The following is a 56566-nucleotide window of genomic DNA, read 5'->3' on the forward strand; positions in this document are numbered from 1 at the left end:
TTCTGTAGGTGACCTGAGTTGAGCCTGGAAAGTGAAGAAGAGAGGGAGGACAACAGGGAAAGAACAAAATCAAAGGCCTGCAGGAGAAAAAGGGGATGTGGCTTGTCTGGAAGGAAGCAGGCAGTCTAGCCAAACTGGACAAACTTTGACTTGAAAAGGACTGGAAGAGAAAGTTTGGATTATCCTGTAGGTAATGTGGAGCCATTGGATATTTATGAGCAGAGGAATCTAATCATATAGGACAAGTGTTCCTGAGAGTTTCCACAAAAAGGAAGCTTTAAAGAAACTTCTAAGCATACACTCTGGGCCCAACTTCCTAATACCTTAAGCACTGCTTTCCCCCTGTTAACCCTCTCTCCACACGATCCTCACTGCCTCTAATGGCTCATTTCACCAGTGTCTGTATCCATTCAGAACTCCTCTTGCTGCAAGCAACTGAAAACACAGCCAAAGAAGCTTAGGCAGGAAAGGAGTTGATTAGTCAGCCCGGGTGACTGATGATGAGTTAGAGGCAGAGGATCTGACTTTCAGCATTCAAACTTGTCATCAGGTCTGTTTCTCTTAACTGCTCATTTTTGCCCCTGCTGTTCAGCTTCATTTTTACTCTCCATTTGGTGGCCCCAGCAGCAGTGGGCTGTCTGGACAAATGGCAAGATGATGCATCCTCCCACGTCAGTGTTGTAGGAAAAAACTGGACACTTTTCCACTAGCTCTAGCGAAAACCTTAATATTACCAAGACTGGACTTGTTTATGTGACCTGTCCATCCTGAAGACAATCAGTGTGGCCAAAGTGATGTGTTGCCCCGAATGACCAGGCCTGAGTAAGGAGCAGAATACCTATGTTCTGGAAAGTGAGGACAGGAATTTACGTCTGTCCAAGGTAGGAGTGCATAGCTCTAAATAACCCCTGACTTCCCCACAGTCCTGAACCCAGAGGATCTACCTACATGCCACATATTAGACAGGGTCCCTGAAGGCTGTGGAGACCACTCAGAGCATAGTGCTGCATTAGGAGGCCTACAGCGGGTCCCTGCACACCCTTTACACACCAGTGGCTTCCCTGCACTCCATGGTCTGGGACCTGGGCAGGACCCCCACACTGTGGTAGTGCTGGGGTCTACTTTACCACCTTCCCTGGGGCCATCTTTATCTGATGACTGACAGACTCTGGGCCTCTGTGGTTACACTCTTGTGGTCATCAAGCTGGTCAACACCCTTCAAGTCCATGTATGGCTGTGACTGGTTCACTCTCCAGGTGAACTGGCTTTTCTGAGCTGTCTTTGCTGACCTCTGTGTGGCCTTTGTAGACACCTGGGAAATGACCTCCAGCTTGGTCCTGCCTGACAGCATCCACCCAGGGAGGCTCATCATCCACAAGGTGAACTTCCCCCTCTCCTTCATCTGCCACACCTACGCATTCTGCCATTCCTAGAGCTGTGTGGTTAGAGGGCAAGGGGACTGGGACAGTTGAGAAGAGGACCACAGCCCTAACAGAACTTCTGGGACATGGGCCAGGTGCCATCAACTCCTCTCACCTGGAAGACTGCAATAGCTCCCAGCCACAGCCAATTCAATTCTTGCTCCACTCTAACCCCTTTTCCATTCAGAACAAGAGTGATTGTTTTAAAACATAAATGAGACCATATCATTGGCCTGCTCAAAAGCCAAGGCTTCAATCTCAGTAACTCTGCAGTTTCATTTATTGCAGTGGTTCTCAGCCTTTCTAATGCCACGACCCTTTAATACAGTTCCTCATGTTGTGGTGACCCCCAACCATAAAATTATTTTCGTTGCTACTTCATAACTGTTAGTTTTGCTACTGTTATGAATTGTAATGTAAATATCTGTGTTTTCCAATGGTCTTACCGCTGCTGTAGAGCATAAGACCATCGGAAAACACAGATATTTACATTATGATTCATTAACAGTAGCAAAATTACAGTTATGAAGTAGCAACGAAAATAATTTTATGGTTGGGGGTCACCACAACATGAGGAACTGTATTAAAGGGTCGCGGCATTAGAAAGGTTGAGAACCACTGATTTATTGCCACTCTTCCAACTCCATGGATTCTTGCTGTTCAAGCAGATCAAGCTGTCCAGCTTTCTCATTCTATTCTGATCAAACATCTCCTCAGAGGCTTTCCCTGACTACCCACCCCTCAGAATTGTATCCCCTTCTGAGCCTGTTTTTTTTTTTCCTCTTATCACTAACCACAGCCTGTATTTGATTTAGTCCTATTATTGTTGTTTACTTGTCCACTTCAATAGAATGTAATATCCATGAGGGACAGGGAGTTTGTCTAACTTGTTCACTGTTGTATCATGGTGCTTCAGACATACAGGAGGTAAATAACTATTCCTTGAATAAATTAATGAATGTCAGATGACTGTGGTGTTACTTCTATGTCCTGTACCTTCTCTCAGCAACCTGCAGCCTCATGAGAAATAAGCAATTAGCCCAAAGCTGTCCCGTTTGCTGTTGATTACATTTGATAACTGTCACTGTTAATATTTCACATTTACATTAAGGCAGAATGATTTTCAATGTAGTTTCCAAATTTTATTTGGGAGAACTCTCCCAAGGATATCCTCCCCTTTTGTTAACGAAGCCCCCAGAGGTGGCACAGCTGGTCCGTGCTTGGTCCTAGTTTGGTTGCAAAAATAGTGATATTGGTGACGGCAGCGGCAGAAGCACTCTGTCCTCGCTGGACGTGACCACCCTGCTCCTCTGACTCTGGCTGCCTGGGGCCTCTCCTGATCTAGACGGCAGTTCCTTGGCCGGGGGGTTGGGTGGGAGGGCTTCCCTGACACGAGTCCAGTGTCTTCCGGGGCTCCTCGTTTCTGGCCACAGGACCCTTTGTCTCCGGATTCCAGGCTTCCCTGACCACCCTGAAGGGCGCTCCGTGACCAGGCACGACCACGTCGGCCGTGCCCAGGACCCTCTTCCGGCTCCGCTCCTGAGCCACCGGGTCTTCACTCAGGGCCTGCCACAAGTCCTCGTCCCCATCGCGTTCAAACACGTCGCCCACCACTGCTACGGTGCCCAGGGCCGTGCCCGCCACCATCACGCTCACGTCCCGCTGGCCCCCGTGGCCGGGCGTGGCCCACACCTCGAGTCCCGGCCCCAGCCGCAGGGGCCGCTCCTCGCCGAGCCCGTGGGGAAGGTAGCGGCCCCCGGGGAGGCAGAAGTCGTGCGAGACCAACAGAGCGGCCCCTGGAAACAGCCCCAAGTTCCCGATGTGATCCGAGTGTCCGTGGGTTCCCACCACCAGAGTCACGTCTGCGGGGGCCACGCCCTGCCCCGCCAGGGCCCCCAGGAGCATCTCCCGAGCCCAGGGGCCTCCGGTGTCCACGAGGATGGGACCCCGGGCTGCCTCCTCCAGGGCGGTCTTCGCCTCGCCGCTCTCGGGCCGGGGCAGTCGGCGGCTGAAGGCGCCGGGGGGCAGGATGAGGGTCACAGAGCCGTCGGCGCGCACGGCGCCGCCCACTCCCTCGGGCTCCGCGTAGCCCCGCAGTAGAACGACCACGGAGAAGGGGTCGCCGGGCAGCCGCAGAGGGGGCTCCCCGCGCAGCGGCTCGGTCCGCACCACACTGCTCATGGCCGGAGAAAGTGGGGCTGCGGGCCAATGTCCAGTCCCTTAGGATTCCCACACTCGCCGGAACCTCCAAGTCTCAGTTCTTGCCGCCCCCTCACTCTTAAAGTGGTATCGCCCTCAGCCCCCTTCCAGGATGGTATCGCCCAACCTTTTCTTCCACGGGAAGCCGCGCGTCTTTCCGTGTCTTCGGGGCCCCCGCCTTGCCACCCTCTCGTGGTAGGTCCACACTCATCACCCTCCCAAGGAAGTCCTTTTTAGTTCCTTCCCTATAACCTAAGCCGCTCTCTACCTTGGACCCAGTTTTACGCCTCTTAGGTTCTGAGGCAAGGATGGAAACCGGGAAAACGCGAAGGATTTTGTCCTCTGCGAGCTCCCATAAGCCCAAGTACGGCGGCCGAGACGGCACCGCCCACGGAATTCTAACCCGGCCGCGTTCTCCGGCGTGCGCGGACCCGGACCCTGGCCTAAATACCGTCCTCGGCCTGGTATCCCTGCCAACTTCCTTGGGCTGCAACATGACAAAGCACCATTAGCTTCTATCAGGACGGCAGCCAACAGCCCTATTCTCTGAGCGGGGCGCTGCCACATCAGCCAGCTATGATGTGTGCACGGTAGTTGCTTGAAATTTTGGTTGCAACCGATACTTTAAAAAAAGAAAGCTTACTAGGCGATATAAAAAATTTGGCACTTGTGAAATTATGTGGCGGGCCATAGGTGAAATTAATATGAAGTAGACTAAGCGTCTACTCCACCTAAGCTGTCAACATCACCCCATCCCCATCCAGTGTCCCCTCTTCGGTCACAGTTTGTGGGCATGTAGCCTTCTGGACGCAGGCGGTGTATATAAGTCGCAGAGAATGCCCTTCTGGCTTCATCCTGGTAAGGGTCTAAAAAAGGGAAAGTGATGTTCCCAAGGCCCACAACTCCTATGCCATGGCCGACCTCTGGGTGGGGTTTAGAAGTAGTAGAGATATTTAAGGGGAAAGCCTTCAATATTGTCTCCACACCTACAGTTAAGGGAGCTAGATGACAGGCAGAGGGGGCTCATCTTTCGGGGTAGGGCTTCTACCTACTGCTCACACCTTTCTCCCCATAGCTATGCTATGCTGTACCATCAGGATTCTGCCTGAGACCAGATGGGAGAGAACAACTATAAGCTTAGAGGTGAGACACACTCACACACACACTCACACACCATTAAAGCTGTGGGGTAGAGAGAGCTCAGAATTCAGAGTGCTCTCCATGACCCCTGCCCTTCCTGGAGGCTCAAAAACGAGGGTCAAAGATCCTCTGGGTCATGCTTGGCGTGGCCCGGTGTGCTAGTCATCTCTCCTTCCTTTTCCTTCTCCTCCTCTTGATCTTGCTCCTCCTCCCCTTCTGTCTTCTCTTGCCCTTCTGTGGTCTCCTCTCCAGTCCAAGTTTCCTGTAGACATGCTAAGTTGGGTGATAGAAAACAAGTTAGATATTGGTCCTGTGGGTAGGGGATGTTGTGGCCTGGCAGGAAAGGGACCAGCCCACACACTTACCAGTTTCAGAAGCTGAGAGCACATGACCTTCACAGAGAAAATGCTGCAGGGGCTGCTCCTGATGGTGGAAGTACCAGTCTTCCACGACTTCTTCAAACTCCTCCAGCATTTTCTCACACTGGTCAGGTGGAAGGGTCAGAAGAGTATCTGCTCTGCTGGGCTTTGGGAACCTTCCTCTTTGCTCTTTACTACCTGTCTCCCCACCCCACCTTGGAGAGGCAGATAGCCAGGAGTTTAAACGTGGCTTACTAGATGTGTGATCCCCATTCATTCAACAAACACTAACACCTACTCTACTGAGTACTAGGTTATTAAACTCTAAGTTTCAGCTCCTTGTCTGTAAGATGGGAAATGGTAATCAGGTTGTTGTGAGGGCAAAATGAGGCAGCAGCTGAAACGTATGTGGCTCCAAATTTGCACCTATTGGTATCAGTAAGTGGTAATGCATATTATTAGTCTCCATTATTACTTCTTGATATACTCCAGGTGCATGTCAATCAATGACAGTCCTCACTCTGCCCCCTTCTCCTGCTTAGAGGTAGAACTCCCTAGGTTCTAGCTCTCCTTTCAGGTTCCCTTCTCACCTCCTGGGCAGTATCCTATCCTACCTGCTTCTTGAGGAATGTGACCTCCACACTGGGCTCGTCCCACAGCTCCAGAGGGATCCCCAGATCCACCTTTACTCCCTTCTGCACCAGGCCTTTCAGCGTCGCCATGGTCTGACTCTGCCCCTGTGAGATGGGAATTTGGGATCAGCCCAGCCCACTACCTCAACTTCTTCCTTTCCCTTTTCACCATACCAGTTTTGCCAACCACCGCAGTCTGAAGGGTAAGTTCCATGAGGGTGAGATGAGGGAGTCTAAAGATGAGGAGGGGACACTGAAGAGCTAGAGAAGGGAGGCTCCAGAGGATATAGGCCTAAGCAGTGGGATCCTGCCCTGGGGAGGAGTCTGACCTTGGCATATCTCAGTGAGCCCTTGCGCTCAGCATGAACACTGTAATCCAGAGTTTGCTCACATAAATTCTCCAAGGCCTCTTCTAGCCTTGTCTCTCTGTGGGAAGAGGGGAAACAAAGACTCCTTGAATACTGTATGAGCTCCCAGAGCTCTTTTGGGGGTTGAAAGGTGGAGGAGCATCAAGGACTCACGAAACGCTGTAAGGGACGTGTCTTTTCCTCTTGCCCGTGTCCAGCACCTGCCCCAGCTCCAGCACCTCTCGAGATCGTCCAGTGCGACTCAGCTCTTCCTGTAGCTCCAGACTCAGCAGCTTACACACTAGATGTCCAAAGGGACATGAGAGATAAACAAACATGCCAGCAACTCATTCTGCAGATGAGCAAAAGCAGCAGAGCCTGATGGTTACAAATGCTGACTCTGGAGCCAGCCTGGTTTACAGTCCTGACTCAGCCACTTAGTAAGCTGTGTAGCAATCTGCTGTGCCTTGGTTTCTTCACCTCTAAAATGGAGATAATAATAGTACCTCCTTATAGGGATGTGGTGAGGATTAAATCCATCCAGGTAAAGCCTTTACAATAGTGCCAGCACAAAGTGAGCAGTGTATAAGTCTTTGCTGTTGTTAGGCAGTCATTTATTGGGCTCCTTCTGGATGCACAATAGCAATAGAGAGCAAGTAAGACCTACCATGAAACACTATCCATGAAACACTGCCAATGCAGTTGGGGATAGAAAGATGGCAATATGGTGTGATGGTTCCTACACTAGGGATTAAGACCCTAGCTGGTTTGGCTCAGTGGATAGAGTGTCAGCCTTCGGACTGAAGGGTCCCAGGTTCTATTCCAGTCAAGGGAACATGCCTAGGTTGTGGGCTCGATACCCAGGAGGGAGTGTGCAGGAAGCAGCTGAGTGTGCAGGAGGCAGGGAGTGTGCAGGAGGCAGTGATTCTCTCTCATCGATGTTTCTATCTCGCCCTTTCCCTCTCTGAAATCAATAAAAATGTATTTTTTTTTTTAAAAAAAGACCAAGAAACTTAATCTCATTGGGAAATGCAAAATTCATTCAATGGTTACATATTGACTTCCTGCTCGCCTGGGATTTCCTTAAAGGTGAGCATTGCATCTGTTCCACCACTGTCTTTCCAGCACCATTGTGTGACCTGACACATTATGGGTCCCAAGAAAGGGAGTGGTCTATACAGAAGTGCCAAGTGAACTAAACACGGGAGCAAATAACTGAAGTGCCTAAAATATGCCAGGTATTACTCTAAGATCCGGGAGACACAGGTACTCTCTTTCCCTCCAAGGGCTTACAATACAGTGAGAAGTGACATATACGAAAAGACTTCCAAAGGAGGTGACATTTAAATTGTATCTTGGAGAACCACATGCAGAAATGAGAGGGTTATTCCAGGCAAAGGGAAAAACAGGTGAGAAAGGATAAGGCAGGCTCACTAGCTGCTGAGTACAGTGTGGCTTCCTCATGAGCACTTTGGAGATGGGATTTTGATTATGGAAAAGAAAGAAGGGGAGGGTCATAAAACAAACATATGTTCTGCCCTAACAACAATCTTGGCTGTACTCTAATCACTGCAGGAAGCCTGTACAGGCGTTAAAGCAAGGACTGACAAGATTGGGTCTGTGTTTAGAAATTCTGACAAAGGAGTAGGGGCACAAGTGAAAGGAGCGTAGAGATTAGGTCCAAGTCTTGAGGAACAACGATATTGAAATGTAGGTTAAAAGAAAAAGAATCCAGGGAAGAAATTAGAGTCAGGAAGCCTGCAAACTAGGGAACCAGAGCACTCAATGAATGGCCCAGCTCTGAAATGCCCTTTCCCTATTATTGTTCTCTATTGCTATTGTGCATCCAGATGGAGCCCAATAAATAACTGCCTAACACCAGCTGGGACCCACAAATAGTGCAACCACAGAAGATACTGCTTGCTGTAAAATCCACACAGTACACACACACCCTTTGGAAAGCCTCACACCTATGGGGAACCTCTCCCAGTTGTGTGGCCTCCTCTTTCATTTATGAGCTTCAAGGGCTGATTTACTCATCCCCAAGCCCCGTCAGGGGAACGCGGGACCTGTAATTTGGGAGTGTCTCTGCCGAGGTGGAGCAGAGGATATCCACAAGGTGAGCCTAACATCCCACATCCCACTCCTGCAGGATCTCCAGATTGAGGTCTAGCATCTAGTGGCATTGTGGGGGGGGGGGGGTTAGTGGGAAGGGCGCGCGCGCGCGCACATACGCACACACAAGATGCTCAGTAGCTTGGTGATCCTGGGCGGATAGTCTCTGAACTACAATTCCCACAAACCATTGGGGCCCAGACCAGCCAGAAAAAGCGGACTCTCTCTGGATGTCTCATGGGAATTGTAGTGCCATAGATTTGGGATAGCCCTATAGGTTCCCTCCCTTGATCCCATTCGACTTCCGCCAAACTCCACCAAAACCTCCATAAGGTCTTCAAGGAGGTTGAGTGACCCACCCATCACGGTCCATTTGGTCCAGCCCAAACAATGGAGGTGGGGCAGAGGGATGCCAAAAGAGCTATTCCTTTCAGATACCTTCGCATTTGCTGGGCAAGCGTTCTGTGTCATCGTCCTCCTCCTTCGGCGTCCCAGCCCAACCTGGGACGTATGCAGTCAAAATGAAAAGCAATATTCCCAACGGCACAGGTCCCATGACAAAGTGCTGCCCACAACCAAACACCGCTTGCCTTCTAACCAACTTCGGGAAGGCAGCGGGCCCTTTTAATTCCGAGGGGGTTGGCGGCAACTTTAATAGTCTCTAGCCTATCACCGGAGGCGCACGCGCAGTGCCGACCCAAAAGGGGGTGGGGCCATCTGCGCTCCGGCCTTCCCCGCCTGGGTTTTGTGGCGCCTCTTGAAGGTCCTGGCCGCCGGGTAGTGAGGAAATACACAGAAGTAGTTACCACAGAAGTGTTTGCTCCTTACACGTATATATAAAAACAGAGTTTTTATATAACTTCAGGCCGTGAGTCTAAAGAACTTATTCCTGCTCAGAGAAAGGGTAGGGACTTGCTCCTTTTCTCTGCCAGGACCGGCTCCTGGGAGGGGGCGGGCCAACATGGCGCCGAGCGCCGGGTGAGCGGCGCTTTGGCGGCGGTGAGAGTTTTTCGTGCCTGGGGCGCTCGGCTGGCGGGAGGGGGTCGAGTGGTACCATGGCCTAGACCCCTTGACGGGCCTGTGTGGGGACCAGGAAGAGGACGGTTGGTTGTGTGTCCGTACGCGTGGGGACTCTGTGTGTTTGCATTGGAGGGATGATGGGGGATGAGGTGGGCTCTCTGCTCCTTTCGAGCTGGACCCATGGCCTGGGGACCTTCGACCCGTTTTCCTGTTGGCTCTAGCTCCAGTTAATGCTCTGTGAAGCCTTTCTGCCGACTCCACTGACCTGGGGGGCTGTCGGGTGTTGAGCTTTTCCTGGCAGGGTGTTGATGGGTTGGTAGTTCTCCAGGACACTGGGACACGACCGCTTCTTGTACACCCGGCTCCAGGCACAGTACGGGGATGTGTTGAATAAATGTGTTCCCGGCAAATAAGACTTCCCAAAGTGGAGGAGAGCTGGGATGTTTTGAGGAGAACCAAATTCTCTCTGGTCTCCATCTTCTCACGCCTTCAGCACGTCCTCACCAGCCCCCACCGACATCCCGCAGCCAGTCCTAAACACTTTTGACATCAGTTTTCCTCATACCAGCTTTAAGCGAGCCCCTTTCCTGTTGGCCAAACAGTAGATTCCAAGGTTGGGTCTGTACTTGTTCACCTTGGTAATACTGGTACCGAGTATGTGTTGAGCACTTAGATCTCTAACCCTCACAGTTCGTTCATTTATTCAAATATATATTGAATATCTACAGTGTCTCAGGCAACAGTCTGCTGACTTGGAACACATCAGTGAACATAATAAACAAAGATCTCTGTCCATACGGTGCAGGAGGCGGAGGTGTGGTGGTAATCGATAAGATGATTAACAATATATATTAGATGTTAAATGCCAAGGGGGGGGGGAGAGGATGGGGGTGGAGTGTGGTATTAAATAGGGTGGTGGAAATAGGCATCAAACTGTCATCTGGGAAAGAGCATTCCAGGCAGAAGGAATAGCAAAGGCCATAAAGCAAGAGCAGGTCTATCAGGTTTGAACAGCAAGGAGGACAGTGGAGCTGGATCAAGCTGGAAGAGGAAGGAAAGGAGGTCAGAGATGTAATGCAGAAGAGGGCCTTGTAGACCATCATAAGAATTTTGGATTTTACTGGATGGTAAATGGGGAGCCATTACAGAGTTTGAACAATGACCCAATCACTCTGGCTGCTGTGTTGGGAGTAGAAGTAAAGAGCAAGGGGGAAAAGCCGGGAGAGCTTCTCAGGAGGCTATTGAAGTTATCCAGGTTATAGATGATGCGGGCTCTGGGCCTGGGGTATAAATTTTGCCATCATCACCCTATTAGTGATACTGAAAACAGAGAGGTTGTGGTCACCAAGTAAGTAAGTGTAGCCAGAGAAGAAGGAGGACTTAGTCTAGGACAGTGATAGGCAACCTTTTGAGCTTGGTGTGTCAAACTTCACCAAAAAACTGAGCATAACTCGGGTAGTGTGTCACTTTGAGGAAAAAAACATTATTTCGCAAATGTTTCATCCTCAGGAGCAGCAAATGTTTCATCCTCGGCATGCGGCCGCCTCAGCGGCTGCGTGTCATCAGAAATGGCTACGCGTGTCAGTGCTGACATGCGTGTCATAGGTTCGCCATCACTGGTCTAGGACATTCTAACTTAAGCAGGTGAGGAGGAAGAACCAGAAGAGGAAACTGAGGGGTGATGGCCAGTGAAGTAGGAGGAAAACCAGAGGTTGGTGCCACAGTGGAGTAAAAAAAAAAAAGTTTTCAGAAGGTAGTAGTCAGCTATGCTATGTACTGCTTTGAGGTGAAAGAAGATGAGGACAGAGAGGGCCTTGGATTTGGCAATGTGAAGTCATCCATGACCTTGAAAGTTTCAGGGACCTAGAGGGGCAAAAGCCTCATTGGAGTAGGTTCAAGAGAGGAGAGGAGAATTAGAAACAAAATTAAGACAACTTTTTGAGGGAGTTTAATTGCAAGGAGGAGAAAAAAATGAGGTATAACATATAGAGAAAGTGAAGTAAAAGGTTTGTTTTAATGTATAATTTGGTAAAATACACATAAAGCCCACCATCCTAACCATTTTTAAGTGTAGTTTAGTGGCATTGAATACATTCACATTGTTGTGTAACCATCACCACCGTCCATCTCCAGAACTCTTCCCATTGTAAAACTGAAATTCTGTCCCTATTAAACAATAACTTCCCATTCCCCCTCCTCCAGCCCCTAGCATCCACCATTCATACTTTCTGACTCTGAGTTTGGCTACTTTAAGACCCTCACACAAGTGGAACCATACCATATTTGTCTTTTTGTGACTGGCTTATTTCAGTCAGCATAATGTCCTCAGGGTTCATTCATGTTGTAGCATGTGTCAGAATTTCCTCCCTTTTTAAGGCTGTTTTTAAGCTAGGAAAAATAACTGCATTTTGTAGGCTGATGGAAATGATCTGGTAGGTTGAGAAATTGATGATAGCGGGAGATGGGAGAAACACTGGAACAATGTTGGAGGTGGTGACAGGCATGAACCGTTTCTCTACAGTAACATGTGGGAAGGCAGGGTATGTGGATACCAGTGCTACTCGGTGGGTAGACATGGTGAGAGTCTGGAGGTCCCTTCTGATGGCCAAAGGTGAGGAAGGAGGAAGGTTGTCACATAGGACCGAGGGAGACCGAGTGCATTGAGTTATAGTATGCTTGTCGGGCAGGATAAGGGCCCATTTGAAGTTTATGGCCATGAATTTAAGAGTGGTAATTAGCCATGATGGTTGTGTATTTTTCTCATCATATTGAATTGTACAAGAATATAGGCTCAGGGTGGGAGAGCTGTATTTAGCCAGTACTGTATTTGTGTCAAGTAATAATGCAAGAAGGGATAAGAGAGATAAAAGTATGCGTAAAACAACCTTAGGAAAAAAGTGTTTTCCATATTTTATGGAAATATGGAAACGCAAACCAGGGACAATTTAAGTAACCTGTCCTAGTAACACAGCACAGTAATGCTAGGGCTGGTATTTAAATTGAGGGTCAAGATCATTCCTATATACCTCACTTGTATAGTGTCTGGCATAGAATCAGAGCTCAATAAATTATGTTGAACTGGATCGAATTGCTACCTCCTTCTGTTACACCCAATGCTGACTCATGTGGGGATGGACAGAAGGTCCCACGAATTCTTCCCTCCTCACATCCTTATTGTCCTCCATTTGTTGTGGCCTCTCCTAAGCAGACAGCCCCTCTACTTTGGGTCTCACATTTCTTTTTATCTCTTCTGCCCACCCCATCCCCCTGCCAGGGTCTCCATCTCTCCACCCTGGGGCATCATCCTTCAGAGGAGGGAGGAAGAGCTCCAGAATGGCTGAGGAGAAGAAGCTGAAACTCAGCAATACTGTGCTGCCTTCGGAGTCAATGAAGGTGGTGGCCGAATCAATGGGCATCGCCCAGATTCAGGAAGAAACCTGTCAGCTGCTGACAGATGAAGTCAGTTACCGCATCAAGGAGATTGCACAGGTAATCTGGCCCCTCTACCCAGTCCTGCATTGTATTGAGGAGGATGCCCAGGCCCTCTTCTTCCTCGGGGTCTCAGGCTGACATTTGTTCTCCCACCCCAGGATGCCTTAAAATTCATGCACATGGGGAAGCGGCAGAAGCTCACCACCAGTGACATTGACTATGCGCTGAAGCTAAAGAATGTTGAGGTGATTGGGACACACAGGACTGAGATGGGCAGGGGGGTGAGAACAGTCCTTCCATGGCCCCCTTCTCATCCTGCTGTCTTTCTCTCCCTCTCCCCTGAGATAGCCACTGTATGGCTTCCATGCTCAAGAGTTCATCCCTTTCCGGTTCGCCTCTGGTGGGGGCCGGGAGCTCTACTTCTATGAGGAGAAGGAGGTTGACCTGAGTGACATCATCAATACCCCTCTGCCCCGGGTGCCCCTGGACGTCTGCCTCAAAGGTTGGGGGAAAGGAGAGCAGGGTGGCCGGGCAAGGAAAGGAGGGGCAATGCTTACGGGTTTAAGGAGACTCACAAGGATGAAACCCTCAGTGTGAGATCCCTGGTGAGTGGCAGGAAGTGGGAACAGGAATGAAAACCCACATTCCTTAGTGTGGAGTGACTCCCTAGCATTCATGTCCAGCAGTCAACTTGATACCTTCCTTCCTCACAGCTCATTGGTTGAGCATTGAAGGCTGCCAGCCAGCTATCCCAGAGAACCCACCTCCAGGTAACCTCCCTGCCCAGAGCCCACCCCTCTGCCTCTCCCTCCTCCCTCCTCCCCCACCTTCTTCTCTCTCAACACTCTTGCAAATGACTGCTTTCCCACCAGCTCCCAAAGAGCAGCAGAAGGCTGAGGCCACAGAGCCCCTGAAGTCAGCAAAGCCAGGCCAGGAGGAAGATGGACCCTTGAAAAGCAAAGGTCAAGGGGCTGCTCCAGCTGATGGCAAAGGTCAGTCCTGCTAGGCCAGGCCTCTTCTGGCTCTTTCCCCAAAGCCAGATAGTCACTGGTGAATTGGTGAGGTCAGCCAGAAAGCCCCAGAAGGGATCACGCAGCGTAAGGGAAGCCAGGTCTCCCTGGGTAGGTGTGTAGAGGGTCAAGGTTTCTCTGATACCAAGGCCTCTTCTGGAGCTTTCTTTTTCAAGCCCATCTTCCCAATTTACATAGGGAAAGAGAAGAAGGCACCACCCCTCCTGGAGGGGGGCCCTTTTCGATTAAAGCCCCGAAGTATCCATGAGTTGTCTGTGGAGCAGCAGCTGTACTACAAGGAGATCACTGAAGCCTGTGTGGGGTCATGTGAAGCCAAGAGAGCGGTGAGGCCCCACCACCCTGCCTTTACCGCAAGACCCCCTCTCTTGGAGGCCTCACCAATTCTTCCCATGGTATCTGCCCCCACCTCACTCATTCCCCTCCTCCCACAGGAAGCCCTTCAGAGCATCGCAACAGACCCAGGGCTCTATCAGATGCTGCCGCGATTCAGCACCTTCATCTCAGAGGGGGTGAGGATTCAGACCCCTCCTCTGCTCCCATGGGGTCAAGGCCCTAGAATGAGGTTCCAGGGGGTGAGGAGCTGGCAGGGGAAGCTCATCTAAAGTGTCTCCCTGCCCTGTCACTTCTCCCTCCTGTAGGTCCGTGTGAACGTGGTGCAGAACAACCTGGCCCTGCTCATCTACTTGATGCGCATGGTGAAGGCACTGATGGACAACCCGACGCTGTATCTAGAAAAATACGTGAGTGGTCCTGCCTACCCACCTCTTATCCCAGGCTTTGGAGACCTCACTGCCACCAACAGGAAGCCAGTTATCATAATTAGCTGCCTTATCACTTCTCTCTTAGGTGCATGAATTGATTCCAGCTGTGATGACCTGCATCGTGAGCAGACAGTTGTGTCTGAGGCCAGATGTGGACAATCACTGGGCACTCCGGGACTTTGCTGCCCGCCTGGTGGCCCAGATCTGCAAGCATTTCAGCACAACCACTAACAACATCCAGTCCCGGATCACCAAGACCTTCACCAAGGTGAGCCCGAACAAGGAACGTAAGCCCTCACATCTCTACCTCAGGGTTGTCACCAGGACAGTGAGAGCAGTGGTGGGTCAGTTGGGGGGGGGGGAGGATTGAAAACAAGGGGCAGAGGGCAGAGGGATTGGGAATGGGACTTGAGCCGTATGCCATGTATATCTGTAATGTCTTAATGATCTACAAGGAAAGTGTGTTTGAGACTTGGGTCCTTACACATTAGGCTTTCAGGCCCATTTACCTGGATTCATTTTCCATCCCCTTACAGAGCTGGGTGGACGAGAAGACTCCATGGACTACACGTTATGGCTCCATCGCAGGCCTGGCCGAGCTGGGACATGATGTCAGGCCCCAATGGGGAAGCACTGGGGGAGGGAGGCATCATGAGGTCATAGTGGGCAATAGCCTACCACCTGGGAGACTCTGTGGTGACCCAAGGCCCTGGCTTCTCCCCTTCCTTTCCAACAGGTGATTAAAACTCTGATTCTGCCACGGCTGCAGCAGGAGGGGGAGCGGATCCGAAGTGTCCTGGATGGCCCTGTGCTGAGCAACATTGACCGAATTGGAGCTGACCACGTGCAGAGCCTCCTCCTGGTGACCAGAGCCCCCATGCCCTCCCCCAGCTTCTTCCTACTCATCCTCCCTCCCCCCCAAACACACACAATGTTTAGCAAGAATGTGGTCTTTTATTCATTTATCCCATATTTGCCTCATATTCAGAGCAACCTCAGAGTCCAATACTATTTAGCAGATGGAAAAGACTGAGGCACAAAGGAGTTAAATAAGAAATAAGAGGTCTTAACTCCCAAGGCTTCCAGACGGCACTACCCTCGTGCTTCTGCATCACTGTGGCCCATTCTGTGTAAGGCAAATGCCCTCTGGACCAAAACTACCTCTCAGATGTTACCAGGGTATTTAGCATGTTCTCTGTTCACACCAATTGGCGCCTATGTTTTCTTAAGAAGAAAAACCATAGCATTCCTTATACACACTGCTATGCCTGCAGTTTGGCCTTCAACAAGAACATACTGAAATGGTAATATCCTTTTTCACACCTTCACCACACTTCTGAGAATCCCAGCCCTCTTCCTACCTGCTTTTTTTTTTTGCTTTATCTCTACAGAAGCACTGTGCCCCTGTTCTGGCAAAGCTGCGCCCACCACCTGACAATCAGGATGCCTATCGGGCAGAATTCGGGTCCCTTGGACCCCTCCTCTGCTCCCATGTGGTCAAGGCCCGGGCTCAAGCTGCTCTGCAGGCTCAACAGGTCAACAGGACCACTCTGACCATCACTCAGGTCAGTGACAGTCCAGGGAGGAGGAGGGGTGACCAAAAGGAGAGGAGGAATGAAGAAGAACGAGGGGGAGACAGAGACCTAGTTTGCATTGGGATGTGGAATTACAGGCATGCCCATGCTGAGCGCGAATTTTTTCAAAACCCAGGGCCCTCCGAGTCAAAAGTTTTGGAGGCAGCTAGACCCCCACCCCAGTGAGACCAACTCAGAAGCAAGACGAGCCCTTTTTCTTAGATGTTGACATTTTCTTCTTGCCTCTTCCTCCTGCAGCCCCGACCCACGCTGACCCTTTCTCAGGCCCCTCAACCTGGCCCTCGGACCCCTGGCTTGCTGAAGGTCCCTGGCTCCATCGCACTGCCCGTCCAGACACTGGTGTCTGCACGAGCTGCTGCTCCACCTCAGCCTTCCCCTCCTCCAACCAAGTTTATTGTAATGTCATCGTCCTCTAGTGCCTCATCCACCCAACAGGTATGTAGAGCCCTACGGGACCAGGAATGATGGGAGGCATGTCACCATGCTGTCCTGAGAGGCCCCAGAGTAGAGCCCAGTCACCTCTGGGCCCAAAACAGGAGCTAGAAGGAGCACTTCCCAGGGGCCCCAAAGGCCACAGCTTCTCCCCCTGAGGATGAATCAGAGGACTAATTATTTGGTTGGAGCAAGTGAGGTGTTCCCCCAGGTCTGGGGAGTAGTGAGGATGCAAGATAACCGACACTGACTTTCCGTTCTTCCCCCAGGTCCTGTCCCTCAGCACCTCAGCTCCTGGCTCAGGCTCCACCACCACCTCTCCTGTCACTACCACGGTCCCCAGTGTGCAGCCCATTGTCAAGCTGGTCTCCACTGCCACAGCTGCACCCCCCAGCACTGCCCCCTCTGGCCCCGGCAGTGTCCAGAAGTACATAGTGGTCTCTCTTCCCCCAACAGGGGATGGCAAAGGGGGCCCCACCTCCCACCCTTCCCCCGTCCCTCCCCAATCCTCAGCCCCTTCCCCACTTGGGGGCAGTGCCCTCTGTGGGGGAAAACAGGAAGCTGGAGATAGCCCCCCTCCAGCTCCAGGGACTCCAAAGGCTAATGGCTCCCAGCCCCCTGGATCTGGCTCGCCTCAGCCTGCCCCTTGATGCTGTCACACAACTGCCAATCTTCTCTTCCCAAGATTCTCTCTCTCTCTCTCTCTCTCTCTCTCTCTCTCTCTACACACACACACACACACACACACACACGGTGGAAGGAAGTAGTCATCTGCTTCCCTCACCTTCCTTTTTAGATATTGTACAGCCAGCTCATAATAAAAGTTTGATTTGTAAGTTATGATTCACCTTAGTCCTTCCTGTGTCCGATACAATGGAAGGATCTAACCTGTTGAGCCCTCGTGGTCTCTAGGACTTAGGTCTCTTCCAGCCAGATCCATTACCACAGGCCAGAAGATGGAGAAGACAGTATTGTCCTCCTGAACCACAGGCCACCATCCTTTCTGCCCATGTCCTTGTTTGGGGAGCCTCAGATCCGAATGACATAAGCATCACTGTGGCTGAGGTGTCGCACCCACTTGTGGGGGTTGGTATTGCTGCAGTGTCTGAATGCCAGCCTGAGGAAGCGAACCTGGAGGCCGGAGCACGTGTGCCGGGGAAGTTCAAAGGAGAGGCTCGCAGGGCCCAGCCCCAGAGGAGGGGCTGAGGTGGAATGTCCTTGCCCAGGAGGCCCAGGCAGACCTGGGACTTCCATCTGTGAGGGACAGAGGCAGAGGGATGAGTGCTGAAGACAGAGAGGAAGGTGGGCAGGGGAGCCCCGGGGCCAGGAAGGTGACTATATTAGTGAGAACAGAGCAGCCACTACATTAAGAGAGAGGAGTTGGGACTGAAAATGGAGGAGGGAGAGGAGGGCCTTAGAGAATCAGCAGCTGATACCTGGAAAAGGCCTGAGAGCTGAGAGCCTCCTTGCACACGAGGCAGGTCCCAGCGAAGGGCTCCGTCACACAGCTCTGCCTTCTGCTCTGGGCTACTCAGCTCCTGGGACAGGCTGGAGTTTGGGAAGATGCGAGGCTCAGCCGGCAGGGGCAGGCCAGTTCCACCCCCACAGTATATGTATACTCTCCTCCCCAGTGCCATCCTGTTGTCCAGGGAAGCTGGTAAAACCATAATGCACACACACTAACCTGACCACCCCTCGAGGCAGGGGAAGATGAAGCCTGATATTGAGAGCCTGGCTGCAAACATGAAAGGAACAGTGTCGGGCCCAGAAAGGTAATGACTTGTCTCCATGCTTCATTAATGTCACAGCTGGAATTCAGCACAAGTGCCACCCCACCCCCTTCCCAAACTCCCAAGCCTCTAACTAAACTGATTCCTAGGCTGGTGGCTGCATCTGAAAGCCATAGCAACAGGATCTATCTGGGCCCTTTCTCCTACTCCCCATAGCTGAACTAGTCTTGGCTACCCCACTCATACCTCTTTGGGGGCAAGTCACATCGTAACTTCAGATAAACCTGGAGCCTGGATGAGAGAATATAATACCATTACTCTAGCCCAAGCATGTCAAACTCGTGGCCGGCATGTAAACGAGGCATGCGGCCCACTGGCCGAGAGTTTGACATGCTTGCTCTAGCCATAGCCTACTGGCATCTCACCAGCCCCCAGACATGTACTGAAGGAAGGAGAGAGAAGGGCTGAAATCTACTCGACTCTATTAGTCACTAGTGTTCATGGGGCTGAGTCCACTTTGGGGGAGGGTGCCTTTTTCTAATTTGTAACCTATACCACTAACCACCATCCCTCCCCAATAAATCTACCTATTGACTTGGGTTCCAGAGAAATTCTAGAACTGGAAATGGTCTCACCTGCCTGAGCCTCGGTCCCACTGCACAGAGGGAAAGAGCCGGAAGGGAAGTGGGGAGGGGAGGTCATCTGAGAGTTGGTACCGCATCACAGTCAGCTAAGATGAGGGAGAAACAGAGATCAGTTTGGTGCCCTCACACCTGAACTGCCTCCCTTCCCTTGGGTAGATGGAATACGCTGGGCCAGCCCATCCTGACCTCGCCCTGAGGTGGCTGCAAGCGGAGTATTCGATGAGACTCAAATTCATCCAGTTGCACCGAGCTGTGAAATGAGACTTCATCCACCCGAATTCCTGGCCCATAACCTAGAAAGAAAGACTCCTCTGCTAACCCATATTTTGGGAGAGAAGAGCAGGGATGGGGTAGGGATCTGTCTCTAACTTCTCTCCATGAAACTTCTGGTAGGAGAGAAAGACCTACTTATTTCTCACCTCGCAGTTCTGACTTCCCCACACAAAATTCTTCTGTCAAGCCAATGCGCATCTCTGTCAGAAAAAAGGACATCAGAAAAGGCCACCAAATAGCACCACAACCCCCACCAAGAAGTCTGTCCCAAACCCAACCCTAGGCCCAACCTGCAGACTTCTCACCAGAGCCACTGGGAAGAAAGCTCTTGAGTCGGATCTCTCCCTGCACATCCACCTTCAGCAGTGAGCCCTGAGAGTGGCAGAGAGGTTAATGCCCAGAGATGACCTCCCCAAATGTGTTTGCCAGATACTATCTGTCCTCAGCTCCAGGGCTGGGGGCCCAAACTTACATTAGATGCTATCAGTACGGACAGTCTCTCAACCACATCCAAAAACACTTCATTCTTTTGGCTCTGAGGAAGAGAGGGCATTTGGGTAGTTGGAGGCTGACTAGTGGACAGAGCAGTGGACGCTAGGGCCAGGGTTGGGGACACGAGGTATAGGAAGGGACTGGATTATCCACATCTAGGAGAGGTGGAAAGATATGCAGGGAACTTGGATTCTGGGATTCCCCTAAAACAACATCAGGGGGTCTGAACCTGTTTAGTCTCCCTCACCTGGTCAGAACGGCTGGACAGGACTGGGCGGCTGGCTGCACTGCTGGGGGCCACTTTGCTCTGTTGTGTCTCAGCCCCAAACTGCAAAGCACCCAAACCATCATCCTCAAGGTCTGCCAACCCCTGCCAAACCTTCTCCCTCCTGGTCCTCTCTCCCTCTACTCACCAAGCCAACGCTGCTGAGATCAAAGAGGCTGAAGGGCTTGCTGACCACAGCCTCAGTCTGGATGAAGTTCCTCAGCATCTCTGTGGATGTGGTCTGTACATAGCCATAATCCTACAGAGAGAGGAAGAACAGTTCTAGGGGTGGCCAGTGGGGAAAAGAGGTGAAAGGGAGAGGACTTAGCCTCACAATCAAGGAATAGATCTTTAGGGAACAGGGACAATGAAGGAAGTCTTTGAACCTTACCAACACTTCATCCAGGAGTTCATAGACAAGAGCCACGTTGCGGGAGATGGTCCCCTCTCCCAGGGAGCCACAGTAATCGCCCAGGAGGGTGGCTAACCTGAGGAAAAAGAATGGAGTGTGCACCTCTTCCTCCTGTCACACCCCAACCCCCAGCTGCCCAGCCCTGCCCTCCTCACCGAGAGAGCAGCTCTAGGAGGCTGAAGGGAGAAATGTTTTCTGAAGTCGTGGCCACCAAATAGAGACCACTGTGTCTGATGTGAATAAAATGACGGTCATCGTGGTGCTGAGGCAGAAGCGGGGGGAGGGGGGAAGGAACGTCAGGAAGAGAGTTGTGCTTAAGGGCCCGGGAGATTTTCGCTGGTACCCTGATTGCCCAACTGCCTAGCATTGCGACCTCGGGCGAACTAGAAACCTCCCAAGGGCCCAGTTTCCCCAGGTGTAAAGTGGAGTTCATGAGAGTTCCTTCCTCAGAGGTGCTGAGGATTGAGACATGTGAGGAGCTGTGCCTGCTACATTGTTGGCGCTCAATAAACTTTCCTTAATATTATTTGGAGGAATGCACGGCCCCCACCCCAGTGGGAAGCTCTCAAGGACACAGGCCCGAGTGAGAGGAAGCGTCCCCTCCACCCGAACCTGCCAGAATATCACTCCAACCCCCCTTTGGTTACCATGACAACCGGGGACTCTTCTCCAGGCAGTCCCGTCAGCTTCCGGTAGAAGAGCTCGGCCACATCCCGGCCGCCACTGTCCCCGCGGACTGACAGGTTGAAGGACAGCTAAGGACCCGGAGACACAAGCTAGCTCTGGGACACTACTCCTACCCCAGCCTCCCCCCTGGACTCGTAGGTCAAGGATACAGTCTTTGTAGATGAGTGGGTCCCCCTTGGAGGACAGAATGAAGAACTGGGAAATCATGGCCGTTCTGCAGAGTGGACAAGGAGAGGAAAGGGACGGCAGCCCCGAACAAAGGAACGCGTGTAGGCTGGCCCTTTAAGGCCGATTCTCCTCTGACGCGGGAAATCCGGCGCCTGCCCCACCCCTCCCAACCTGTCTCTTTCTTAACTCACGCCGCTTCCCCGTCACTCAGCCCAAGTTCGCCTGGTGATTGGTCGAGGCTGGGCCCGCGGCGAGAGGGCGGGACAGAAGTCCTCTTATCGGATTGGCCCATACGCGGCTGCGCCGGTCACGTGTTGGGCGACGTTTCGCGCCAATTTCGGTTGGTCAGCCACAGTCTGCAGCGGGAACGATCGCTGCTAGGGGAGAGTGAGAACTCTGAGCGCTCCAACTGCTGCTGCACGGTCCTCAGCAGCGATGGCACTTAAGGACTACTCGCTGGAGAAAGGTGAGGGTTTGCAAGCTTGGGAGGGGCGTCCGGCGCGGGAACTCTCCCGGCCAGCACCTGTTGATGTGAGCTGGGGTCCTGGGGGCCGCCGCTCGGCGCGCGAGGCCAGAGCCGGGGTCCAGAGGCGGCGTGGCTAAGGCACACGGTGCCTGGGAGGCACGCGGAGACCCGAGGTCGGAGAAGAGCTAGTGATGGTGTTCGGGAAAAGAGTGGGGGCGGCGGATAGTCCCGTTGGGGGTTCGAGTGGAGACGGTAACGCATGGAGAGACCCGGACCTCAGAAGGTCTTTCCTAGGGTGTAGAGTCGGGCACCCCTGGCCCCGCTACCTTCCGCGCGCTTAGGCACTCTGAAGTAGCCGCGTCTTCCCGGGATATCGAAGCCCCGGGGGCGGGCTGACCTGGGCCGCTGCGCGCGGGGATTGGCCATTTTAGTCCAACCTACAAGCGGAAGTGAAGGCGGGCGGAAGTTGCGCGACGCCTAGGAGGGAGCTCCGTGTGTAAACAGTGTCCTTCCGCGCGGTAGCCTCCGGGAGAGCTGCCGAGAGCAGGGGCGTGCCTGGAATTAGGGGTTTTAGTGCGAGTCTTAGAGGAGGTAGTATGGAGCCAAGATGGGGACGACGGAGTGGCCCTGGACCAGCTGGCCAATTGTCGGATTGGCTCCCCATGGGCGGAGGAATCCCGCGCCGTGAAGCGGCAGCATCTGGGCCCATGTGCTTCTTTGTTTACTAAGAGCGGAAGCAGTGGCGGTAGAGGGGGTGGGGTGGAGGATGGGACTAGTGGCATAGGTTTAGGGGACCGAAAGAAAACGGGGGATGATAATTATGGAAGAAAAGCTGAGAACCTTGAGACTTGAGTTTGCTGCTGGGAGTTGGGAGGCCTTTGGGAACGGGCACTGAGACTTCTAACGAAGGCAGACACTGAAATTACCTAGAGGGAGGGTGTTGGGTAATTTTTCAACTGCCAAGTGACCCTTATTCTTTAGATAAAAACAGACTTGTGAAAAGGAGTTCTGCCCAGTTTGGGGAGAATTATGTGGGGTGGGGTGGGGTGTTTTAAATGTTCATATAACTAATTAGTCACTTAAACAAGAGTGGGTTTCTTAGATTTCTGTCGCGTTTGCAAAAAGGTATCTGAAAGAAAGGAAGGTTGATCATCATGATTTTACATTTACATTATAGAAAAAGTGAAGAAATTCCTACAAGAGTTTTACCAGGATGACGAGTTTGGCAAGAAGCAGTTCAAGTATGGGAACCAGTTGGTAAGTCTAAGATTGGAGGGAATGGCACCTTGAGGAGCTGTAAGGTGGCCTGGCTTATTTTAACAAGTACATTTGTCTGTAAATGACATGTGTTTAGTGCGGTACCTGATACTTGGTAAGTGATTTGATACTACGGTTTGTGATAATTAAGGTGTTTTTAGGAGTTGGGAAGCTGTCTTTTGGGGGTTAAGAAGTGAGTACTGCTGTCCCACACTATTCCCTGTGGAGACCTGGAATCAATCTGTCCTAAGCTCACAGTGATGGTTCCTTGCATGAGCACAGTAAACTTGACTCTGAGGTCTTCCCAACTCTTCCCCACCCCAGGTTCGACTGGCTCATCGGGAACAAGTGGCAATGTACATAGACCTAGATGATATAGCCGAGGAGGACCCTGAATTGGTGGATTCAATTTGTGAGAACACCAAGCGCTATGCAAGGCTCTTTGCTGATTCTGTTCAGGAGCTGCTGCCTCAGTACAAGGAGAGGGAGGTGAGTGTTTGCAAGAAAATTCAGGGCAAGGAACTTTTCTGTCAGGGAGCTTCTCGGATATTAATGTGTTCTGAGCTAGCAGAAAGGAGGGCAGTGGTTTCTGCCTGCTGACCTTTATGCCCCATCCTGCCCCTCATTTTCCCCATCTTTCTTCCTCTGCCTATAGGTGGTAAATAAAGATGTCCTGGATGTTTACATTGAGCACCGACTGATGATGGAGCAGCGGAGCCGGGACCCTGGGGCAGCCCGAAGCCCCCAGAACCAGTACCCTCCTGAACTCATGCGTAGATTGTGAGTGATCTCAGTGGGGAAAGGTGTGGGAATTGGTTCTTCAGGACCTTGCTAATGACTGTTTTCTCTCTCAGTGAGCTGTACTTTCAAGGCCCAAGTAGTAATAAGCCTCGTGTGATCCGGGAAGTGCGGGCTGACTCTGTAGGGAAATTGGTAACTGTGCGTGGAATCGTCACTCGTGTCTCTGAAGTTAAACCCAGAATGGTGGTGGCCACTTACACTTGTGACCAGTGTGGGGCAGAGACCTACCAGCCGGTATGTATGAAATAGGGAACAGGAATGCACTTGTTAGTGTTTTTTGTAAGAATTTCTGTCTGTGAGGTTTATCCTTTTCTCTGTTTGTTGTAAAATACATCTATGTGTTCACCTTTCATTGTTTTTCTGGTATGTAGAGGTCTTTTCATCCATTTGTGTTTTTGGTGTCTGTCAACTGTTATCCCAGAATAGTTCAAGATGTTCTTGACAGTTCCGTGATGAGAAAATATGATGCAAGTGACTGACTCTTAAGTGGCTCATTTTTTTCTGACTTCCTTTGATGCTTTCTTACATCTTAGATCCAGTCTCCCACTTTCATGCCTCTGATTATGTGCCCGAGCCAAGAGTGCCAGACCAACCGTTCAGGAGGGCGACTATATTTACAGACACGTGGCTCCAAATTCATAAAATTCCAGGAGATGAAGATGCAAGAACATGTGAGTTTTGGGGGTGTAGCCCAGGGAAGGTGGAGCTTGGGAGTCAGTTTGAATACTATAGTCATGAAGTGGAAGAAAGAAAGAATAGGAGGAAGAGGTGAGGCAGAGAAATCATCTAGGGCAGGAGGGATATTTAACCGAAACTTTTTGATTGAGCTGGGGAGAGGTAAAGGAGATCTCTGCTTCCATATTCCTGTTGGCTAGTCTGAAGCTAGAAGTAGAAGAGTGGATCCCTAGGCAGGAGCTTAGATCCTAAAGGGCCTTATGTTTCTTTTTCCTTGCCTGTGCACCCTTATCCCCTAGAGTGACCAAGTGCCCGTGGGAAATATCCCTCGTAGCATTACGGTGTTGGTAGAAGGAGAGAACACACGGATTGCCCAGCCTGGGGACCACATCAGTGTCACTGGTATCTTCTTGCCAATCTTGCGCTCTGGGTTCCGACAAGTGGTACAGGTAAGAAAGGGGGTTTGAAGGGAGGAAATGTTCCCTTTTTCCCCTTGCCCACTCACTCTCACCCCACCCACAGAGAAAACTATTAACAGTAAAACAAAATAGAACAAAGGGTTTTGTCGGGAACTCCTTCCTGAAGGAATAGTGTGGACTTCATATCATGGTCTTTTCCTGTTCAAGGGTTTACTTTCAGAAACTTACCTGGAAGCCCATCGGATTGTGAAGATGAGTAAGAGTGAGGATGATGAGTCTGGGTCTGGAGAGCTGAGCAGGGAGGAGCTGAGGCAAATTGCAGGTGAGGGACTGGGGAAAAGACTAGAAATGTTTCTTCCTAGCACTCTTTTTCCTAATTTTCACTTTCCCTCAGAGGAGGATTTCTACGAAAAGCTGGCAGCCTCCATTGCTCCAGAAATATATGGGCATGAAGATGTAAAGAAGGCCCTGCTGCTCCTCCTGGTGGGAGGTGTGGACCAGTCTCCTCGGGGCATGAAAATCAGGGGTAAGAGGAAATGGGGAAGAGGCTCTGACAAGGGAAGGCAAGAGTTGGCATCTTGGCTTCATGGGCACTAGAATGGATCAGAAGAAACGATCCTGAGTGTGGGGGTGAGGGAGCCTTCAGAAATACTTTTCTCTGTTGTTGGACAGCTTGCATTAAAAGAACAGTTGCAGGGGCTTTCTTTTTTCAGGCAACATCAACATCTGCCTCATGGGGGATCCTGGTGTGGCCAAGTCTCAGCTCCTGTCTTACATTGATCGCCTGGCCCCCCGCAGTGAGTAATCGAACTTGGGGAGGGAAGTAAATGTAGAAGACAAGAATAGGATCACCACATTTATTCTTTTTTGGGGTTTGAAAGGTGGGAGAGGGTTGGGGAAGGGAGATAGTGCCAGCACCCCATAGATCTTTACCCAGGAAGGCCTGGTGAGCAAGTAAATTAGATCAGTGCAGGCCTCATTTCACTGTCCCCATTACTTGTGTCTTTGCCCTATTGCTCTTTTCCTTGTTCCTTTCCCTTCTAAACACGTCTGCTTGTTTCCTGTCTTCCTGACCCTGCCATTTAGGCCAGTACACAACAGGTCGCGGATCCTCTGGAGTGGGGCTTACAGCAGCTGTGCTGAGAGACTCTGTAACTGGAGAACTAACCTTAGAGGGTGGGGCCCTCGTACTGGCCGACCAGGGTGTGTGCTGCATCGATGAGTTTGACAAGATGGCTGAGGCCGACCGCACAGCCATCCATGAGGTCATGGAACAACAGACCATCTCCATTGCCAAGGCAGGCATTCTAACCACCCTCAATGCCCGTTGTTCCATCCTGGCTGCTGCCAACCCTGCCTATGGGCGCTACAACCCTCGCCGCAGCCTGGAACAGAACATACAGCTTCCTGCCGCACTCCTCTCTCGATTTGACCTCCTCTGGCTAATCCAGGATCGCCCTGACCGAGACAATGACCTACGGTGAATTAAGCTCAACACTCAAAGAGACATATCTTAGATGATTGGGAGGGAGGAGAAATTGGAAAGCCCTCAAATTCTCATGAAAATGGCTCCACAATTCTTAGGGAAATGATGGGTCTGGGCTGAAACATTAGTAAGGATTTCTTGGTAATGGTTTTCCCTGCCATGCTGTGAGGAGATGGAGCCCAAGGAAGAGGAAGATAAGAGTTGGGGCACAGGGTGCATAGCACCAAAAAGAGTGTTCCTCCTTGCCTCCATTATTCCCAGGTTGGCCCAGCATATCACCTATGTACACCAGCACAGTCGGCAGCCTCCCGCCCAGTTTGAACCTTTGGACATGAAGCTTATGAGGTAGGAGAGCTGAGTAAGGAAGGACAGGTCTGCTCCACTTTGTGTGGCAGTATCTTGGGCCTTGTGTGTCTCTTGAAAGTTTTCAGTCTTACTACCACCCTGCCCATCCCTTTCTATGTTCTGGGTCTGAGAACATTGAGTCCGGTCCCCCCAGGCTGGCCACAGAAGAACACACATCAGAACTAATCTTGCACATCACTGGCCTATGATGAGGCAGGTAGATTCTAGGCAAGGCTGGGTCCTGCTCCAAGGATATTTGATGCCACTATGTTCTCCACAGGTCTGTGAAAGGGCTTCCAGTGGTCCCTCAGGTTTTTCTTCCCTGTTACCTATTCTCTTCAAGTAAACAGTTGTCTTAAAGCAAACAAAATATATTTGTTCCCTTTAGCCATATCTTGTTCAGAAGGAGAGGACTTGACCAACTCTAGTTACAAATGGATTTGTCTTACTCATGCATAAGCCATTTTCCTTAAAAATCAAAATAATTTTAGATGTACCAAGAAATCCCATCAGTGATATTCAAGCCACACAAATAATGCACTATTTTTTTTTTCTTCTACTTAAAAATTCCTTCCTAATCCAAGAGTGTTTTTTTGTTGTTGTTGATTTCAGAGAGGAAGGGGGAGAGAGAAACATCAATGATGAGAATCATTGATTGGCTGTCTCCGGCAGGTCCCCCAGCCCACAACCCAGGCATATGCCCTTGACTAGAATCAAACCTGGGACCTTTCAGACCGCAGGCTGACCCTGTATCCACTGAGCTAAAGCAGCTAGGGCAAGAGTTTTCTTAAATGGGAAACTGACAGAAAAAGCATCCTCTCTCCATCTCTCTTCTGCTTTCTCACAAACTCACAGACGATACATAGCCATGTGCCGGGAGAAGCAGCCCACAGTGCCAGAGTCTCTGGCTGACTATATCACAGCAGCATATGTGGAGATGAGGCGAGAGGCTTGGGCTAGTAAGGACGCCACCTATACTTCTGCCAGGACTCTGCTGGCTATTCTGCGACTATCCACTGCTCTGGTGAGTGCCCAGTTCCTGTTCTGCTGGAGGGTTATCTGTTTTGACTTTACTGGGCAGCCTGCAGTAACATTGTCCTTTCTCATTGCCGCCTCCCTACCACTCAGGCCCTGCTGGGGCTAAAGTGCTGACAGTGCAGATAGTGGTCCTCTCGTGCTACCGCACTGTGGGTACTTGCTGCTCCAGCAGGGCACGCACAGCGTCCATGGAGGGAAAGGCCTTCTTTCTGCTCAAACCTCACTATGGGGGTGGGTGGGGTGAATTCCATTATGTCCTAGATCCTGTGCTAGAAATCTTCATTTCTGTCCTCACATCTTGGACCTTAGTCCTGGGGGCTCCAAAGTGCTGTTCGTGCAGGTAGTGTGATTACCTGACCTACTGCTGAGCTAGCACTTCCCGAGCCCCAGGGATACCTCTCTGCCAATCGCTTTCTTGGCTGAGCTCCCCAAGCTCCATCTGTCATGGTGCGGGGGAGCCCATTGGAATTCAGAAGGGTCTAGTCTCCCTCGCAGGACAGCTGAACACCGGGACTGGCCAGTGTTGAGAGGCGGAGACTTGGGCAATTGCTGGACGCTGCCCTGGGCATTGCACTTGTCTCGGTCTGACAGTGCCGGCCCCACACTGCGGATGTTTATAGGGGAGGGGAGGGTGCCTCCACTGGTTTTCTGAGTAGGCAACACAGAAGGGGGTTCCCTGACTGTTCCACTCCCCTCCTCCTGTTCCCATCTGTCCCTACCTTCCCCTTAGGCACGTCTGCGAATGGTGGACACAGTAGAAAAGGAAGATGTGAATGAAGCCATAAGGCTAATGGAGATGTCAAAGGACTCACTACTGAGTGACAAGGGACAAACAGCTAGGTGAGTGGTTTAATGGAAATCAGGAGTGCCTTTAGCAGATCACTTATCTTGTGGCTTCTGCAATGACACATGTATGATGGTGGCTTCAGAGTTGCAATACCACTATTCTCTGACATGTTGGATGCTCTTGTTTGTACCCTGACCTTACACACCCACACTTGTTGCCTTCAGGACCCAGAGACCAGCAGATGTGATATTTGCCACTGTTCGTGAGTTGGTCTCAGAAGGCCGAAGTGTCCGGTTTTCCGAGGCGGAGCAGCGCTGCATATCTCGTGGTTTCACACCTGCCCAATTCCAGGCAGCTCTAGATGAGTATGAGGAATTAAATGTCTGGCAGGTCAATACTGCCCGGACTCGGATCACTTTTGTCTGATCCAACCCACTTGTGACGCTGGAGTCGACTCTGCATAGTGTGTGCAAACTCGCCTCCCCCTTCCTTTAAAGGCCTAAATTGCCCTTGAGGGAAAAGGAGGATCCCTTCTGTTTCCTGAGCTGCACTTTTCTTCATTGCTTTTGCTAATAAAGTGTTTGTAGATTGCTGCCTTTTGTTAGAATGAAGTATTGTGTGTGTTTCTAGATGCATATCCTGTTTGCTTTATACTTGTCTTCTTTTATCCACTCCATAAATGCACTGAGTCAAGTACCTGCCAGGCATTCATGTAGACATGGGATACAGTGAGAGAGAATCCCACTGTACAGAAACTGTTTTCCCTGGATCTCCTTTGGGCTCAAGTGTATATTGAGGTGCCACTCGGGTTCTGAGGAAACAGCAATGAAACAGCCTCTCCATTTCTTTCTGAAATGCCTCTACACTTCATTACACCTCCTTAGTCCCCAACTCCTACTTGAAAGTCTTATTCAGGGGGTAATGGAAATCAGGGACCTGAAAGAAGGCAAGTGAAATGTAATGCCTGGCACAAGTAATTGCACAGGACAATCCCCATGTTTTTATCAACCTGGCCTCATCTCTAAAGTATAAACACTAGCACCTCTGCCTCATCAGGCTGAGCTGTCTATTGGTCAGGCAAATATATACCCAGTGTAGCAAGCATTCAATAAACTAGCAACAAATGGGAAACCTCAGTAATATTCACTGCCCATAGGATCAAGACTTGCAGTTGTCCCAAATAGAAATGTGCTTAATATCCCTCATCCTCCCACTCTGAAAAAATGAATTAAGTTTGGGAAAGTAGTCCTTTTTATAGGAAGACATTAAACAACAGATTGTGTAGATGGAAGCAGGCAGTTTTCTGCTCAACAGTCCACCTGACCAGACATGGAGTCACTTCAAGTGGCAATGAACTCCCCAGTCACTGAAAAGTATGGAGAAGAGCTGATGATAAGGGATTCCTGCCTCTGCACAAGGCTGGAACCAAGGGTCTCCTTTAAGATGGTTGAGAAATCTGTGGGGTACCTAACAAGAGGACAGAGCCACTGAAAGGGGTGCTGAGGAACTGCTCCCCTTTTATTAACGACAGGCTTCTCTGAAGGGAGTGTAGCACCCCTCCCCTCTGCCGACAGTTGTGGCCTATGGAGCACATAGGGACCCCTGTGCACCATCTCTTCAAGTACCCTCTCAGAAGAAGAGCCCCCGCATCCGCCTGCCGATGCCTTGTCGATCATAGAGGACGTTGAACTTGTTCACAAACTGGTTCATGGTGTTGCACGTTTTGGTGATGGTGCCAAGGTAGGCCATGAGCCCCACATCATTGCATTGCTGAGGGAACAGAAAGAACCAGTTCCCCAGGGGATCTAGGTCCCTCACAGCATGCCCAGGGAACAGTTGAGTCCCATGTCCTGCATGCAGTAATGACAGCATTACACCCCACCTCCCCATCCTGGGTTTTACACTCACATCATAAAAGTCTGTCTTGAACTTGTCTGTGCTGAGTACTGGGAGGCAGTGACACAGAGCATAGGCCTCCCGAAGGATCTCATGGTTAAAGGGGACCTCTCCTAAGGGCACAGAAAGTGACGGCATTAATATGGGTATTGTCACTTCACCAGGAAAGGAGAGTGCCAGGGAGACCCCTCGCCTACCTGCTTCAGAGGCTTTGACGTACTCCAAGATGAGCTTGACGCGGCTGTGCAACATCTTGATAGCACTGTGCTGTGCTATCAGGTGTTCGGCTACTGCAGGGGGATGAGGACAGGCCATGGTTGAGAAGGCTTGTGACCACACCTTCCACCCCCACTTCCAAGGACACCCCTCCAGCCTCAGTTACCAGTAGAGTTCTCTCCACTCCCTGTTGCTGTCATCCGGGCCACATGGTCTACACCAATGCGTTCAGCTTCCTCTGTGGCCAGAGTATAGGTCAGTTCAGCAAACAGCATTGTGGCCTATGGAGCACACAGGGAAAGTCAAAAGCAGGAAACACCAGGGGCAGGATGTGAGGGTGGAAAGGGAGGGCATTACCTCTCCATTGATTATATCGATGACCGACTCAAAAACACTGACAGGAAGCTGTAAAGAGATGGAGAACAGCTCTCACATTAAATGCACCTGAACCTATACTCTGTGCCAAAAATTGGGCTTGGCCCTTTCACTTTAGATTTTCTCATCAAACCCAATGATGGAGGTATTATTCCCATTTGCGCATGAGAAAATGCAGGTTAGAGGTTAAATGACTAACCTAAAGTCACACAGCTCTTAAATGGCAGAATGAAGATTCAACTCAATAGAGATGTCATACAATAAAAGATAGGCGATGAGGATAAAAGATAAGCATGAAGATAGACAAGCATGACAAAGTGAGCATGGAGTCGGTGTACTCACATCCGTGTGCTTGGTCATAGGGTTCAACTTAAGGAAGAGGGGGCTCTCGATTATCTCACACACCTGGAAGAGGAAGACAATAGACAAGAGTGGTAATGCCCATCTTTCCTGCCCTCATCCTCTATTTTCTGGCCCGGCATGCACATGTGTGAGCAATGTATACCTGCTTATGGACATGGATGTCGGATGGGTCAGGTGGTCCCCCTGTGGTATACCATCCCAGAAACTCCAGCTCCTTGAATACCTGCTTAACTGGAGAGGAAGGGGCCAGAGCACAATGTATTTCTTTAAACCATCCTTCCTTAATTTGAAACTCCTGGTGTATTTTCACCAGCTTCTCCTCTCCCCCCCTCAAATTGTGGCTCAGTTTAGAATAATTAATCCCTTTTATCCTTTCATCCTTTACTTTTTGGGGGCAGAATACCTGAATGTGTTCTTTTTCTAAGATCTCCTCAATTACTCTGTCTTCACTTTTTCCATGGTACTCATCCCATGACCTGTTTATTTCTTCCCAACCTCCTCCATCTTCCCCACTTCATTATTTTTTTCTCCCACTCCTCTGCCCACTTCTATTCCCCTCTCACACTGCTCCTCCTTGGTGTAATAATATTCCTTGTCAATGATAATCTTCTCTTCCACGGTGTGTGACAGCAGTTCAAAGGAGTTCATCACCTCGATATTTCGGCCCTCCTGCTTCCCGATGAGAGCCCCAATCACTGGGGAAGAGAAGGACACATAGGAGAGGGTAAGGAATCCTAAAAGCTTCCTAATCATATTCTGAGGGTCTGAGGTCAGTGTGAACCAAGTACCGGGGAAACGGTGATTTGGGCGAGGGGGTCACTGGCTCCAGGAAAGGAAGGAAAATAGACGATTATTTGAGGGAGATGACCAGAGCAGGTTGTAGAATTAGGCTTAACACTCACCCTGCATAGGCCGCCCTTCCTGGGAGCGCATGCGAATCCAATGGTCTGAGATGTTGAGAATCACAAGGGGATGAAGAGCGACTGAAACACTCCCTGTCACTCCGGAGGCCATCACGCTGGGGACGACTAAGGGTGGAGGAAGAGGAGAGAAGGTGAGAAGCCAGGCCCCATGTCCTTCCCCGGAGACGGCAGAGCCCGGAGCCATACATCCCTCCCGCCAGGTATCCCAGGGGTCGATGTTCCGTCCGCCCTCCTGACCTTCCAGGATCCAGGAAGGCGGCCTTCACGACCCCGAAGGCCGCCTCCAGAAGCCGCCCCCGCGGGGCCCGTTACCTGCTGCATCCACCTCCATCCCGCTGCTCCCACCCGTCCCGTTCGCCGCAGCTGCCGCTGCCGCCGCCGCCGCCGCCATTTTCCCCCGCGCCCGCCGGCCTCGGCCTCGGCCCCGCCCCCTCCCGGCTTCCGTCGGGCAGCGGCGCATGTGCAGAGTCCCCGAGCGCGCGCCGAGTCGGACGGGGGCTGCAGCGGCCCTTCCCGCGTCGGGCCTCGGCTGGCCTCCCTCCCTCCCGGCTGGGGAAGCCCGAGCCCCGCAGGGCCCGGGAGCTGACAGGTTTTCGTAGACTTGGACACCACCTCTCGGCTGCGGCGGGCCCTGAACAAATGACTGGACCCCTCGGCAACCTGTTCTCCTTAGTCAGTGAAATGGTGGTAATACAGCCTAGCTCCCAAGTCTGTTGCGGAATGCATGAAATGTCCTGTTATTGCCCTCCGAATAAAATTCAAGCTGCTAGCTGTGGCTTGCAAGCCCCTATGGAATCTGGGCCCTGCCTGCCAGCCGACCCTGACCTTTACTCCTCGGCCCCCTGGTCCCCATGTTTCAGCCACACTACCCCTCACCTCTGTTCCTTTCACACGCCCCACTGCCACTTGAGGGCCTTCTGCTGTGTTAACCATTGTAACCCTATAACCAATTCGGTACCTTAAACTTGGGGACCTAAATAATTTTTGAATACATGGATGAATAAACTTGGGGTGGAGCCTGGTCTTGAGTGGCTCCATCTGCACGTCCTATGGTTCCTTCTTCCAAACACTGGTATTACCTGCAGTACGGAACATCCTCAGCATTTCTAACCCTTCCCACCCTCCCTGCACTCTCCATTCCATGAGTTTCACCTCTGGCAAAGAGACTACTCCAACCCTCTCCCTACTTGTACATGCAATCACGTTGTGTACACTGCCTTTACCCCCGCTCCTGCTACCCCAGCATATCCATCTGATTGGCTCTTTTAATGTGTCTGTACCTCACCCAAAGTGTAAGCTCTGTAAAGCAGTTAGAGACCTGTTCCTAAACCCTGCAGAGCCTACTCTAGTGCCCAGAACTAGCAGGTACAGGGAGATGTTTTCCAATGATAATGGTGACTTATGTGAATTAAGCAATCTTTCCAGATAGGAGCCTGGATAAAGGGAAGTTGAAGGGCCAGCAACCCTCAAAGGAAGGGGCCTGAGAAATCCTGCAGGGAGAGAGGTCTTCTGGCCAAGAGAAAGTGAAGAAAAAGTTTATCTCATTCTAATCCCCAGGGAAAAAAACCTCTCAGCCAACTAAGATATTTATGGAAGAAAAGCATATATGCCTTACTTCTATTAGGAAAAATGAGGTAAAAAATATATATCCCTTTTACATGATAGGCAGCTTCTAAGGAGTATAATGTTTCTCAACTAGATTGAAGGCTAAAAGAAAAGCAAGAATTATTCTGGTGTTAATAAAGTTGATAATTTGTGTTGCTGTTTCACACATTAAAGTACTCCTTTGGCCAAAACCGGTTTGGCTCAGTGGATAGAGCGTCGGCCTGCGAACTGAAAGGTCCCAGGTTCGATTCTGGTCAAGGGCATGTACCTTGATTGCGGGCACATCCCCAGTAGGGGGTGTGCAGGAGGCAGCTGATTGATGTTTCTAACTCTCTATCCCTCTCCCTTCCTCTCTGTAAAAAATCAATAAAATATATTTTAAAAATGAATAAATAAAGTACTCCTTTGTCTTTTTATTGTTTCAAATGCCTTTAAAACACTGTTCAGGTGATTAAACAACTCATAAAGCAATGGTTATTGTGAAATTCATGAATGACTTTGAAATTGAATCATTGATTGGTTGGGGGCTGGGAATGGAGCCTACAACTGAGGTACATGCCCTTGACCCAAATTGAATCTGGGACCCTTCAGTCCATAGGCCTATGCTCTATCCACTGAGCTACACTGCCTAAGACTTACTAAGCATTTCTTAAAAGTGCATTATATTAAAAACTACCAAAGGGAGTTTATCACCACCAAACCAGCAATGCAAGAAATGCTAAAAGGAATACTGTAAAAAGAAGAAATAAACAGGTAAGAAGGAACACAGACACAAAAATAGATATGACTAAAAACTACCAAGAAAAACTCAAGTTGCGATTGTGTTAAAACAACTATCTCACCATTCTCTTCCTACCTTCCAACAAAACTAAAATACAACGCATCACTTTGTTGTTAACTTTCTTTCCACAGGGTGGAGTTAACAACTGATGGGGAATATGTGTTCAGAGAGTCTGCAAAGAAAAGATACTGAGGACTGAAGTGAGAGCCCTCCAGGAAATAATCTAGACTGGCTCACCAATTACTTTGAGTCAGTGGTGTTGTCAATAAATTATCCATCCATCCATTGTTCATTTACTTAACAAAAACAGATATTTAGGAGTGCCTACTATGCAGCAGGCATGATTCCAGGTGCTGGGGATACAGCACTATATAAAACAAAGTTCTGACTTCATAAAGCTCACATTCTAGTTATAAGAAACAGACAATAAGCACACACCAGGATATTAAGAGGGATTGGAGGGGTGGTATTTTACGTGGTGGAAAGGAAGATTGAAATGGAATAAGGGAGTAAGATATGAGGCTATATGGAGGAAAAGTATTCCAGAGGGAGTAATTGCAAAGGTCTTCAGGCAGGAGACTGCTGGTGTGTTCCAAGAATAACAAAAAGTCAATGACCAGAACTGAGTGAGGGAGAAAGTAATAAGAGATGAAATCAGAGACGTGACAGAGTCTCTTGGGCCACTCATTATTAGGACTTTGGCTTTCAGACGGAATCAGAATGATCTGATTTGACTCAAGGCTATAAAGGGTCACCCAGGCTGATGCATGGAGGTTAAGACAGTAGAGGGCATAGAAGCACAGTAGTGGAGCTATTGTCCTAATCCAGGTGAGAGATGACCACAGCTTGGACCTGAGCAGTAGAGGTAGCAGTGGGAGATGACTCGGGCCTACAGCTATATGTCCCAGTGCATCATTAGAGTTAGTAGCCTGGTGACTATACTTAACGATACTGTATTGCATATTTGAAAGTTGATAAGAGAGTAAATCTTTTTTTTTTTTTTAAATACATTTTTATTGATTTCAGAGAGGAAGGGAGAGGGAGAGAGAGACAGAAACATCAATGATGAGAGAGAATCACCGACTGGCCGCCTCCTGCACACCCCCGACTGGGGATCGAGCCCACAACCTGGGCATATGCCCTGACCAGGAATCGAACCAGTGACCGCTGAGCTACACCCGGCTGGGCGAGAGTAAATCTTATAAATTCTCAAAGAAAAAAGGATGTCCCTTCTGGAGCTCAGGCTGACTTTCAGTTCCCACTTACCCCCTCACCCAGCTGCCCTGCACAGGAAACAACCTGTCCAGGATTCCTCCTGTGAGGGCATAAAAGGGAGTGAACCACTAAGCCTTGCCCTCATGCCCTAAAATAGTGGTTGGCAAACTCATTAGTCAACAGAGCCAAATATCAACAGTACAACGATTGAAATTCCTTTTGAGAGCCAAATTTTTTTAAACTTAAACTTCTTCTAACGCCACTTCTTCAAAATAGACTTGCCCAGGCCATGGTATTTTGTGGAAGAGCCACACTCAAGGGGCCAAAGAGCTGCATGTGGCTTGCGAGCCGCAGTTTGCTGACCACGGCCCTAAAGCATTTTACAACATTCAGTGGGTCCTCCTGTTTTCTTGGATCAGTAACTTCCCCGAGTCTTTTCTGCTGTCATCCCTTGTGCAGGTTTGTCTGCACCTGAACTCCCTGATGGGCTGGAATGTTTTCTTCAAATTTTAATATTTACGGGGGCATTTTTTTAATTTGCATTTTTACATGGAACTGTTGGAGAGGGGGGATATCATGTCCCCAACCCCCATACCACCCCTCTACTCTTGAGTTTTTACAACTGGACTAACAATAAAATTAACATAAGGCCAGATTCACAGGAGGAAAACCAATTTAAAATGTGGGCATGGGAAATCATAGATGACGGTCTGAGAAATGATAGACTAGTCATCTTTTTATACTTCTTAAACAAACAATAAATTGGTGAAGAATCAACAGGACAGGTTTGGATGCTTGTTGGTGAGGAATCTCATCTAAACAAAGCTTGGGCTTGGATAGTTACCTAGTAACAAGGCTTTTACCTTAAGCTTCTTCCCCCTCGCCCGCCTCTGGGTTCCCTAACTCGAGCGGTAAGAAGGGCACCTTCCACATGGGAGTGATCTCCTGCTTTCTGGGGGACAGGAGAGAGGTCAGAAAGTTCTTGCAGTTTCTTAAGTAACTTTAATTCAAAATAATACGCATTGTGGGATATTTTGCGGCGTCCTGCCCTGTTCCCATATAACACAAACAGAAAACTTTGGAAGCATACACTTAATTTGGAAATTGATTTTTTTCATATGGATGAATCCTTCCACAGTTGACTCCAGCTCCGCTGGGAACCGGGTCGCTCAGAGGCGCCGGGCGCTCTCCTCCGCCGCTGGCTGCCCCTCGGGAGACCGTGCGCGGAGCGAAAGCCAATCCTCACCGCTCCACCCTCCCCGCCCCACCGCCCCGCCTCGCACCCTCCACCGGGCAGCGGCGCCTGGGCATGCGCCCTGAGGCGGAGGAGCGCGGCGGGCGGGGCGTGAGGCCCCAGAGCCCAGTCAGTAAACCACCGAGAGGCGGAGACATCCCAATTCCTAGAGGAGACAGGTGTGTGGGGGGCGGGCAAGGGGTAGTGGTGGCAAAAAAAAAAAAAAAAAAAGGACCGACCCGGAAGCGAAACGGAGGAGCTTCCGTTCTTTGTTCTGTCCCCGGTGTGTGGGTCTGTGACAGTGTCCAGCGGGGCCTGGTCCGTGTCCGGACCCCCCAAGTCTTCCGTCCCTGCCTCCAGGGTGAGTCCGGCCGCCCGCAGGGCTCGCGGTGAGACGGAGGCTGTGGTCGCCGGGGAAGGGCGTGGTGTCCGCGCCGCTGCGGCCCGAGGGATCCCCAAGCCCGCCCGGAGCGGGGTGCCGAAGGCGCCGCTCCCTCGCCCGCAGCCGGTCCCCGACGCCGCTTCCCCAGGGACGCCCTTCCCCCGGGCGGTACCCGGCACGGGAGGGGAGAAAGGGGCTCCGGTTCTGGTTGTGGGACCTAGCGCCCGGCTCGAGCCCTGAAAAGTTCCACTGTGGCTGTAGGAGGGTCCCTGTCTTCAAAACCGCTGCTGACAGCGACGCTCACTTGGCAGTTCTCCGAGACGCTTTTAATGGAGGTTTACACAGTTACTCGCGCCTGCGGCAGCAAAGGAGGTCTGATTCTCCTTTCCTGGGTTTTAGGGTTAGAGAAGGAGTTCTTCCAAGTGTGCACGGTTAGAACTAGGTCTGGGAGGGAGTGCAGACTCAGATTATGGGAGTGATCCTCTGGCGTCCCGTAAGTCGAGTCTTTTATGGTGAGTGGCTCCCATTTGTAACTGTATTATATCCCTAATTTGATACGCTCTTGACGTGGGATTGAACAGAGATCCGGTGTTTACCCTCTGAAGGGCATGTGTAAACTTCCAGAGGATGATGAACATGAAGCTGATGGACTAATTAGAGAAACGGTAGGTATTTATCTCCAAGAAGAGATGTTTGAGGAGAGGGGGCATCATTCGGTTTTGAACAATTGTGTGGAAGAAGATTCTATCACCGAAGCTCCACAGGGCACGAGGCCTCTGTAAGGTGAAGGTCCAAGGGCTTAGATTTTCAGCTTACCATCTGCTGGCTAAGCTGTGCAGCAGGGGAACAGAAGACACCCTTGTGAATTTGAAGTATTGAGAGTATCTAGCAAGTTAGCTGACAATGTTAGGAACTTTAGAAGATGTTCCTTACGCTGAATGGGAGGTAGACCTGGAGAACTTTCAGTTCCCTTTCAGCTTTCTTCAGGGTGCAACGCAAATACCAGTTGTGGTCTTAATTAGTATTTCTTACCATGCGTCTCTCCTCCACCCCCCCACCCCCTTATCTGTAAATATCTAGATTAGAAGTGGAATTTATGTGAGTATTTAAAATGCTTTTTTTCTTTTTTCCCCTTAATCGTACAGCATTGGCATCAACTAAAGTCAGAATTCCCAGGAACTTGAACAGAGGCTCCCAGTAATTGCTGCCGAGAGATAGCTCCAAAGAAGGCAGGAAAGAATACAGCAGGTAAAGCTTTCCATGGCTCGTTTTCACCACCAGGTCATCTTTCTCAGTGCCCAGAAGCAGCTCCAGGAAGAGGAATTGGCAGTGGAGCACCTGAAGCTGTGGGAGCACAATGGAGATTTTTTTTCTACGAGAAACATTGTTTACTGCTCTAGCTAGACACTGGGGACTTGTTCTCAACAATATGCCTTTGAGTTCCAGCTTTGGTTAACCCAGCTGTGAGAAGGGAGCAGTGCTCTTTGTCTCTGGAGTCAGAGCCTCTGATTTTCTTCCTAAGAAGAGTTTGGATGGAGAGCTAGTTTATTGGGGATGTGTGCTTATTAAAACAGTCCTGGAAATTGTAAAGTTGGTTGATAGGAACAAAGAGATGGCTAGCTCTGAGAGACATTGTTTAAAGGGACTTAGCTGGGAGAGTGTTAGTGCAAGAGAGTATGTTACCCACCTTGAGCTGGTGGGCCTGGCTCATACCTGATTCAGTGCTTTTCAGCCTGACTGGTGTGTTTCAGTGGTTGAGCGTGGAGCTATGAACTGGGAGGTGAGGGCACATGCCCAGATTGTAGGGTCGTGCAGGTTTCTCTCATCGTTGATGATTCTATATCTCCCTCTACCTTCCTCTCTGAAATCATTAATATATATATATATATATATATATATATATTTATTTTTTTTTTTTAAGTGCTTTTCACTGTGTAATGGTGTTGGCAGTGAGCATTTTATACCCCTTTGTTGCCCAAAGACTAGAGTTCTCTGAACTCTCAGTGGCTCTCAGACCGGGCCCCTCCCCTTTTTATGCCTGTGTGAATGCAGCAGTCTGTGATGATAAAGCAAATATTGTTCCTGGCTTTTTACTCCTTTTAGTAGAGCTTTGCAATATAGTTGGCACTCAGTTTTGTTATTTGAGCAAATAAGTAAAGAGAGGGACTGTAAACAAAATCCAGGGTGTTGTGTGTGTTTTTTTCTTGCTTGAGGATAAGGATGCTCGGGTGGCTGCTGCATCTATTCTAGATCTGTTTATTTATTTGAAAGAGACAGAGGAAGTGGGGAGGGGAGAAACAATGATTTGTTGTTCCACTTATTTATGCATTCATTGGTTGCTTCTTGTATATGCCCTGACTGTGGAATGAACCTGCAACCTTGGTGTATTGGGATGGCATTCTAACCAACTGAGCTACCCCGTCAGGGTTTAGATCTGTTGATTCTTGCCACAGTATTTAGTGAAGGCAAACTTTTACCTGAGATCAAACCTTAGATTAGGTGTTAATGTTACATTTTATTCACTAGGGCCAGAGAAAAGATCTCTTTTGCTTGTTGTAGTAGCTGGGGATTTAGGGACATTAGTAGAGATAAAAACAGAGTAATCAGTAATCTTGTATTTTTTTTAAAGTATTGGTTCCTGCTTCAGGGATTTATATTCTGACCCAAGGAAATGTATTAGAAGAGAAGGGAGATAAAAAGAAAGTTGGTTGCTACCTTCTCAGTGAGAGGAAACATAGCAAATGGGACTAATCTTTTATTTACTTACTAATGGCCTGGTGCACGGATTCGTGCACATTGAAAGGAAAATAATTAGAAGAAATATTTTAATTTCGCTATTCGCCCTTTCTCTATAATAGATGTGTCAACCAAATTTACAACCGGCAATGACAGATCAAAACACGCATGTGATTGGCGTCAGCGAGAGCTTTCTATGTATCATGCATGTGTGAATCAACTTAGCCTTTTATATATATAGAATAAACTTGCTTAATTAGACCTGCCTTCTGATGTAGCTAAACTTTTTCCAGCCCAGTGAAGTACCCCAACTTCTCTTTCAGGTAATTGTCAGCAACACAGCAGTAAATATCAACATGAAGCAGATTATTATTGTAGATCATACAGGGAGAACAAAGGTTAAAACATTTAACTGCAGCAGTGTTTAACTATATTCTGCGCAGTGAGAAAACCTAAAGTCATTTTCAAGGTCCACCGTTTCTTTTCAGTCGGGTCAAGTTTCTAAACTTTATAGATCTCCGTTTTCTGGCTAATGAAAAGAAAATAGGATTCCACTGAGTCTCCTATCTATCTACTCCAGGACTTCTGTGAGGATCAAATGAGATGAGGCATGGGAAAACGCTTCCCAGACATTTAGTTAAAGTGTGAAATGTTTGCACCTGGCTATAAAGCAAGTCGTGTTCCTGGGCTAAAAAAAACTGTAAGGATGCTAGTCGCCACTAGGGAGAGGAAGCTGGGTGTTGCTACGTGACGTCATTACCTGGACAGTTGGATACTTAGCATATTAGCCATATATGTATAAAATTATTAATATATATATAAAATTATTCTTTAATCCTCACTCAAGGGTATTTTTTTCCCCAGATTTTCAGACAGAATGGAAGGGAGGGAGAAGGGGGATAGGGGAGAGAGAAACATCCACGTGAGAGAGACACATTGATCGGTTGCCTCCCACATGCTCCCTGACTGGACAAGGGATCAATCCACAACTGAGGTACATGCCCTTGACCAGGAATTGAACCCTGAACCTTTGGTCTGATGCTCTAACCACTGAGCCAAAGCAGCCAGGGCTGAGACTAGTCTTTTAGATCTGGATAAATATATACACCCAGTCCCTGTAATGAGACTCAGGAAGACCACAAAAAGGGCTCAAGTTCTTTGACAGTGTCCCACCTATGACTGGGACTGAAAGCAGAAAACCATTTTAGAAAGAAAGGGAGGAAGAATTTATCTCATTTAATTTAATAGAGCTGTTTGACCTAGTTCTGTGAAACAGGTGTTGTTTCCCCAGGTTTTTTAAATGAGAGAGAGTACTCATTAAGTTTCTCTGGTCTCTGTTATTTGGGTGCTCTTTCGTGGTCCCTTTTCCTCTAATTATAACAGCTAAATTTAATATAACAGCTAGAAATTTAATGAAGGGTTTTTTTCTCCTGCCAATTCTAGTGTTATGAGGTTTTTTTTCCTCCTCTATAAACAAATAGCTTTCTCCATTACCCCCAAAATTTTTTTAAGTATATATTTATTGATTTCAGAGCAGAAAGGAGAGAAAGAAACATCATTGATGAGAGAGAATCATTGATCAGTTGCCTCTTGCATGCCCACACTGGGGATCCAGCCAGCAGCCCGGGCATGTGCCCTGACTGGGATCGGACTATGACCTCCTGGTTTATAGGTTGACACTTAACCACTGAACCATGCTGACTGGACCCAAATATTCTCTTTTTTTCCCCCCAAATATTCTTAAAATGTGTATGATTTTGCAATCTATATGTGTACTATTTTTTTCACTTTATTCTGATTCTTTTCATTTTGATAGTTGCTTAGTATTTCATTCTATTAATATAATTATTTGGCACTAGTATTCTCCAATTTTTGCTGTTATAAATACCCCTCAGTTTCTGTGTGGAGCCAAAGGTAGGATATTGTCGAGGAACTTTTAGTGATTCTCCTATAATCTCATTACAGGGAGTAGGAGTATATATATTCACCAGGGTCTTAAAGACTAGCCCCAGTTGCTGCGTTTTTCTCTCATTGTTCTTGGGTACTAACTAAAATGCTAGTTCCCCTCTCTGTATTGAGGAGATGGGTTGTGTGTTTTTTTAAATCTTTTAACCTTGAACTTTTGCTTCTGCAGTGCTTCCTCTTTCTCATTCAGAAAACCTATTTCCTGCTGAGTCTGCAAATAGGAGACCAGAGACAGGAGCTTCTGGCCTTACCCATGGAAACTCAGGCTGATCATGCATCTCAGGAACCTCAGTCCCTGCTTGAGAGTGGTATGGAATAGGGGATTAATTTATTCTTTTATTCAGTCATTCAATAGTCATCTATTGAAATTTCAGATACTAGGATTACTGTTAGAATCCTGATATGATTAAGGTCTGTGGGTTCCTTGTGAAAGATTAAGAAACTGTGACAGTCACCAAATTCCATTTTCTAGGGGCTTTGTAGCAGCCGATAGTGTTTTGGGATTTGTAGATCTGGGGGATGGAGTGTTATGTCTTCAGTCAGGGATGGGGTAAAGCTCCTAGTTTTCCTCTGGACTAAGAGAACTTCATGCAATAGTTTGAATTCAGTGATGTAGCGAATGATGGAAGGAATATGAACAGGACAGCCTGTGTTTCTGTCCAAGTTTGGGAGAATGGACAAGAACACTTCATCACTAATTATAGGACTGGGCAACTTTCATTGAGAGTAGAGTGACTGGAGAGAAAGGAAGGGACTGAGGGCAGAGTGGAGAGCAAGAATCAATAGGGCTTTATTTTTATTTTATTTTTAAATATATTTTACTGATTTTTTACAGAGAGGAAGAGAGAGGGATAGAGAGTTAGAAACATCGATCAGCTGCCTCTTGCACACCCCCTACTGGGGATGTGCCCGCAACCAAGGTACATGCCCTTGACCAGAATCGAACCTGGGACCCTTGAGTCCGCAGGCCGATGCTCTATCCACTGAGCCAAACCGGTTTCGGCTCAATAGGGCTTTCGACATCTCTCTTTAGGATGGGCTCACACTAAATGTACCTGTTATAACACCCTTAGTAGCTGCAGAGGAAGTGAACTTAGAAATGTCAGAGGAGTGGGTCCTAGGTTGTCCCAGGACCTTATGAGTTTTCTGTAAGTTGGGAGGCCAGACAGCAGCAGATAGACTCACTCATAGACACTTTTATTGTTCTCAGATCTTCCTTCCTCAAAAGTTCCCGAATTTTCCAACAAGGACAGTTTGGGGGATGAGATGCTGGCAGCTGCACTCCTAAAGGCCAAGTCTCAGGTAAGCTGTGGTCCCCTTATCCTCTTTTTCTTTCCCATTTTGTGGACATTTTTGGTACAGCAACATCCCATTCAATGCCCCAGCCACAATTCACTCCATCAGGACTGTGGTCCTTTCATGCTGAGTAAGACTTTCTTGGACTCTCATCTCTCTTCACCCTAATCACCTTTTCCCAGATTCTCAAATATTACTCAACCTCACCCCAAATTTTTTTTTGTGTGTGTGTGTGCTGCCAGTCCTACCCTCACCCTGAAATTTCATGCAGGAATGTGTTGTTTCAGGAGTTGGTGACATTTGAGGATGTGGCTGTCTACTTTATCCGGAAGGAGTGGAAGCGTTTGGAGCCTGCTCAGAGGGATCTCTATAGAGATGTGATGCTGGAGAATTATGGGAATGTATTCTCATTGGGTAAGGAGTTATGCTTTCTCAATAAAACTCCCTTGACATTTCTTTGCTTCCTTATTTGCTAGTAACAGTTGAGTCAATGAAAATAATTAACTAAGGACTGACTTAGTCTCAGAAAATTCTGACAGTAATAATAGTAACCCCATTTGTACAGTACTTTGCAGTTTATAAAGAGGTTTCATATATACTCATTTAATCCTCATAGTAACGGCAGTGGAAGTAGCAAGAATTATCCTCATTTTATAGGTGAGGAAAGAGAGGTCAGAGGTCTTAAATGTTTTACACAGGGTCCTATAGGGGTTGGTGGCAGCTCAAGCCCTGGTCTTTTAAGTCCAAATATGCTTTTTCCCATGCTATTCTTAGAATTTAACATATAATCCAGAGACTTTTCCAAAAGATTAGCAAGTTGGGATCCCTGAACGTGTGAAGTACTAGTCTGTGCCCAGGTGAACATTCTGGAACTCTGTGTATCTGGAACGCTATCTCCTCCCCTTCTTTGTTGGACTGCCTCTAGGGATTTGTTGCTTTGTTCATGATCTAATGCAACTGCTGCTCTGGTAGAAATTTTAATTTGGTATAGGGAACAATTGTCTTTTTAACCTTTAGTCTGTAGACTGTTAATTCCTTGTCTCTTTCCTATTTTTAGTGAAAACTTTTTCCTGAGCAGTGCCAGAAGGTCTTCCTAACTCCTATTTGAGACCTCCCTGACATTTCCTTTCTATAACCTGCAGATCCTAGGTCTGGGATTGAGCTCTGGGCCTGCTTGATATGAGCAGGATAAAACCTTGTCCCATGTTTTTTCCGATGAGCAGGATTCCCATTTCTGTGTGTTTTTTTTTGTGTGTGTTTTTAAATCTTCATCCGAAGAATGAGGATTTTTTCCCATCGATCTTTTTTAGAGTATATAGAAGGGAGAGGGGAGGGGAAGAGAGGGAAAGAGGAGAGAGAGAGAAACAGCGATGTGAGAGAGACACATTGATTGGTTGCTTCCTGAACACGCCCTGATTGGGGCCGGGGATCGAACCTCAACACAGGTATGTGCCCTTGACTGGGCATCAAACCCAAGATCCTCTGTTATACAGGTTGATGCTCTAACCACTGAGCATTGCCAACCGGGGCTCCCGTTTCTGTATTTTGACATGATATCTAGGCTGAGGAAGAGCTGAGGGTCCTGGGTTTGAAGGAAATTAAGAAGAGAGAGATTCTGCTGAAACCGGTTTGGCTCAGTGGATAGAGCGTCGGCCTGCGGACTGAAGGGTCCCAGGTTCGATTCCGGTCAAGGGCATGTACCTTGGTTCCGGGCACATCCCCAGTAGGGGGTTTGCAAGAGGCAGCTGATCGATGTTTCTCTCTCATCGATGTTTCTAACTCTCTATCCCTCTCTCTTCCTCTCTGTAAAAAATCAATAAAATATATTTAAAAATAAAGAAGAGATTCTGAAAGGTACCTGTTCAAGTGAGGGATAAATATCTATTTCTGATCCTAACACTTTTTTTATTGACAGCCTAAAAATGCTAACATCTAGACCGTTTATAGTTATTTTTTATGTGTGAAGTTCCCTTTAGAAACTCTTAAGACAGTGAAAATAGAGAAATCAAATATGGAAATTGTTTACATATTCTCACATCATAGCATAGCCTTCTAGGCCTAAGGCCCACAAATGGACTTTTGCCTATTTCCTGAATTTGACATACGTGGCACAGCTACAAACAACTATTCTTTTCACCTAGGGCAGTGGTAGGCAAACTGCGGCTCGAGAGCCGCGGTTTGCCACTTTGTTGACTAATGAGTTTGCCGACCACTGGGATAGGGGCTAATCACAAGGAATAACAACAGCCTGTAATTTTTGGAATCGAGAGTCTAGGTCAGTGGTCGGCAAACTCAGTCAACTCACGAACCGCGGTTTGCCGACCAGTGACCTAGGGCTGTAGGGGGTTACTAATGACTTCAACCTTGGTGTTCCTTCCTGTTCTGCTACTGTTTCTCAACACCTTCCACACTTTTCTTAAACAGTTCTGGTAGTCACCATCTCCCAAATTATATCTACAGTCTTTAACCTCTCCAAAGACTTTCTCACTTCATTAAACATGTTCTTCCCTGCCTCTACCTGATCCATTCTCTCCTTACAATCCAATTTTCTCTATAATTCTAGCTGGTATCTCAGTTTTGCTTCCTACCTTTCTCCTTCCCTGTTTCCTCTTATTTTGCCTTACTACACACAGCCTGGGCAGGTAAGAGGTATGCCCATGATTATCCTGTCCTCTGGTTTTGATTTTTCCACAAGGAACCAGTGATGTTTGTATTTTGTATTGTGCCAGATGGTGAGACCAGAACTGAGCATGACCAAGAAATTTCTGAAGATACAGAATCACATGGGGTGCTATTGGGAAGATTCCAAAAGGATATTTCTCAGGGTCTTAAGTTTGAAGAAGCCTATGAAAAAGAAGTCAGTCTCAACAGGCAGCTGGGGAACTCTTCTGGAGAAAAACTGCATAGGAAGATACAAGATTTTGGTCAAGTGACAGTTGAGGAAAAGCTAACTCCTATGATAGAGAGAAGTGAGAAATATAATGATTTTGGGAACAGCTTCACTGTGAGTTCCAACCTTATTTCACATCAGAGACTTCCTGTGGGAGACAGACCCCATAAGTGTGATGAATGTAGCAAGAGCTTTAATCGAACTTCAGACCTTATTCAACATCAGAGAATTCACACTGGGGAAAAACCCTATGAATGTAGTGAATGTGGGAAGGCTTTCAGCCAGAGCTCCCATCTTATTCAGCATCAGAGAATCCACACTGGAGAGAAACCTTATGAATGTAATGATTGTGGGAAGACCTTCAGTTGTAGCTCTGCTCTCATTCTACATAGAAGGATCCACACTGGAGAGAAACCTTATGAATGTAATGAGTGTGGGAAAACCTTTAGCTGGAGCTCCACCCTTACTCATCATCAGAGAATCCACACTGGAGAGAAACCATATGCTTGTAATGAATGTGGAAAAGCCTTCAGTAGAAGCTCTACCCTCATTCATCACCAGAGAATCCACACTGGAGAGAAGCCCTATGAATGTAATGAATGTGGGAAGGCCTTCAGCCAGAGCTCACACCTCTACCAGCACCAGAGAATCCACACTGGAGAGAAGCCCTATGAATGTATGGAATGTGGAGGAAAGTTTACCTATAGTTCAGGCCTTATTCAGCATCAAAGAATTCACACAGGGGAGAATCCCTATGAATGTAATGAGTGTGGGAAAGCCTTTAGGTATAGTTCAGCTCTTGTTCGCCATCAGAGAATTCACACTGGAGAGAAGCCTTTGAATGTAATAGGAATGAGCAAAAGTTCTCTGAGAGTTACTGCTGAATTAAATATCAGAGAGTCTACATGAAAGAGAGCCACACACCTGTTTTTCTCACTTCCTCTGAGTCTGAAGACCCCCTGCCTTACTATAAAAGTATGAACAACTTAGGATGTGTCCCTTCTGATGCAAATCTTTCACTTTAGAGAATGGGGAAAATTGGACAAATCATCCTGGCACAATGATTAGCATCCTGGTCAGTTTCCCCAGGAACAATACCAGCCTTAAAAAGTTAGGAGGCAAGCAGCAGCTTAAGTGCTGGAAATAGAGGGAAGCTCTGGGACCAATCACCTTCCATTATGGAAGGGAGTTTGCACTAGATCATATTTCTCACACCATGGGAGCCTTTCTTACCAAGGTGAAGGTGGAAGCACAGTAGGAGTAAAATTCTAAGGATTCCTCTAGTTGGAGTCAGTATACTCAGCACAGGTGGCAGTGGAAAGAATGTTCTGGGTCCTGTTACTTGCTAAGAAAGGGAAAAGGAATTTCAAATGCGTTGAGGTAACTAACAAGCTGTTAACAAAAGAAAGGGGAAAGAATGCTGCATGTGGAAGCCACTGTTTCTAATCCTGCTTTAAGTTTTGATAAGGAAATAGGGTGATGAGGGATTTGTTATTTGAGGGTGAGGAGTTTCTGAAAGTATTCTGGCAATTTTGTTGGAGAACCCAGGACTAATTGGGAAGTACAGCTAATCAGTCAGTCTAACATGAGGAAATGGATCAAAAGCATTTAGCATTAGTCTTTGTTTTCTTTCCTCTTCTCTCCCTCTTCCTCTCACCACTCCTGTGATAAAAAGTTATTTAATTCAAACCCTAGTGACTTAAGGATGCTTTTAAGGAGCTTGCTCAGCCAGCTCGCCATGCCCTCTGTCACCTATGACCTGTGACATCTGGCTCTAGCAGCCAAACTTCTGACCCCACCTCTGACTTCAACAGCAGAGTATGAATGCAAACATAGCGAAGCCCAGAGAAGGAAGGCTCTGGCCTGTGCCTGGTGGCAGGGCTCCTTGCTGGGTTAAGATGGAGCTCCTGGATTTACCAGCTGAAGGGATGACCTCATTATGCTTTCCCAATACTGCTCATCCTGTAGCATAAATGAAGTGCACTATTAAACAGAATAGTTTTTCAGAAGAAGGGCTGGAGTGTGTTCTTGTGTAGGGGCCAAGTTTATTTTAATTTAAACAGTGACTATAAATGGAATCTTTAAAAATTAACCTTAAAAAATATTTTTACAGCCAACAATATGTGACCTCTTTCCCTCAAGATTCCCATTATATTCCTCTAGATACTACTACAGACTATTCCATCATTTACACAATCTCTCCTACCTTCATATCTACATACAGTTTTTTTTGTGCTCCATATCATTCTGTGTGGTATGATACTAAAATCAGCAGCTAAAACTAGAAAGGTTACTGGGCATGGGATCCCTGATAAGAGCTTACTTGAATGTTGGGTAGCAATGGGCATATTTAGATATATTTTTTTAAGTTTATTGTTGAAAGAATTGCAGTTCCCTTATTTCCCCCCATTGACCTCTTCCTCACTCCTTCCTCCCCAAGCCTTCACTGCACTATTATCTTCATTGGTTTTGCATATATGCATATAAGTTCTTCGGTTAATCCCTTCCCACTTCACCCGCCCCCCCATTCCCTCTGTGAATCCTCACTCTGTTGCATGCTAACAAAAAAGTCTAATGGAGAAGATGAGAAAATGTCCTAAACTCTAGCCCCTGAAGAATTTTGGATCATGTATTATGATCACCTAATGTGTTCTAAATTTCTTTAAATATATATATAAACGTGAGCTAGGTCCTATAGGTAATATGTGGTAAATAAGAAGAGGTTCTAGGCAGGATGGTTGGGGGTCGGCCTGAGTATGGCCACTTAATATGAAGCTCTGGGAAAGACCCCTGAACAAGAAGGGTCAGCCCCTTCTCTGCCGAGATGCTGAGCCCTTCACGTCCCATAAGACTTCATGACTCAGACCCTTTCAGTGGGACATGAGACTGTGCAGGCCATTACATGAGAAATATTTTTGAAAAGGTCTCAAACTATTTTCATAACATTTTATTCACCTAATTTCCCTGATTATTCCTATTCCCATCAATTCCTCTTAATCCCTAATTGAGCAGTCCTTAATGTATATGATACTCGTGTCTCGGTGAACCCATTTATTTCCAAGGCCTCCACTATTCAATGCAAATAAGTTTTAAATCTGCACGTGTGGTACTGATCTTTCCCAAACTCCAGTCTTGGGTCTCCAGCAGACTGCAGGGAGCATTTACACTTGGATCTCTTAAAAGTTTCAAATGATGTGTTTCAAATCAGGTATGTCTTCCCCATCAATGCCCCCTCTCAAAATTTCTGCAAACCTCTCAGAGTCATAACTTCTGAATTTTTATTTTTAAATATATATTTGTATTGATTTCAGAGAGGGAGAGAGAGAAACATCAATGATAAGAGAATCATTGATCGGCTGCCTCCTGCACACCCCCTACTGGGGATGGAGCCCACAACCTGGGCATGTGCCCTTGACGGTAATCGAACCCTGGACCCTTCAGTCCACAGGCTGACACTTTATCCACTGAGCTGAACCGGCTAGTGCACTTGTACGTTTTTAAATTATTTGTATCCTACATCTAACCAACATCAATCCTGTGCAGGTTCAGTGAGCATGCAGTGTGAAAGATAAGAGGGGAAGTTTTCAGAGTTGAGATCATGGAGGAAGTGGGATTTCCAAGTGATGACATGCATATACTCTACCTGGCCCCTTTCCAAATGTTTTTCATACATTAAATCATTTAATACTCACTATGACCTGTGTGTAAGGCAGTTGTTAGTATAATCCCATTTTACAGACAAGGAAACAATTGGACTTGCCCAGTGAGATACAACAATGAGATCAGGGTTGTACTTAGTGGAGGCTGGGCCCCAGGTAGATGGCTTGGATGTGAGATGGGGAGGCACCCACCTCTGAAGAGAACCTTATCTAGGCAATAATCTTGTCCTGTCAGTTATGGTTCTGCAGTCTATATAGTTCCTCCTCTTCATTTCCGTTGCTGTTAACTTGAGTTCAGGTCTTCATTCCCCCCTGAATTATATAGTCTCCTAATGGATTGATATCTTTTATTTTCTCTCACTACAAATCACTCCCCAAAGCACTATACCCAGTTTGTCGCTTCTTTATGAAATGTTTCAGTGGCTGCTCTTATAGAATAAAATTCAAACTCCTTAGCTGTATGTAGTCAAGGCTTTCATTGAACTGGTTGCCACATAAATGTCTGGCCTTAACTCTTAGTGCTCCTCTTCACACATCTGAAAATCAAATGTGTGAAAAGCCAGAACTGGCAGAACAATAAAAACAGATTTGATTAAAAACTATTGCAATAGGGAGAAAGAGACCTCAGTAAGAATTGGGCCCTGCCCATCCAGGTGGCTCGGTTGGAGCATCATCCTGTGCACCAAAGGGTTTTGGATTCGATCCTTATTCAGGGCAAGTAGGAGAGGTACCCAAGCAATGTTTCTCTCCTGCCCCCGATTCCTCTCTAACATCAATTAGAAAAAAGGCACGAAAACATGTCCTCGGGTGAGGATAAAAACCAACAAAAGAACTGGCCTAATTCTGAATACAGCATGGCCAAGTGGGAATTTATAGCTAAGGAGTAAGGTGGGGGTCAGTGGGTGAAAATTTTCTAAGAGGAAACATTCAGGGGTAAGAGGGGTTTGGGCTAAACTGACCTAATAGGATCCTTGCTGAAGACAGGCCAGGGTGATTAGACGTTGCTATGACGTTGCGATGCTGGAGGATGGGGGACTTGCTAAAGTGGGTGTAGAAGGTTCAGGATCCTGAGTAAGATTTAGTCAAGCAAAGAATTGTGTCACATCAAATAGCAAGGTTATAACACGGCCACATGCACAACTTCCGTTCATGACCATGAGCTTGTTTCCTCAACAGGGTACCCATAGCTTGCTCCAGTTCCTCACATCCAATCAATAAAAATGGAAGTCCAAGAGGGCCTGAGAAACCATTTTCAAACTCCAACTCTGCATACACTTTCAATAGTACCCCTGACAGATGACTATTCATTCTCTATTGTAATATCTTCAGGGAAAAGAGGCTCGTTACACCAGGCAAAAGCAGACAATTCCACTGTTGAGCATTCTGATTGCTGGAAATTAAAATAAAGCTGAATTCTGTCTTGTACGCTTCAGCCTTGCAGTTAGCTTGTGGTTTTGTATTATCTCTGAAATGAGGAGGATGAGCAAGATTCCCAAGGACACCATCAGTCATAGCAAAAGCAATTTTCTAACTACCCCACGCACCCCAAGTTACACCTGTTCTTTGAGATCCAACTCAGTAATTCTGAGAAAGGATATGTGATAAGTTTCCAAGTAAGGGAAAAGCCTGCTTTTATCTGAACATTTCAGCTGACAGAAGTGTAAGCTACTGAGTGCTGATGGAGAAAAACATCTTAATTTTTTTAAAATGTATTTTATTGATTTTTTACAGAGAGGAAGGGAGAGGGATAGAGAGTGAGAAACATCGATAAGCTGCCTCCTGCACACCCCCCACCGGGGATGTGCCCACAACCAAGGCACACGCCCTTGACCAGAATCGAACCTGGGACCCTTCAGTCCACAGGCCGACGTTCTATCCACTGAGCCAAAGCAGCTAGGGCAGTTTTTTTTTTTTTTTTTATGTGGGCTATATTACATATACATATCTTAATATGGTACTTTTTGTTTAATCTTATATCCATGCCTTTGTTTTCATGACAAATACTTTTTTTTTAAATCTTTTATTTGTAAAATATATTTTTAATGATTTCAGAGAGGAAAGGAGAGAGAGAGAGAACATCAATGGTGAGAGAGTCATGTATCGGCTGCCTCTTGCACATCCCCTACTGGGGATCAAGCCCACAACCCCAGCATGTGCCCTTGACCGGAATTGAACCCAGGACTTTTCCACTGAGCCAAACCCGTCAGGTAACCCAGGACTTTTCAATAAGCAGGCCCACGCTCTATCCACTGAGCCAAACTGGCTAGGGCTTAATGAATTGTGTGAGGGTTTTTTAAAATTAAATTAAATGATTGTTTTTTTAAAACTATCCAAAGATATTTTCTTTCTTTTAAATTGTTTATAGAGTTTAAATTTTTTCTACTTAAAAAAAAAAGAAAGTTCAGTCAGGTGCACTATTTTAAATATGTCAGCAAAGAACTGAAGATTTTGAAATGAATAAAAAATTATATGGACTGAGTCTAGGCAAGAAGGGACCCGAGGGGCAGGTGGAAAAAAATATATAGACTATTTTCTACATACAAAGAGAAATATGGTCAGAGAGTGGTTTCTCCAGGAATGATAAAGGATTCTTATATTCCTCCATAGGCATATTTTTTTATTGTGTATTCTCTGCTTTGGTTGCTGACACCAACTTGTTAGTCAGCCACGCCAGAAACCTGGGAATTGTTCTGGATGCATTGTTTCTCCATCTCTCACCTATACAGCTTGTCTGTCAATATACTGTCTTGCCCATTCCTGTGACTTATGCTTTGGCCTAGGCCATCCTTAACTCCATTCAGGACTTGGACACCAGCATGAGGGTAGGTCTTTTTGTTTCTAAAGTCTTCTCCAATCCATTCTTCATACCTATGCAGGATGACAGCACCTCAAAACCTTTCAGTGGCCCCTCCTCATCCCCTAGGTCAAAGTTCATATTCTTTGTCATGACACAGGGCTTTTCATTTCCTAGCCCTGCCTACTTTCCCATCCTACCTCCTTGGACCCTTCTCATTCCAAATTCCTCACGTATTTTACGCTGGAGTGATGCAGTGACGGGAACAAATATTGTTGCGTACTTCTGTGCCTTTACACATACTATTTTTTTTCTGAATGCCCTCTCCTCTTTGTTCACCTGACAACCTTTCAATGCACTAACTGAGCCACTTCAGCTGGGATGCAGGATAATTTTTAAAAATTTAAAAATGTCTGCCTCATGGATATGTCCAGTACAGGAAACAGTGCACTTATGTCCTTGATGTTAATTGGTGTAGTTGATTTGGTTAGACAGGAAAAACCTGTGGGCTGTGGCTCAGAGAACATAGTATGTTAAAGGCAGGGCTGATTGATCCGCAGGGAAGATGGTTTGGGGGGTCTCAGAGGGGCTGATCAGAAGGGAGATGAGCGTGTAACTAAGTCTTTGGAGTACACATATGGCCCTGTGTTGAGATGGTGGATCTTGGAGGAGTCCGCAGCTCAACCCTGGCCTGGAGCCCTTTTAACCCCCAGACACGACACCCACTTGCCTGCCACACCCGGTCTGTGGACTCAGGATGGGCCCCATAGGAGGGAGCCTGTATTTGGGTGCCCCTGGGAGCAGGCTATGAGCAACTCATTGGGAAAACCGTGGTGTCAGCTCCTCTGGCTCTGTCCAAACCCTGCCACAGACTGTGGCACCTGAACTTGGGGATTGAGCCACAACCCAGGCATGTGCCCTTGACTGGATTCGAACCCGTGACCCTTATGTCTGCAGGCTGATGCTCTAGCCACTGAGCCGATTGGGCTAGGGCATCCCATGGTGTCTTTCTAGACAGAACTAACAGCCCTCAAATAATTTTGTTTTTTTTAATCCTCACCCAAGGATATTTTTCTATTGATTTTTAGAGAGAGTGGAAGAGGGAGGGAAAGACAGAGAAATATCAATGAGAGAGAAACACATGGATCGGTTGCCTCCTGCACAAGCCCCAATCAGGACCCGGACAAGGGAGGAGCCTGCAATGGAGGTACATGCCCTTGACAGGAATCGAACCCAGGACCCTTTGGTCAGCAGGCCGATGCTCTATCCACTGAGCCAAACCAGCTAGGGCCCTGAAATAATTTTTAAAGAGTGTTTACAAACTCTTAAGACTAATATCCCATTTATTATAAGAGCAATTTTGAGTTTAGATATATTTTTGAACTACCATAAAATATCTTCTGTCTTTAACATTCTCTAAATTTTCTCAAAAGATGGATTCCACAGTTACAGAATATGATTCAAGCCTCTTATTTGTTTTTATTTGTATGTTTTTTCTTTTTGGTAAAAAATAGTATTTATTGCATACACCAAGCATACCATACTTTTTTGGTGATTTAAAAAATTGTGGTAAAATATACATAAATTTTACCATTTTAAGTATATAATTTAGTGGCACCAAGTACATTCATAATGTTGGAGTCTTTTTGAAACATCAAACTTACAAGGTTTTCCTGGATTAAGAGTTTGAATAACTTTATATGCCTGATGTAGGATGCCTCCCATTTTATAACAATTACTAAAGGCCTGGTACACGAAATTTGTGCACGAGGGGCGGGTGGGGGGGGGGGTTGCCCTCAGCCCAGCCTGCACCTTCTCCAATCCGGGATCCCTCGGGGGATGTCCGACTGTTGGACATCGGGCCTAAACCGGCAGTCGGACATCCCTCTCACAATCCTGGACCACTGGCTCCTTATTGCTCACCTGCCTGCCTGCCTGGTCGCCCCTAACTGCCCCCCCCTTGCTGGCCTGATTGCCCCTAACTGCCCCCCCGCCGCCCTGGTCACCCCTTACTTTTCCTCCTGCTGGCCTGATGTCCTCCAACTGTCCCCCTGTCGGCCTAGTCGCCCCTCACTGCCCCCTCTGCCAGCCTAATCATCCCCAACTGCCCCCCCCCCCCCGCTGGCCTGATTGCCCCCAACTACATCCCCCCGCCTGCCAGCCTAGTTGCCTCCAACTGTCCCCCCTGCGGACCTGGTCGTCCCCAACTGCACCCCCGCTGGCTTAGTTGCCCCTAACTGCCCCCCCACACTGGCCTGGTCACCTCTTACTGCCCCCCCCTGCTGGCCTGGTTGCCCCCAACTGCCCCCCCGAGTCTGGTCACTCCAACTCCCCCCCCCGCCACCGGCCTGGTCGCCCCTCATGGCCCCACCACTGGCCTGGTCGCCCCACACAGCCTGTTTGTTCAGTCATTCGGTTGTCCCTCACTAACCCCCCTGCAGGCCTGGTCATAGGCAGCCATCTTGTGAGGGTGTGACAGTCAATTTGCATATTACCTCTTTATTATATAGAATAGGATAAGGCCCCTCTCTGGTGCAGAGATTCTAAATGATAATAACCTGGTATAGCTCTGGCCGGTTGGCTCAGTTGGTTGAGCATCGTTGTGTGCACCCGAAGGGTTGCTGGTTTGATTCCCAGTCAGGACACATGCCTGGGTTGCATGCTCTATTGTTGGTAGGGGACAGCTGATTGATGTTTTGCTCTCACATCAATGTTTCTCTTTCTCTTCCTCTCTCTAAAAATCAATAAAAATGAATATTTTAATTTTAAAAAGCAGCCTACCATAACATATATACTATCCTAATATATAAAAATCCTGGGTCCATCATGACTGGAGGCTTGACCAACCAGAAGTAGTCCTGCAGTCAGCACTGGGTTGCCGTGGTGACCCAGCACTGACTGCTGAGGGGGCTGTGAATCAGGCCTGGAGAGAGGCCTGAAGAGAGAAGTAGGGTCTGATCCGTAGCCTCTGTGGCAGCTGTTGATCAGCACTTGCGTCTCTCTCTCTCTCTCTCTGGGCCTGGGCAGCAGTCGCACCTCCATTTCTCTCCAGGCCTCCACCGGGGCTGCTGATCAGCCCTGTCTTTCTGATCAGGCCCTATTGATAGGCCCAGAGATGCTGACTGGCATAGAAACTGACCAATCAGAACCAAATTGGCCATCAGAGGAGGGCAGTTGGGGGCAAGATCAGGCTGGCAGGGGAGGGCAGTTAGGAGTGATCAAGCAGGCAGGGAAAGGCAGTTGGGGGCAACCAGGCTTGCAGGGGAGGGCAGTTGGGGGTGATCAGACAGGCAGGGGAGGGCAATTGGGGGTGAGATCAGGCCAGCAGGGGAGGGCAGTTGGGGGCAATCTGGCTGGCAGGGGAGCAGTTAGGTGTTAACCTTTTGCACTCGGATGTCAAGTGTGACTCAACACGGTTAGCATAGGTAGCAGCTCGAGAAAAAAGCAAGTGCAAAGGGTTAATCAGGCTGGCAGGGGAATAGTTAGGGGCAATCAGGCAGGGAGGCAGGCAAGTGGTTAGGAGCCAGCAGTCCTGGATTATGAGAGGGATGTCCCTGGGATCAGGCCTAAATCGGCAGTAGGACATCCCCCAAGGGTCCCAGATTGGAGAGGGTACAGGCTGAGCTGAGGACACCCCCCCAGTGCACACATTTTGTGCACTGGGCCTCTAGTATATGAGATAAAATCCTAACAGTGTGTGTGGCTAGCATGGCTCAGTGGCTGAGCCTATGAACCTGGAGGTCACAGTTTGATTCCGGTCAGGGCACATTCCCGGGTTGTGGGCTTGATCCCCAGTATGGGGCATGC

General features: G+C 48.3%; 7 protein-coding genes and 3 non-coding genes across 22 annotated transcripts; 6 read left to right on the forward strand and 4 right to left on the reverse strand.

Annotated features, from left to right (window-relative positions):
* Positions 1 to 2548: 2548 nt before the first annotated feature.
* Positions 2549 to 4853, reverse strand: MBLAC1 (metallo-beta-lactamase domain containing 1). Its single transcript, XM_008141706.3, has 2 exons — positions 4795 to 4853; positions 2549 to 4486 (listed from the first exon to the last, which is right to left on the reverse strand). The coding sequence occupies exon 2, from the start codon at positions 3600 to 3602 to the stop codon at positions 2763 to 2765; it is 840 nt and encodes a 279-aa protein (XP_008139928.1). The 5' UTR covers positions 3603 to 4486; positions 4795 to 4853; the 3' UTR covers positions 2549 to 2762.
* Positions 4854 to 4876: 23 nt separating this feature from the next.
* Positions 4877 to 15056, reverse strand: CNPY4 (canopy FGF signaling regulator 4). 2 transcript variants are annotated; one of them, XM_054714904.1, is made up of 6 exons: positions 14967 to 15056; positions 6273 to 6399; positions 6081 to 6177; positions 5734 to 5856; positions 5126 to 5243; positions 4877 to 5033 (listed from the first exon to the last, which is right to left on the reverse strand). In XM_054714904.1, the coding sequence occupies exons 1-6, from the start codon at positions 15016 to 15018 to the stop codon at positions 4879 to 4881; spliced, it is 672 nt and encodes a 223-aa protein (XP_054570879.1). In that variant the 5' UTR covers positions 15019 to 15056; the 3' UTR covers positions 4877 to 4878. The 2 variants fall into 2 exon arrangements, with proteins under 2 accessions (XP_054570879.1, XP_008139611.1); XM_008141389.3 differs by lacking the exon at positions 14967 to 15056 and adding an exon at positions 8652 to 8897.
* TAF6 (TATA-box binding protein associated factor 6) lies at positions 9166 to 17220 on the forward strand. 3 transcript variants are annotated; one of them, XM_028145187.2, is made up of 15 exons: positions 9166 to 9212; positions 12508 to 12722; positions 12824 to 12910; positions 13014 to 13167; positions 13379 to 13435; positions 13538 to 13657; positions 13874 to 14019; positions 14128 to 14205; positions 14335 to 14436; positions 14543 to 14725; positions 14994 to 15068; positions 15194 to 15319; positions 15849 to 16022; positions 16290 to 16487; positions 16754 to 17220. In XM_028145187.2, the coding sequence occupies exons 2-15, from the start codon at positions 12567 to 12569 to the stop codon at positions 17132 to 17134; spliced, it is 2037 nt and encodes a 678-aa protein (XP_028000988.2). In that variant the 5' UTR covers positions 9166 to 9212; positions 12508 to 12566; the 3' UTR covers positions 17135 to 17220. The 3 variants fall into 3 exon arrangements, with proteins under 3 accessions (XP_028000988.2, XP_054570877.1, XP_008139612.2); XM_054714902.1 differs by having other exon boundaries at positions 9176 to 9191; XM_008141390.3 differs by lacking the exon at positions 9166 to 9212 and adding an exon at positions 9244 to 9316.
* On the reverse strand, positions 17220 to 21268 carry AP4M1 (adaptor related protein complex 4 subunit mu 1). The gene is made up of 15 exons (XM_008141387.3): positions 21137 to 21268; positions 20948 to 21036; positions 20456 to 20562; positions 20280 to 20376; positions 20037 to 20147; positions 19871 to 19951; positions 19604 to 19666; positions 19437 to 19503; positions 19278 to 19331; positions 19045 to 19151; positions 18850 to 18944; positions 18461 to 18505; positions 18169 to 18219; positions 17921 to 18032; positions 17220 to 17738 (listed from the first exon to the last, which is right to left on the reverse strand). The coding sequence occupies exons 1-15, from the start codon at positions 21192 to 21194 to the stop codon at positions 17514 to 17516; spliced, it is 1362 nt and encodes a 453-aa protein (XP_008139609.2). The 5' UTR covers positions 21195 to 21268; the 3' UTR covers positions 17220 to 17513.
* Positions 21269 to 21489: 221 nt separating this feature from the next.
* MCM7 (minichromosome maintenance complex component 7) lies at positions 21490 to 29022 on the forward strand. Of its 5 annotated transcripts, none has more exons than XM_008141386.3 (15): positions 21492 to 21621; positions 22799 to 22878; positions 23203 to 23367; positions 23534 to 23658; positions 23733 to 23913; positions 24213 to 24350; positions 24654 to 24803; positions 24981 to 25095; positions 25168 to 25299; positions 25487 to 25570; positions 25860 to 26253; positions 26521 to 26604; positions 27460 to 27628; positions 28373 to 28482; positions 28654 to 29022. In XM_008141386.3, the coding sequence occupies exons 1-15, from the start codon at positions 21591 to 21593 to the stop codon at positions 28853 to 28855; spliced, it is 2160 nt and encodes a 719-aa protein (XP_008139608.2). In that variant the 5' UTR covers positions 21492 to 21590; the 3' UTR covers positions 28856 to 29022. The 5 variants fall into 5 exon arrangements, with proteins under 5 accessions (XP_054570869.1, XP_008139608.2, XP_054570873.1 ...); XM_054714898.1 differs by lacking the exon at positions 21492 to 21621 and adding an exon at positions 22121 to 22139; XM_054714897.1 differs by lacking the exon at positions 21492 to 21621 and adding an exon at positions 22149 to 22366.
* MIR106 (microRNA mir-106) lies at positions 27735 to 27817 on the forward strand. The gene has a single exon (NR_129246.2). It is a non-coding gene; the product is annotated as a microRNA mir-106 (primary transcript).
* MIR93 (microRNA mir-93) lies at positions 27953 to 28036 on the forward strand. The gene has a single exon (NR_129247.2). It is a non-coding gene; the product is annotated as a microRNA mir-93 (primary transcript).
* MIR25 (microRNA mir-25) lies at positions 28155 to 28247 on the forward strand. The gene has a single exon (NR_129248.1). It is a non-coding gene; the product is annotated as a microRNA mir-25 (primary transcript).
* A 904-nt stretch (positions 29023 to 29926) lies between the features above and the next one.
* Positions 29927 to 32600, reverse strand: COPS6 (COP9 signalosome subunit 6). The gene is made up of 10 exons (XM_008141385.3): positions 32515 to 32600; positions 32182 to 32307; positions 31843 to 31974; positions 31422 to 31510; positions 31259 to 31321; positions 30899 to 30946; positions 30708 to 30822; positions 30523 to 30615; positions 30338 to 30438; positions 29927 to 30199 (listed from the first exon to the last, which is right to left on the reverse strand). Exons 1-10 carry the CDS (start codon positions 32591 to 32593, stop codon positions 30059 to 30061), a joined length of 987 nt encoding a protein of 328 aa, XP_008139607.2. The 5' UTR covers positions 32594 to 32600; the 3' UTR covers positions 29927 to 30058.
* A 4677-nt stretch (positions 32601 to 37277) lies between these two features.
* On the forward strand, positions 37278 to 48367 carry ZNF3 (zinc finger protein 3). Of its 6 annotated transcripts, none has more exons than XM_054714918.1 (8): positions 37278 to 37398; positions 38001 to 38084; positions 38565 to 38667; positions 41020 to 41149; positions 42290 to 42428; positions 43331 to 43422; positions 43704 to 43830; positions 46146 to 48367. In XM_054714918.1, the coding sequence occupies exons 4-8, from the start codon at positions 41111 to 41113 to the stop codon at positions 47213 to 47215; spliced, it is 1467 nt and encodes a 488-aa protein (XP_054570893.1). In that variant the 5' UTR covers positions 37278 to 37398; positions 38001 to 38084; positions 38565 to 38667; positions 41020 to 41110; the 3' UTR covers positions 47216 to 48367. The 6 variants fall into 6 exon arrangements, with proteins under 6 accessions (XP_054570893.1, XP_054570892.1, XP_054570895.1 ...); XM_054714919.1 differs by lacking the exon at positions 37278 to 37398 and adding an exon at positions 37448 to 37791; XM_054714917.1 differs by lacking the exon at positions 38001 to 38084.
* Positions 48368 to 56566: the final 8199 nt, after the last annotated feature.

Source organism: Eptesicus fuscus, chromosome 4 (assembly GCF_027574615.1).
Source record: "Eptesicus fuscus isolate TK198812 chromosome 4, DD_ASM_mEF_20220401, whole genome shotgun sequence".
NCBI classification, from domain to species: Eukaryota; Metazoa; Chordata; class Mammalia; order Chiroptera; family Vespertilionidae; genus Eptesicus; species Eptesicus fuscus.

Bases quoted from the DNA above. Each gene is read 5' to 3' on its own strand.
- MBLAC1 (XM_008141706.3), bottom strand. From the start codon at position 3,602: ATGAGCAGTGTGGTGCGGACCGAGCCGCTGCGCGGGGAGCCCCCTCTG.
- CNPY4 (XM_008141389.3), bottom strand. From the start codon at position 8,769: ATGGGACCTGTGCCGTTGGGAATATTGCTTTTCATTTTGACTGCATAC. The intron at 6,400-8,651 runs GTATCTGAAAGG...TTGGACATCTAG, and splicing joins CTTGCCCAGCAAATGCGAAG to TGTGTAAGCTGCTGAGTCTG. The intron at 5,034-5,125 runs GTAAGTGTGTGG...CACCCAACTTAG, and splicing joins GCTCTCAGCTTCTGAAACTG to CATGTCTACAGGAAACTTGG.
- TAF6 (XM_028145187.2), top strand. From the start codon at position 12,567: ATGGCTGAGGAGAAGAAGCTGAAACTCAGCAATACTGTGCTGCCTTCG. The intron at 12,911-13,013 runs GTGATTGGGACA...CCCCTGAGATAG, and splicing joins TGAAGCTAAAGAATGTTGAG to CCACTGTATGGCTTCCATGC. The intron at 14,437-14,542 runs GTGAGTGGTCCT...CTTCTCTCTTAG, and splicing joins CGCTGTATCTAGAAAAATAC to GTGCATGAATTGATTCCAGC.
- AP4M1 (XM_008141387.3), bottom strand. From the start codon at position 21,194: ATGATTTCCCAGTTCTTCATTCTGTCCTCCAAGGGGGACCCACTCATC. The intron at 20,563-20,947 runs GTAACCAAAGGG...CTTCTGCCTCAG, and splicing joins AAGAGTCCCCGGTTGTCATG to CACCACGATGACCGTCATTT. The intron at 19,152-19,277 runs GTGAGAAATAAG...CTTTCTTTCTAG, and splicing joins GGGGAAGTCAGAACTGCGAG to GTTATGGGCCAGGAATTCGG.
- MCM7 (XM_008141386.3), top strand. From the start codon at position 21,591: ATGGCACTTAAGGACTACTCGCTGGAGAAAG. The intron at 23,368-23,533 runs GTGAGTGTTTGC...CTCTGCCTATAG, and splicing joins CTCAGTACAAGGAGAGGGAG to GTGGTAAATAAAGATGTCCT. The intron at 28,483-28,653 runs GTGAGTGGTTTA...TGTTGCCTTCAG, and splicing joins GACAAGGGACAAACAGCTAG to GACCCAGAGACCAGCAGATG.
- COPS6 (XM_008141385.3), bottom strand. From the start codon at position 32,593: ATGGCGGCGGCGGCGGCGGCAGCGGCAGCTGCGGCGAACGGGACGGGT. The intron at 30,439-30,522 runs GTAGGCGAGGGG...CTGTGCCCTTAG, and splicing joins CGTCAAAGCCTCTGAAGCAG to GAGAGGTCCCCTTTAACCAT. The intron at 30,200-30,337 runs GTGAGTGTAAAA...CTGTTCCCTCAG, and splicing joins TCAAGACAGACTTTTATGAT to CAATGCAATGATGTGGGGCT.
- ZNF3 (XM_054714918.1), top strand. From the start codon at position 41,111: ATGCTCCCTGACTGGACAAGGGATCAATCCACAACTGAG. The intron at 41,150-42,289 runs GTACATGCCCTT...TTGCTTCTGCAG, and splicing joins GGGATCAATCCACAACTGAG to TGCTTCCTCTTTCTCATTCA. The intron at 43,423-43,703 runs GTAAGCTGTGGT...GTGTTGTTTCAG, and splicing joins TCCTAAAGGCCAAGTCTCAG to GAGTTGGTGACATTTGAGGA.